This window comes from Neovison vison, chromosome 1 (genome assembly GCF_020171115.1).
Source record: "Neovison vison isolate M4711 chromosome 1, ASM_NN_V1, whole genome shotgun sequence".
Classification (NCBI taxonomy): Eukaryota; Metazoa; Chordata; class Mammalia; order Carnivora; family Mustelidae; genus Neogale; species Neogale vison.
Genome location: NC_058091.1, coordinates 149,189,900 through 149,260,191, shown reverse-complemented (window position 1 = coordinate 149,260,191; position 70,292 = coordinate 149,189,900). Strand labels below are relative to the sequence as shown.

Below are 70,292 nucleotides of genomic sequence, written 5' to 3'. Positions count from 1 at the left end.
GCGGAAGGCCGCCCCTTCACCGAAGCCGGGCAGCCGGGAGGGAACGCCTGGCCCGCCCAGGGCGGAAGGCCGCCTGCTTCAGGGAAGGGGAGCACTGGGGAACGCCCCGGAAGCTCAGGGTGGAACGAAAACCGCCTGCTTCCCTTATCCCTTGTCGCTCCTTTCTCTTCCCAGAAGTCCTCGTTGTTAGATGAGTCCTTCGAATGTGCTTGTTTAACTATAAACTTTATCCTGCTCCTTGCTTGTCTGCAAGACGGGATTAACGTTTGACCTTCATCAATCCTGTTGGCTATTGTTTTCTATCTAATAAAAGTGAGACTGTGGAGTTGGCTCGGGGCAGCAGTCCTTTTCGACTGTTGTCCCCTGCTCCCAGTCTCTCGCAGCTGACTTGTTTGTGCCTAATTCTTCTCTCATCGCCGACTGGAAGCGGCAGCTAACCAAAGAGGCAAAGGGTCTGTACTCAGAAAACTATAGAACATTTACGAAAGAAACTGAGGCAGACACAAAAGAAATGGGAAAACATCCCATACTCATGGATTGGAAGAACAGATATTATTAAAATGTCTATGCTACCCAGAGCAATCTACACTTTCAGTGCAATCCCTGTCCAAATACCATTGACATTTTTCACAGAGCTAGAACAAAGAATCCTAAAATGTGTATGGTCCTGGAAAAGACCCCAAATACCCCTCATCTTTTCTTCCTATGATTTCTGTATCATTATAAAAACTCCTGCCGACCTCCCTGACTGTGTACTCGCTCCCCTTCGGTCTGTTCTCAACAGCCAGGAGGGTGCTCTTAAAATGCAGAATAAACTATGACACTGCTCAAAAGCCTCCAGCAGCTTCATCTCTCTTTCCAAGTAAATTGCAAACCTTAGAGTAGCTCAGAATGCCTTATCCTATCCATCCCTCTCTGCCTTGGTTTCTTATTCCTCTTCCCTATTTTATTTTCCCCATCGACCTACCTTACAAATTTTTGTTTCCCCCCTAGAATATGGAAGGCCTTCTGGGGCTTCTTACAAGAGGATGGGTTTTTATTCTGTTTTGTTTATTATTGCTGTATCCCTATAACCTTTTAGAAAAACACCTAGCATATGGTAATGTTCAATATATATTTGGAGAATAAATGGACAAACATGTCAATCTGGAGACTCAGGATTATATTAATATTTTCCATTGTAACAAATGGTGATACTAATTCCACTTATAATTTGCCATATATTTTTCATGCACAAATTGCCTTCATAAGTCAAGGGAAGATTGTATCATAAAATGATATTTCAAAAGAGGGAGTAGAAATTTCCTCTGGGACAGGAAGCTAACTCTTTGGAACAAATTAAGGTCTTTATTTCACTACTTTCACCAAAATAAATCCTGGATATATTATTGTTTAAATGTATTTTTCACCTCTTAGGGTAAATTTAGATGATAATTATATAAATAGTGGGAGGGAAAGTCATCAAAGAATTATTCCCAGGAAAGCTACCATAAAGAAGCAAGTATTGGATTTAACCCCGTTGAAAATTTACAATTCTATATTGAAACAAGCTATTAGTATATATAAAAATAAAATTAGTAACTGGGAAAGTGTTTCGAATACCTTTGGTCTGTTGTATTTGTATGTTTGATGCTGATCTTTGCAATAAATAAGAAAAGCATTGAATGGCATAAAAGGAAAGAGATGGGTCCAGGATTCTAGGGCCTCAGGTGACATTTACTTCTCACAGGTCTCATGTCTAGCTTCTGCGGGGCTCAGCGGGGACTGGCCAGGCTTTTGTTACGTTCTCTATGTGTCTCCATATGTCTTCTCATTCCTGACCAGCAGCCACCTGGCATGCTCCTCTTTTGGCCCGTGCAGGCAGGCGGGTGGCCGGTCCAGGCCCGTGCAGGGGGCGGGTGCAGGGGGGCTGGAGAACTTAAGCTCAGCCACAGCCCCACGCTCGCCCACCTGCCCACATACTGCTGGTCCGATCAAGCCCTGTTGCTAAACCCAGTGTCACTGGATTAGGAAAGTCTATCTCAGCTTTAGGGAAGACAGCAAAGGCAAAAAACATAAACAAAAAGGCCAGAATATTCAACTAAAAGTATATAAAATCATAAATGCGTTTTTTTTAAAGATTTTTATTTATTTATTTGACAGAGAGAGATCAGAGGCAGGCAGAGAGAGAGAGGAGGAAGCAGGCTCCCTGCTGAGCAGAGAGCCCGATGCGGGCCTCGATCCCAGGACCCTGAGATCATGACCTGAGCCGAAGGCAGCGGCTTAACCCACTGAGCCACCCAGGCACCCCATAAATGCATTTTTTTAACAATGCAAGATAAAGTGGTCTCAAGATTATTTCAACAGCCCAGGTGGCTGCCTGAGTGCCAGTCAGTTATGCAACTGACTCTTGGTTTCAGCTCCGGTGGTGATCTCAAGGTCATGATCAAGCCCCGCATTGGGCTCTGATCCTTGGGGAGTCTGCTTGAGATTCTCTCTCTGCCCCTCCCCTGCCATTGGCTTTCTCTCTCTAAAATAAATGAATCTTTTCTTAAACAGTAGTCCAGAAACGTTGTTAGGGACCCAGGTTTTTCGTGTTTTAACCGTTGCTCCGTTGGTCTTTGTTCTGAGGTCTGACATCAGAGGTCAGAGCTGGTTTTCCCAGTGTCATTCACAGAAGAGCAGCTAAGTAGGAAAGAAACTTTTCTCAAAACTCTCTTTCATCAGTAAGGAAAAGTCTTTCCCAAAAGCCTCCAGTGATCTCCCCTTCAGCTAAAAAGCCACAACTTGTCACATAATTACCCTACACAAATCTTCACTGAAGGGGAGTAGAACACATCCTGGCTGTTGGTTTTAGCGCCCCCCCCCCAAAAAAAACTTCAGAGTTTCTCTTTTATATAAACATAACTATTATTCAGTAAAAGAGAATAAAGCTTAAAAGCCTCAAAACAGAACATTTTCAACACAGATAAGGAGGAGATGAGCAAATAAAGAAAATTAAAACAAAACCCAGGGTTTTGCAAATGAGAGACAATACTGTATGGTGGTTGTGGTAGATGATTATTATTTTTTAAAACAGATTTTATTTATTTATTTATTTATTTGACAGACAGAGATCACAAGCAGGCAGAGAGGCAGACAGAGAGAGAGAGGAGGAAGCAGGCTTGCCGCTGAGCAGAGAGCCCGGTGCGGGGCTCGATCCTAGGACCCTGAGATCATGACCTGAACCAAAGGCAGAGACTTAACCCACTGAGCCACCCAGGCGCCCCCCATTTCTTTTTTTTTGTTTTGTTTTAAGAGATTTTGTTTATTTGACAGACAGAGATCACAAGTAGGCAGAGAGGCAGGCAGAGAGAGAAGAGGAAGCAGGCTCCCTGCCGAGCAGAGAGCCCGATGCGGGCCTCGATCCCGGGGCTCAATCCCAGGACCCTGAGACCAGGGCCTGAGCCGCAGGTAGAGGCTTTAACCCACTGAGCCACCCAGGCGCCCATGGTAGATGATTATTATTCACAAGTATTTGCTGCCACTTCCTGGTGCCAGATTATTACTCCCAGGGATAAGATTTTTATTTCCTGGTGTCAGATTTGCCTTGTTCACTTCACCCTGGATAGTGAAATGTAAGCAGAATTGACATGTTGCAGTCCTTGATTTGCCATCTCTCTTTTTTTTTTAAGATTTTACTTATTTATTTAACAGGCAGAAATCACAAGGAGGCAGAGAGGCAGGCAGAGGGAGAGGAAGAATCAGGCTCCCTGCTGAGCAGAGAGCCTGATGTGGGGCTCGATCCCAATCATGACCTGAGCCGAAGGCAGAGGCTTTAACCCACTGAGCCACCCAGGCGTCCGCCGTCTCTTTTTCTGTCCTCTGTCAAGGGACCATTCGTGTTCCGGGTGGTGAGGGCCGCACCGCCCTGGGCCGGATCACGGTGGACAAATAGCTTGAGCTGGAAATGCATCTTTGCTTTTGCAAGTCACTGTGATTCCTGGGCGGTTAGTTGTCAGAGCACTCTGAAAACACTTCATGAAGAACAAATGACTTGCATATAGACAAAAATGCATCAGAAAAAAATGTGAAAAAGTACTCTTTCTACAATTTAGACTTTTTTGGTGGGGGAAGAGTTTTAGGTTCGCAGGAAAATGGAGGGGGAGATACAGAGATTTCCCATAAAGTTCCTGCCCCCAGCCATGTATAGGCTCCCCAGTGGTCAACATCCTGAACCTGAGTGAGACATTTGTTTGGAATTAACCTTCATCCACACATTATTACCCAAAGTTCATAGTTTACACTGCAATTAACTCTTTCTGTCCATTCTATGGGTTTGGACAACTGTAACAAGTACTCATCATTACGGTATCATACAGAGTACTTTCACTGCCCTAAAAATTCCTGGTGCTCTGTGGGAGAACAGGACCTCAGGAACCCACACGAAGGGCAACAGCTCCACGTCTGTGGGAAAGCCCGTTACTCCCTGTCACTCGGTGGGGAAAACCGTGATGATGGTGGGTAAGAGAAGGAGGCCTGCTGAGGTCAGTCCTCCCACCCCTGCAGCCCCCTGGTTAACGCCTCACTGGGATCTGTGCTAACAGCCACACGGGGCCCGGCTGCCCCTCACGCTTCGGCTTTCTTGAGTTCCTTGTCACTCCCTGCGTCCGCATACGTTACCTCCCACAAGAACAAAACTGAGAATCCGCCCAGACTGGGGGCTCCGGTCCCGCCTGCTCCTCTCGCTGGGCCTGGGCGCGGCGCTCCCGCCTGTGTTTGCTCCGGGTTATGGGGCTCCGCGTAATCATGTCATCCCAGACAAGCGCGCTCTGGGGCACTGACTCACCTGTTCACCCGCCACTCTACCGAGAAAGCCTGGCAGCCGTTGAACTCTTTACTGTCCCCATAGTTTCGCCTTTTCCAGACTGACATGCAGTTGAAATTGTAGAGTGTGCAGACTTCAAGACAGGCTTCTTTCGCTTGCTAATATGCATTTAAGATTCCTCAGTATCTTTTCCTGGCTTGATAGCTCATTTCCTTTTATCTCTGGATAACATTGTCTGGATGTAGCACAGATTTTTTACCCCGTCACCTACTGAAGGACATCGTGATTGCTTCCAAGTCCGGCAAATTGTGAGTAAAGCTGCCATCAATACCTGTGTGTACCTTTTGGATGGACAGAAGTTTTCAACTCCTTTGGGTAAATAACAATGAATGTGAGTGCTAGATCACACTCTTACCAAAGAGTATGTTTCGTTTTGTCTTCGAAAGTGGCTGCACCATTTTGCACTCCCACCGAGAACGGAGGAGAGTTCCTGTTGCTCCACATCCTTGCCAGTATTTGGTGTTGTCGGTGTTCTGGATTTCGGCCATGCTAATTGGTATGCAGTCGTATCTCATTGTTGCTTTCATTTGCATTTACCCAGTGACATATGATGTGAAGTGTCTTTTCGTATGCTTGTTTGCCATCTGTATATCTCTTTAGTGACATGTCTTTTAAGATCTTTAATATATTTTAAATTGAGGTGGGGTTTTTTTTTTTTTTGGTTTTTCAATTTTAAGAGTTCTTTGTATATTTTGGATATTGGTTCTTTATCAGATACATATTCTGAGGGGCACCTGGGTAGCTCAGTTGGTTAAACATCTGACTTCAGCTCAGTTCATGATCTCAGTGTCCCGGGATCGAGTCCCCCACTGGGCTCTTGCTAAGCAGGAAACCTGCTTCTCTCTCTCCCTCTGTGGCTGGCTGCCCTTGTTCGTGTGCTTGCTTTCTTTCTCTCCCTCCCTCTGACAAATAAATAAGTAAAATCATTTTTTAAATGCTCATCTACTTAACTACATTACTTAAGAACGCGGTACCACCAAGCCAATTACTTCAAATTGAATTCCCTTCTGTCTTTTCTTTTTAAATATTTAATTTATTTATTTGACACAGAGAGAGAGAGAGATCACAAGTAGACAGAGAGCCAGGCAGAGGGGGTGGGGGAAGCAGGCTCCCTGCTGAGCAAAGAGCCCCATGCGGGGCTCGATCCCAGGACCCTGAGATCATGACCCGAGCCGAAGGCAGAGACCCAACCCACTGAGCCACCCAGTGGGTTTTTTTGAAGGATCAATTTTTATCTGAGAAAGTAATTGCCTTAATTGCACAAAATGCCCAAGAGTCTTGGCAGCAGTAGGATGGAAACCGATGTCCTTAGAGAGACTGGAGTGTAATTCAGAGATGTGGATCTTTTGTCTTTCTACCACGTTGGAGAAATGTATGCAAGTAGTTTTACCTTTTAAAAGATGCAAGGATGTATTTTGTATGAATGCAGAGTTGACAGCCCATACTTTTTTCTCCCCTTCTCTAAGACAGACACTGGCCAGAGGCTTCAGTTCTTCCAAACCGGGACAATTAATTGGAATATGCATTTGGACTGTCTACACAGTTCCTACCTATGAAAGATCACTTTCCCGTCCTTCTAAATCAGCTACCACAAAAAGAGATTTCTCAACTGATTATGGGCCTGGCTTCTGCTTCAGATTGTTGCTGTGAGCTTTGTTACCCATGTTGCCTGTGTTCGGACACCACAGTGGAAAGAACTGGACTTACAAAGGAACAATCATCCTATTACAAGAAAATCAGTCATTGAGCAAGTGAGTAGGAATCCACTGGCTTCTGTGGCACTGGCATTGAAATAAGGTCTTGTGTTTAACAGCGGAGTTTGTTGGGAAGTTGTTTCTCAACTACCTTTTATCTAGTTTGTCGTATTTTTTAAAAAAGATTTTATTTATTTGACAGAGAGAGATAGAGAGAGCTGGAAAGGGAACATAAAGGGAGAAGTGGGAAAGGGAGAAGCAGCTTCCCGAACAGCAGGGAGCCAGATGTGGGGCTCGATCCCGCAACCAGAGGATCATGACCTGAGCTAAAGGCAGATGCTTAAGGACTGAGCTCCCAAGATGCCCCTCTAGTTTGTTATATTTCCTCTTTGGGTGTTTTCAGCTTGTCCATTTCCTTTCTGTGTAGTTACAAATGTATGGAAATCACATAGGCTGCTCGCAGCTGTGTTTGTGGAGAGTTAAACATTCTTGCCATGACTCAGCAATTCCAGTCCTAAGTACACATCTGTCCTGTAATCATTTGGCTGAAAGTAAGTGCCCCACCCCCATTTGGTTTAAATCAGAGGACTGATAATGCTACATGCGCACCAGGAGGGTATGAGAACATTTCTTACATAATGAGGCTTTTTGGGGAGAGCAGACAAGGCTCCCAAAGAGGTCCAAAAATGGTTCGAGAGAGCACGGATGGGTGAGTAGCTTTGGCTATTACTGCGGCTGGAGGGTGGGGCTGGGTGAAGGTTCCTGAGTCAAACCTGAGTTTGACCTTCCCGCTGGTGCCAAGAGAGGGAGCTTGTGCTCTTTCTCAGGAGCTAGCTGAGCCGTGTGAAGAGGGATGAGTCTTGAGAGCTATCAGCAAACATCAGTAGTAGTCAACCTCTCAATCACTATACCCAAAAAATGTGTGCACAAGTCCACACACACAAAAGAGATTTACAAGAGTGGTGGGTTTTATATGTTTGTTTGTTTGTTTTTAGAGAGGGAGAGCGCGCGCAGGGGAGGGGCAGGAGGAGAGGGGGAGAGAGAATCTTGAGCAGGTGACACAGGGTTTGATCTCACAACCCTGAATCATGACCTGAGCCAAAATCAAGAATCAGGTGCTTAACTGACTTAGCTCCCCAGTCACCCTGCACAGGCGTTCTTAATAGCCGAATTCTTGATTTCCCCAAACTGGAAACAGCCCAAATGTCCATCATGAGCAGAATGGATAGGTACGTGGAGACATAGTCATACAATTCAACAAAAAAGAGCCTTGTTAAATGCAGCATGGGTGACTCCCACCTGGGGCTGCTCGAGAGACGCTGGGCATAGAAGTACATTTTGTCGGACTCAGTAAGACAAATCAGCAAGTGCTGTCAGAAACCAGGAGTGGCTACCGTATGAAGAAAGTGATTGCAGGGTGCATGGGGACAGCTGCTGTGAGACGGCCAGTGATGTTCTATTTCCTGACCTAGCTCAAGCGAGGGACTTAGTTCTGCGTCTCATGTGATGGAAACAGTGGCCATGAAGTGGAACACAAGGTATGGGTGAATGTTCACAGACACGTTCTCTTTGCAAATAGTCATCTGTATATATGTATGTTTCTATACTTTCCTGGATGTTTGTTACATTTCAATTATAAAAAAGAAAAAGCCACCAGTTAAGAAAGAGAGCATTTCCCTGTTATGTGTCTCTCTCACTCTGAGATAACCAGTATAACAATACTTACGGTGATCATTCTCTTTCTTTTAAATATTATGATGTATCCATAAAAAAATAGATTACTTAGTATACTTAATTTGTAGTTTCTATAAATGAAACCATGCTATCTTTGTTTTGAGAGATTTTCTTGTTTTTGATATATCATGTTACTATCTTATTTTGTGTGGTTTCTAGATTTTTCTTTATTGCATGTAATTGCTTTTGTAAATTGTTACAGCTGTCAGGAAAATGTGTTAAAACTCTTCTATGAATTATAATAGTTTATTTTTGTTTATTTAGTTGATCTTTGTACACAAGCATACAGTCTGATTTTTTGTTTTTTAAAGACAGCTTTGTTTCTTCCTTTCTAGTCATTATACCTTTTTTTTTTTAATTTTTCCTTTTGTCTGGTAGGGAATAGAAATGGCAATTCCTGGTCTACTCCAGGTGACCTCAATCTCAAACAAAATGTTTTGAATTTTTTACCTTTAAGTGCTGTTTTCTGCATATTGTTTTTGTATTTTAAAAATCTGGTTAAAGAAATTTCCTTGTCTGTGATCTTCCTTTCTCACATTATCTTTGTCTGGCTTTGACCTTAGGACAAAGTAAGGCTTATAAAATGAGATGGTAAGACTTCCCTCTGTCACTATATTTGGAGGCGTTTTTGTCCACTTGAAATTTTTCTCCTTGGAATATTTTGCGGATCTTCCAGATTACAATATCGGGGCTTGGCATCCTCTCTGTGGGAAAACATTTGACTATTTATTCAATTTATTGAATGATTTGGGGCTATCGGTATGTGTGGCTGCCCAAGAGGATGGCCCCTTCTGGACCTTCTGCGCCTTCTTACAAAGGTCCCTGGAAGGCACTGGCGGCTCCATTCTGTGCAGGAGGGCCAAGGCCTCGGAGGTGCCCTGGATCCCGCCCTACCTGACACTGTCCAGCAGCATTGCGCCAAACTTACTGTACGCCTCGTGGTGATTTTCCTTTACTCCTAGAGTTCTGTTCTGACTTTGTCCTCCTCCAGGGGTCTCTGTTCTGACTTTGTCCTCCTAAAGCTGACCTGGGAGTCTGGCCCTGTCACAGAAGGATGGTGGCCCTTTCCTCCCGTCTTTGCACGTGGACGAGGCGGGCAGAGCCGGGCGCCGCACTAGTTCGCACTTCCGTTCACAAAGGACACGGGCAGTCGGTTAAAGGGGGGGTGTGTGGAGGAAGCCAGAGTCCCGCTGTGCTTCCGCCTGTCACCGCGTGAAGTGATTTGGCTTGGGCGAGCGGCAGCCACGTCCTCTGAAGTGGGATTAACGGAGAAGTAACGGGACTTGGTTGGGCTGCAAAGGGCAGTCCGCGGGCAATCCGCAAATAATCCGGAGAGCCTGGAGGCTCAACACTTGTCGTATTTTTTGCAATGAAAGAGCCGTTGGACCACGTGGCCTAATGGATAAGGCGTCTGACTTCGGATCAGAAGATTGAGGGTTCGAATCCCTTCGTGGTTGCAGCTCCCTTTTTCACGCTGCTCTGCCCCAGGCCTGTGTGCCTCGACCCTCAGGACCCCAATCCCCGTCTCCCGAAGGAAATGGGGCACTGCGGCCCGGGAGCGGGGACCCGTGCGGGAGGCGGTGGCGCTCGGACCCGCCCTTTGCAGGGAACGCGCGGCGGGGCAGGTGCGCGGCTGTGCGGGGCAGCCGCCAGCAGCGGGAAGGCTCTGCCCTCTCAGCCCCTGCAGCGCGGGTCCCTCTCGGTCACTTGGGCCAGTGATGACCCCCTCCCGCTCCCGGCGCCCTGTGGTCGCGCGCGAGGACTTCACAGCCGTCACACGGAAAACCCGCTGTTTTGAGCCGGTGTGGACGCCGCCGCTCCGGAGGGGAGTCCGCTCCCGCACGAGGGCAGCCCGAGCAGAGGCGTGACCCCCGCTGACTCGGGCTCACGACCCTTCCCCAAGGCCGCGGGACCACCTGCCGCCCCGCATCGGCCCGGCGGCCGCCCCTGCCCGCGGGCCTGAGACCCCGCCCGAGCCTGCAGCCCCCAGGGGAGGCGAGAGAAGAGCCCGCGGCCGAGCCGAGCGCGCGGAGACGGAGACGGAGCGGACGGAAGGACAGAGCAAGACGGCGCGGCAAGTGAGATTCCCGGTCTTAAACTGACATAGTTTCAGTTCGTTCCCAAGGTCTTCCCACGGCGAAAATCCGTCGCTCACCGGAGGCTTCGCTAAAACTTCCAAAGCAATCGATCTGATCGGATGTAACTCGGAGCGGGGACCGCCTCGGGGCCCCCACCCCGGCCACGGAACCCCGCGCTCGGCGGCTGTCCCCGCCGGAACCAAGCAGAAGGCTGCGCCCCCCGGAGCAGCGCGGCGCAGGGATGCGGGGGTGCAGCGGGGGTGCAGCGGGGGTGGGGAGGGGGGAGGGCGGGAGCCCCGTCTGGCGCGCGCGGGACCAAACCCGTCTGCACCGGGCGGCCCGGCCTGAACTCCCACGGGCTCCCGCTCCGATTGCGGGGACGGTCGCCCGGGGCTGGGGATGGAGCGCGGTGGGGCACCTGCGGCCCCGGAAGCAGCACGACCCTGCGGTGCGCGGGCGCTGTCGCCGCGCCGCCCCTGCTGCCGCCCGAGCCCCGTCCCACCTAAGCTCTGGAGAAGACGCCCCCTGACCTGCCCCGGGGAGCCCCCGGGGTTCTCTGCCGTCCGCGCCGCGGTTGTGCGGGGGCGGGAGCCCCGGTGAAGGCTTTTCTGAATTGCCCCGCGGGCCTCGCGCGCGTTTCCAGGGCGGCCAGCCCGGGCCCAGGGAGGTCACACTTCCACAGCATAGGAAAGTAAGAGGGAGAAAGACAAGACACCCAATCAGGTTTTGCAGAATGCCATCATGAGATTTTTTTTTTTTTTTACCAGTTAATGTACCTTTTAAATGAATTTGTTGAGGCAGTTTTATTAGAATAAATTACATATACTTAAACATATACATGAGTTTGACACAGGTATAAACTCATCAGGCCGTCACTACAATAGAAATAATGAATGCAGACCACCCCCCTCCCGCAACCACTGCCTCTTGTCATTATGTTTGTCCTTTTATAAAATCCTACAATACGTTCACCCACATTATTATTTTGAGATTCACCCATGAGCTTGAATCAGCAATTCGTTTATTTTTATTGCTAGATAGTATTCTGTTGTATGGATATACCAGTTTGTTTACCCATTTGCCCATCGATGAATATTTGTATTACCTCCAGTTATAAATAAAGTTGCCATGAACGTTTGTGTATAGTCCTATGGGGATATATTCTTTCATTTCTCTTGGGTAAATATGTACCAGTGGAATGGCTGGGCCATATGGTGGGTTTATATTCAACTTTTTAAGAAGGAACTACCAAACCGAGGCTGGTATTACCTGCATACCTAACAGTATAGGGACATTATGAGCGAGGAAGATCACAGGTCAGTCTCACTCTGGAACATGGACATGAATTATCTTGAAAGTTAAGAAAATGAACGCAGTCACATGTAAAATGAATTGTAAGTCATTTGGGTCTTGAGTTTATAGCAGGATTGCAAGGCTGGTTTACCATTAGAAAATAAATCATTCCACTTTGCACATTAAGAAGGAAATAAACCACATGATCACCTCAGTAGAGACAGAAAAAGGTTTTGCTAAAACTCAGTATTCCGTCACCATCAAAACTCCAAGCAGCCTAACAGTAGAAGGTAATTTCTTTAACCTGGCATCTTTGAAAAATCGTCACCAACATCAATCTTTAACGTGAAATATTGAATGTATGCAGAATAATGAAAACATTCTGTTTGAGATTGGTGACAAATCAGGGACACTAACTCTTATCACTTCCATTCAAGATTATGGATTTCTGTGTGTGTCATTCCTTGCCTTTCTCAGTCGTGAGCAAAAAAGGGAGTACAAGGTCACGTGACTAGAGAGGCGGAAAGAAGCCTGTCCTTATTCTCAGAAGATATTACATACAAAGGTAAATTATTAGATTATATAGATGTATTACAATGTAATAGCTTGTAAGAGCTAATAGATGGCAACATATAATAACAGCCTGGGTGGAGGATGTGTTACCCGCAGCGGGAAAATCAGAGGCCTGGGGAGTGCACCTCTGCTAAGCTTCCATCCAAGGAGCCCCTTTCTTTTTTACTCCATAGAACCCCAAGAATCTGATAGAAAAACTTTATTTACTCTACAGTTTTCATTTCTTATTTTAATCGGCCATCAGTGGTCTTCACTGAGGAGCTCTGAGAGCATGTCACACAGTCCAGACCAAAAGGGGCTCTACATGGCTGAAATTCTCCTGCTCTGCCTGCCCGTCTGACCCTGCCCCCTCCATCCTCCTGCCTCCTCCAGGTCCTTTCTGGAACTGAACTCCAGGTAGAGTTGGTTTCTGGCCTGAGCCAGGGCTGGTGGATTATGAGACTTTGAAAGCTTTTTTCAAAGATAGAAATCATTTCTTTCTCTAGACCTCTGTACTTCTTGGGGCTTCTAAATGGGAATAGAAGCACAAGGACACTGAACTTTGCCTCAAAACCCCAAAGCCCTTTAGGGCAGTCAGCACAGCTCTTCTGCGGCCGTCCCTGTAGACATGACTGCATTCAGTCCCACACCACTGGGTACCCGCCTCATGAGATGAAAGGTTAACATATTGTTTTGGAATATGCCCTTGGTTTGTTTTAATCGGATGTGGTAAAACACACAGGATTTGGCTGTCATGAAAGAAGTTTTTGTACTCACAAATCCCCAGAAACAAAAGCCCTGGCATATGAGGAAGTACCGGGGTCAGGCAGGGGGTGGGGGGAGGAGCTGGGCAAGAGCCTTTGCTGTGGTTTTTGTGGGAGGAATGAGTGAGGCAGGGCAAACGGGCTTAGGACTGGGAGGTTTAAAGGGTTCACGGCTGTCCGCAGTGATCTGGTACCTGGCCCTGGGATGACTAGGGCGGGAGAATAGTGGCCTAGAGCACAGGAACTTGATGAGGAAACCCTCTGGAGTGTAAGGGTCTGCCCCTCCCAGAGGAACTTGCTTGTGGACCCTGAATGTAAGGGTGGGGCAGACTGCGTGGAGACATCCAATCAGTAAGCCGTATGTATATCCGCTGGGAAGGTTGAAATTCAATTGGCCACCTGTGTAGGGGCGGGGCTCAACCACCCCCATAAAGGTTGCTCTGCCAGGCTACCAAGGGGGGCTCCTGCAGGAGAGCCGGGGCTCCTGCAGGAGGGCCGGGGCTCCTGCAGGAGGGCCGGGGGCTGCTGCAGGAGAGCAGCGGCTGCTACAGGAGGGATGAAGTCGGCGGAGAGCGGTGAAGCCGGCGGCCCCGAGCCATCGCCTGCAGCCTGCAGCCTCCGGCCCCGAGCGCCGCCGCCTGCACCCTCCGGCGGCGGCCCCGAGCGCCGCCGCCTGCACCCTCCGGCGGCGGCCCCGAGCGCCGCCGCCTGCACCTTCCGGCGGCGGCCCCGAGCGCCGCCGCCTGCACCCTCCGGCGGCGGCCCCGAGCGCCGCCGCCTGCAGCCTCCGGCGGCGGCCCCGAGCCATCGCCTGCAGCTTCCAGCCTCCGGCCCCGAGCGCCGCCGCCTGCAGCTTCCAGCCTCCGGCCCCGAGCCATCGCCTGCAGCTTCCAGCCTCCGGGGGCCCAGCGGTCCTGAGACATCTGCGGTCCAGTTGTCAGCGTTCCCTCGACGCCTGCGGTCCTGAGACATCTGCGGTCCAGTTGTCCGCGTTCCCTCGACGCCTGCGGTCCTGAGACATCTGCGGTCCCTCGACGCCAGCGGTCCTGAGACATCTGCGGTCCAGTTGTCAGCGTTCCCTCGACGCCTGCGGTCCTGAGACATCTGCGGTCCCTCGACGCCTGCGGTCCTGAGACATCTGCGGTCCAGTTGTCAGCGTTCCCTCGACGCCTGCGGTCCTGAGACATCTGCGGTCCAATTGCCAGCGGTCCCTCGACGCCTGCGGTCCTGATGCCTACAGACCCTAGAGGCCAGCAGTCGGTCCTGACACCTGCAGCCCCTAGATGCCAGCAGTCTGGAGGCATAAGCAGCCCTGAGATGCCAACGGCCCCTAGACACCAGCAGCCTCCCTGCAAAATGCCTCACCACCCCGAACCACAAGTGGCCTTGTCCGCAGTGGTGGCTTCCTCCGGGTGGAAGCCTGGTCAGAGTAGCATCGTGGGGAGCAGAGTCTGTGTCATCTGGGTTGTCCTCCTTGTCATTGTTGCTTCTTCGTCATTGGGAGTGGCCTCATCCAGGAAATGGTCTTGTCCAGAACAGCCTCTTCTTGGGAGCGGCCTTGTCCGGGGAGAAACTTCATTGAGCAGTGGCCTTGTCTTGGGAGTGGCCTCTTCTTGGGAACGGCTCCAATCATGGAGCGGCCTCATCTGTGGAGCAGCAACGTCATCTAGAGCAGCCTCGTCCAGAGTGGCCTTCTTGGAAGTGACCTTGTTGGGTTCATCGTCACCGCCTTTTCGTAAGAGGTAGCTCTGACCGGTAGTTTGATTCCTGATGCTTGGCGCGAAATAAAGTTTTGCTTGACCTTCGCTTTGTATCAGTCTCGTTCCTTTGATCACGGACCCTAACAGGAGCAAGAACTCTGGACCGGTGGTTTGCATGGAAAAGGCACAGTCACAGGGGTTGTTTACTGCTTCTGGGAACTGAGTAGCCCTTGGAGACAGGGACAGTCTTTCTCTAGGGTTGGCAAGGCCCCAAGATGTTGAAGCATCAGGAAATACAGAAAATAAAAAATGTGATTAAAATACACCCCAAAAGCACTGAGTACGAGGCATGACATTTGGCCTACACATAATAAATTGTATTTGTCATTTACATTACATATTTGTAGCTCATGGAGGGGGAGTGATATACCATATCATGTGGTTAATAGAGATGGAAGGAATCCAATTCCGATATTCCTACCTAGTTAGGGCTCAGTCTGTTACATCATTCCACCCCTCACATGGTGTTACTAATTCCTAACCATCTGTGACTGTTAACCTTTGCTCACCTGTAGTAACGGGCTCTTGTGTGGTAAGGAAACTTTTTCTTTATGGTCCCATCTCACAGATCAGATCCAAGTAGCCTTAGACTAAGACTCTGTTTTCCCAGATGTCTGAGCTTCAGGAGGTTCTGATAAACTCTGGAGTAGCTTTGGAACACCCCTCCAGCATGAGAAGAACAAACGATCTAGACCCAAAAGAAAACATGGCAGGCTTACTTCAGAACTCCCTCCTGAAAGCCTGACACATCCATCCTGCAACCAGGGTAAAAGTGAAAACTAGAGGCCAGAAGAGCTTTGCTACCCCTGGGGTCCTTACCTTCCCTGGGCTACCACTGGAAGGCTACCACCGGAAGACATCAAGGCTGATAGTGACATGTGAGATCGCATACTTCTCTGGCTCACATCCTGGGCAAGACAGAGCCAATGGGGACCAAAGGTGTTTTGGGAGTCTAGGGCTGGAAGATGAGAAGCGGAAAAGGCAAAGAAGCCAGGGAATAAGAGGAAAAGGAAGGTGGTGGGGAGGGGGAAGAAGGTAAGAAAGAAGCAAGCAGGAAGAGAAGAAGAGAATACTGGCGTTCACAAGCTGCCTACCACGGACAGCCATCTCCGAACCCGTCACAGCCGGTTCTCACTAACGAGCAGGTGGCTGTTAGTGCGCCCGAGATGTCAATACAGAAGTCAACCCAGAGAGAAAATAAACAATACGCTCTTTGTTTTCCTAATAATCCCAAGAGCTCGAAAACACAATTTATTTTCACTATTCAATGATAAAGACTTATGGAAGACATGAAGAGAGTAATGAGGGAGGGCAGAACGTACCGGCGACGTTCAGGAGAAAGGCAGGAAGAAAGGGAATTCAGGGAATTCAGGGGGAAGTCATGAGATGTTTAGAAGCCATCACAACATGAATTCATGATGAAACGGCTGCTGAGTGAAGGCTAATCTCATGTAGACCTTAGTCTCTTCTAGGAATAAATCACTTATTAATTAAACAAATATTGATGTATTTTAAAGTCCATACACACCTCCTGTTACTTGGGACAAAAATGAACAACTTCAATGGTCTCTGCCTTGAGAGGCTTAATTTCAGTCATGTCAATAAACAGAACTCCTGTCTGTGCATGTATGATTCCCCTGACTATCCCCCACACTCTCCATGCTATTTGGTGTGCAGATGCGTTTTTCTTTTAAGGGTTTACTTATCTATTTGAGAGTGAGAGAGCATGAGGAGGGAGTAGGGAAGCTGACAAAGGGCCTGATCCCAGGACACCGAGATCACAACCAGAGCCAAAGGCAGCCACTTAACTGAGCCACCCAGGTGCCTCACATGCTTTTAAAAAGCTTATAGCAGAAAGGGATGAGGAAGAGATAAACCCACCATAGCAGGAAAATGGTGCAGTATTACCTTTGGCAGAAGAAGGCAATGCCATTTAACACCCATTTGTTTCTGTCTTTTCCAACAAGGAAAAATAATATTTATCCTTTAAAAACATTAACTCATTTCATCATCACACAATTTATGCCCAACAGTGGGGTTCAAACTGACAACCCCAAGGTCAAGAGTCACATGTTCTACCAACTGAGACAGCCACGCACCTCCGAAAAGTAGTATTGAAAGTGGAAAAAGAGGGGTGCCTGGGTGGCTCAGCCATTAAGCATCTGACACTTGATTTTGGTTCTGGTCATGATCTCAGGGTTGCGAGGTCAAACAAATGCAGCCTTGGGCTCTGAGCCCAGTATGGAGTCTGCTTAAGATTCTCTCTCTCCCTGTCCCTCGGCCCCTCATCCCACACTCACTCATGTGCTTACTCTCTCCCTCTTAAATAAACAAATCTTTAAAAAAAAAAAAAGACTCAGGGCGTCTGGGTAGCTCAGTGGGTTAAAGCCTCTGCCTTCAGCTTGGGTCATGATCCCGGGGTCCCAGGCTGTCTGCTCAGCAGGGAGCCTGTTCCCCCTTTCTCTCTGCCTGCCTCTCTGCCTACTTGTGATCTCTCTGTGTCAAATAAATAAATGAAAATCTTTGAAAAATTTTTAAAAAGAGACTCAAAGTCTCAAAGTAATTAAAATAAGCATGGCATTGGCCAGGATAGGTAAACAGAGACATCAAACATAACAGAAAGTTTATGCTAGTGTGGACGCCTGACAGAGAAGAGAGGACGCACTACAGGTGGCGGAGGGAGCGAATTTTTAGGTAAACAGTTCTAGAAAAAAATGAGCAGAAGCGTACTGACCTGTACTTCATCATAGAGAAAAAAAATCTGCTTGAGTTAAAGACTTACATATAAAAGACAAATGTATACAAATTTTAGAAAATTATAAAGAAGAGTGTATTTGTAAGCTTGGGATAAGGAAGAATTTCATAAACATGAACAACATGACAGCAGTAAGGAAAAAGATTGACCAATTTGACAGCATTAAAACTTTTTAAGTTAGTTCACCCACCGACACCATAATGAAAGAAAAATGGCTTTTATAGTTTGTGGGGTTTTTCCACTGATGTCCTTTGTCGGGCTGGAGAGGTGTCTTTCTGTTCTCGGTTTGTTGAGACTTTTCATCAGGAAAGGGTGTTGGATTTTGTCAAGTGTTTTTCTGCATCTGTTGAAGTGATCACGTGGTTTTTGTTTTTTATTCTGTTGATGTGGTATACTATAATAGCTGATTTTTACATGTTAAACTCACTTTGCTTTCCTGGGATCAATCCCACTTGGTCATGGTATATAATTCCTTTTACGTGTTGCTGGAGTTTGTTAGTATTTTGCTGAGGATTTGTGTCCCTGTTCATAAGAAACATTGGTCTGTAGTTCTCTTGTGATATTTTTGTCTGGTTTTGGCATTAGGGTAGTAATGGCCTCATAAAATCAGTTTGGAAGTCTTTCCTTCTCTTCTATTTTTTAAAAGAATCTGTATGGGCCAGTTAGCTCAGCTGGTTAGAGTGTGATGCTGATAAAAGAATTTGTGGGAGCGCCTGGGTGGCTCAGTCAGTTAAGCATCAGCCTTTGGCTCATGTCATGATCTCAGGGTCCTGGGATTGAGCCCCATGTTGGGCTCCCTCTGCCTGTCACTCCCCCTCCCTATGCTCTCTCTCTAGCAAATAAATAAAATCTTGTAAAAAAAAATAAATAAAATCTTGTAAAAAAATAAAAGAGTTTGTAAAGAATTGATATTGATTCTTCTTTGAACGTTTGGTAGAATTCAGCAGTCAAGATGCCTGGGGATGGTCTTTTCTCTGTGGGTAGTCTTTCGGTTACTAGTTCAATCTCTTCGCGTATTATAGATCTGTTTATATTGTCTAATCTTCTTGAGTTGTTTCAGTAGTTTGTACTTTTCCGAAACTGTGTCCACTTCATCTGAGTAATCTAATGTGTTGGTGTACTGTTATTCACAGTATCCCTTGATAAGCCTTTTTATATCTGTAAGGTCAGTAGTGATGCTCCCTTCCTTCACTTCTAGTTCTAGGAGTTTCAGTCCACCCTCTTATCCTTAGTCAATCAGCTGAAGGTTTGTCAGTCTTGTTGGTCTTTTCAAAAGGCCAGCTCCCAGTTTCTTTGATTTTCTCTATTGTTTTCTGTTCTCTGTTTCACTAATTTCCACTCTAATATTTATTTCCTTACTTCTGCTTGCTTAGATTTAGTTTGCTGTTTTTTTCTCATGCCTTAAGGTTTCATTATTAATTGGAGATTTGTTTTCTTTTTTAACATAAGAATTTATAGCTGTGTGTGTGTTTTTCTAAGCCCAGTGTTAGCTGCATCATATAAGATTTCAGATGTTAAGCTTTCGTTTTAATTTACCTTAAAGTATTTCCTGTTCTTTTGTTTTTTTTTCATTAACCCATTTGTTATTTTAGAGTATATTGCTTAATTTTCACATAATTGTAAGTTCTATCAAGTTCTTGGTTATTTCTAATTTCATACATTGTGATTGGTGAATATATTTTGTATTATTTTGATCCTTTTAGATGTATCAAGGTTTGTTTTGTGGCTGAGTATATGGTTTATCCTTGAGAATGTACCATGTGCACTTGAGATGAATGTTTCTTTGTTGGTGGTGGAATGTTCTATAGATGTCTGTTTGGTCTGGCTTATAATAGGGTTCAAATCTTGTTGATCTTTTGTCTAGTTCCATCTATTATTGAAAGTAAGATTCTTCTGGGGTGCCTGGGTGGTTCGGTTAAATGTCTGCCTTCAGCTTGGGTTATCCCGGGGTCCTGGGGTCGTGGGATCGAGACCAGTGTCCGGCTCCCTGCTCGGTGCGGAGTCTGTTGCTCCCTCTCCCACTCCTCCCACTCATGCTCGGGTTTCCTCTCTCGCTGTGTCTTTCTCTGTCAAATAAGTAAACAAAATCTTAAAAAAAAAAGAAGTAAGATTCTGAAATCTCCAACCATTATTGTTGAATAGTCTTTATTTCTTAAAGTTTTTGCTTCCTGAATTTTGGTACTCTTTCATTGGGTGCATATGTATTTACAACTGTCATATATTTCTGATGGATTGATCCTTTCATCGTTGTGAAATGTTGTTCTTTATCTCTAGAACCTTTTTGTTTGTTTTAGTCTATTTTTTGTAATGTTGGACATAGACATTTCAGCATTCTCGTGGTTGCTGTGCACATGATGTATCTTTTTATGATTCTTTTATTTTCAACCATCCTATCCTTGAATCTAAAGTGTATCTCCTGTAGACCATACAGTTGTATCTTTTTGTCTGAATCCAGAATGACAGTCTCTCTATTTGATTGCCGGTTTGATTCATTCACAACTTAGGTTATTTTTGATATAGTGGTATTTATATCTGCTGTTTTATTTTCTGTTTTCTCTGTGTTGTTATTGGCAAATATATTACATTTCTCTATTATGGGTCCACCAATACATTATGCATATATTCTTTTCTATAATTGCTTTTTTGTATAAGCAAACAAGTCTGGCCTACATGTAGTATCTTGTGGGTAACCCCTCAGGAAGGTCCCGGAGACCTAGATGAAAAAAGAACTGTACATGTAACTTCCAGCCACCGTGAGTGCAAGTGCGAATTTCCGTTATAGGATTTCCTTGAAAAAATATTAGGCGACAAGCTGCCAGATGTGAGTGCATGGTATCTCTAAATCACTTCAATATGCAAATGTTTCTCCATGTGAATTCAGCCCTGGTCTCCTTGTCATGGGCGACAAGGCAAACCAGGACACTCGATAATCAGACAGCCAGCAGTGGCAAGATGCAGCTAGAGGGGAGTAAGGATCCTACGGCCTGGTCTGTTTGGAAAAGCGGGCAAGGAATGTAGACACTGCCTCCTCATTCACACCTCTACCACTATAGAGATTTGCAAATTCTGGGCCTTTCAGCTCTGGGCTTGGTGCAAGGGCCGAGGAGACAGTTTACTCCTGGAATAAATTTAAATAGCCCAAGGTCCCCTTGATTTGGAGTCTCTATGCTATGGCAAGAACAGAGAGGACCCAATGTGTAGGACCATGAAAAGATCCCCCAAAGTAGTACTCTGCTAATTTGTCTCCTCTTATTCCGCGCTACATGCATTTAGCAATCACGTGTGTCTTTGTAACAAACCTCACCCGAACTGAGCTGCTCAGCACTGTTTCTTTTGTTTACAATTCTGCAGGTTAACGATTTGGGCTTCACTCAGCAGGGCAGTTCTTTCCCTGGTTTTGCCTGTGGTCATTCACGTGATTGCAGTCACCGGTCAGTCTGACGTGTCTGGGGTGTCAGCCCACAAGCCTGGGATGGCGGGGATGGCGGCATCTCTTTCTCGGTTCTCTAGGAAGTTAGACGGAGTTTCTTCATGTGGTGGGTCTCAGGGGCCCAAGAGAGCAAGAGGGGCAGTTGGAAGGGCTCTCCAGGCCTCATCTTGGATCTCCTGCAAAATCACCCCCACCGCATTGTACTGCGTCAATCACAAGATCAGGTCACGTCCAAGAGGCGGAGAAGTAGACCCCAGCTCTTGATGGAAGATCGTGCAAAATCCCCTTGCAAGGGGACGCGCGGAGAGATGGGAGGAATTTGTGGCTGTTAATTAACTGATCATGTATTATCTCCTTTGTAAGTGAGATGATTCACTCCGTGAATAACCTCTGCGCATACGTCCGCTGTACATCTGGGTGAGTCAAGTGTTCCTGTCACTTCTTTACCAAGCGTTCCCCTGGCCGCTCGGGTGCGCCCTGTTTGGAGCCTGCAGGGCCTGGTGGGCGGCTCGGGCCGGGGAGCCGCCTCTGGAGCGGGCCTGAGGGTGCGGAGCGCCGCCCGCCGACGAATTCCCGCCTCCTCGGTGTCTGCGGGAGGCCTCCCGCCACCGGCCGTCCAGACGCAAGTCTCCCCGCTCCAGTCAAAGGTGGTAACGGTCAGCGGGTTTTGTGCGTGTGACACCCGCGTCTCCGCCGTCACTGCAGGCCTCGCGGAGCCCGGCGGTGCGAGCGCCGGTGCGGGCGCGGCCCGGAGGCGCCGAGAACCCGAGGCAGGGAAGGCAGGTGCGGACAGGAGACCGTCCGCGGAAAGACTTAGTAAAAACCAAGACTGCCCAGATTTCGTGGAGTGAGGCCATTTTTATGATTTTTAGTGACACTGGGCCCGAGTCTTTGTCTGACGGTCCCGTCCTCGCTGAACTCGCTGCGGTGAGCAGTCGTCGTGGCAGCGGGTGCCGACTCGGCCGGCGGGGGGCAGGGGGTGGGGGGGCGGGTAAAAGCTGCTCCAGGTGAGGCTCGAACTCACAACCTCGGCATCGCCCAGCAGCTACTGTCCTATAAGTACCGCGCGCTAACCGATTGCGCCACTGGAGCCGCGCGAGTGTGGGCCGCGGAGGCGCGCGTGATCCCGGGCGGACACCGCGCGGGGCGGTCGGTGCAGCGGACGCAGCCTTCCACGAGCCCCTGCGTCCGCGGCTCCCGCGCGCGCTCTCCCCCGCCGCCGGGGCCGCTGGAGGCGCAGGGTCGCAGGTGCGCTCCGACCCCGCGCCTCTCCTCCCTCAGACTGGAATTGGGAGGAAGGAAGGTCACACGGTCCAAACGGCTCCTTGCGAACGGCCGGGCCTGTGGGTGCCCTGGCGGGAGGGGAGGGCGGGGAGGGGAGGGGAGGGCGGGGAGGGGAGGGGAGGGCGGGGAGGGGAGGGGAGGGCGGGGAGGGGAGGGGAGGGCGGGGAGGGGAGGGGAGGGGGGGAGGGGAGGGAGGGGAGGGGAGGGGAGGGCGGGGAGGGGAGGGGAGGGGGGGAGGGGAGGGGAGGGCGGGGAGGGGAGGGGAGGGCGGGGAGGGGAGGGGAGGGCGGGGAGGGGAGGGGAGGGGGGGAGGGGAGGGAGGGGAGGGGAGGGGAGGGCGGGGAGGGGAGGGGAGGGGGGGAGGGGAGGGGAGGGCGGGGAGGGGAGGGGAGGGGGGGAGGGGGGGAGGGGAGGGGAGGGGGGGAGGGGGGCGGGGAGGGGAGGGGAGGGGAGGGGAGGGGGGAGGGGGGGCGGGGAGGGGAGGGCGGGGCGGGGAGGGGAGGGGGAGGGGAGGGGAGGGGAGGGGAGGGGAGGATCCCACCCAGGAGGGTCCCACCTGGGGGACGGATGCCACCTGCCGGGCGCAGTGCGTTCCCAGCCGGGGTCCCCGCGGGTCTTTCTCCCACGCGGGCCACCTGCCGCCCGACCCTCGAAGCTGGCTTCTAGCCTCAGAATGGCAAAATCCGGTACTGCCCTGAAGCCTTTTGAGGGCGGGTATTGCCTAAGGAAGCAACACTGTTTTGCAAATACAGAGCTGCAAAACGGGCCAACGAAATGCAGGAAAAGACATGAAAATTACTTGAACATTTTCTAAGGTCTCCGGCTCAGATCTTCTGTTTACTTGTGCTGTGGGTCATTTCACACCGTTTGATGAAGGTTTTCGCTGGAGGAATTTTGGAGCGGGCATGTCTAACTGCACATTCACATACGCTCTATGTAACACGTGTGCGTTTATGTATTATGTTTAATTAGAAAAAATGTTAATTTCTACTCCTTTACTATATCTTATTGTGCAGGAGACAGTCTCGCACACATATCTGAGATAACGTGTGGTCACACACTGTGTGTAAGGGCCAGTCACCGCAGGCGCAGCGGCCCGTCTGTCCAGAGTCCGCAGTTTATGGGGTCTCCCTTCCTGTCTTCTACATTAATACTTGAAAGTTAGAAATGTCATGTGCAAGAATTGTTAAAGGGGCTGTAGAAAATGATCACTTTATTAAATATTAGTTGTAGAAATGGAGTATATATTTTTTTAAGGTTTTAATTTTTATTCGTGTGCCCCAATCTTTCTTCATGTCTTTCCTTTTAAAAAAGAAAATATGTATTTCTTTATTTTAGAGAGAGAGAGGAGGTGGCAGAGTCATGGGCAGAGGCAGAGAAGCAGACTCCCTACTGAGTCCCCACACGGGACTTGATTCCAGTTCCCCCAGATTACAGACCAGAGCCACGCAGAGTCGTGGCTTAACTGACTGCGCCACCCAGGTGTTCCTGGAGTGTAGTTTCTTTGAGAAATGAAAAACCAGGAAGTTAGTGGTAAATCCCACTTACCGTTGTTGGCACATCCGTATAGGCGGGCAGGGAAAATGCTGTGATGACCTGCCTCTCTGATACCCAGAAGACGTTCTTGTTCAAGCTTTAATGCCTTCCTGTGTTTTCACTAGATGAAGTACTCCGTCTAGACTTTATGATGGTGTTCACGTGACTTTGTGGTCACGTGATGGTGGTACAGCCTTTAAAACTTCATGAAGAGGAGCAAATTCAATACCCACTGATTTCTCCTCAAAAGGCATTTTAACTCCTCAGATAGCCTGGCCGTTCCACTCTCCTGAATACTCCAGCCATGACAAAACTCAATAGGACACAAGCAAATCCAACACACAGAAGAAGAAATCTACTGAGTTGTGGAATGTTTGGTGCATTCAACCCACCAGGGATTGTGAGACCTAAGCTGTAAACAGGACGCTGGCTGCGAGTCCTTCCATAAGACAGCGTCCGAGCGAGCTGCTGTCTCTGATGCCCGTGTTCTTTGGCCACGGAGCCTGCACTTGGAGGTGCCAACAGTAGCATCGTCAGTGACGAGGAGGAGAGAATGACACCAGCAGCACAGACACAGTCTCGGCCACAGGTGCACCCAGGATGGGTCCTTTAGCTCCAGGTTGGGACACTCGAGCGCTGAGAACAGGACTCAGTTCAGTGTCTCCATGTTGCTGGCTGCAGGGCAGCTCTTGACCCCGTGTATTCTTTTATTTTTATTGAACCCCGTAACATAAACTATGCCCCATGACGGTCAAGCTAGAGGAAACACTCAGATAGCCTTGCTGTCGGGCTGCACCTGTTCTGAGGACTGAGCACGTAACGATTCATTATTCCACATCCTTACATTATTCGTAAGAGACTGTGTTCAAGCCACCCACTGATCTGTCCCAATTTAACTGGATGCCTTTGACCTGTCTTCTGATAGACATTCGGTATGGAGGCTGAGGTGGAGGACCCGTGCCCCAGAGCAGGGCTGTCTTTCTGATCCTGTCTCTTCTCTTCCCAGGAATTTCCCAGCCCGAGCTAACGAGTGAGCTCAGTTCTTGGTCCCGGGGAAGAGCCAGGTCTGACCAGCCCATCGGTCCTCTCTCATCTCTGACCCCAAAGCCACTAATATTGTCTTCTGAGTAGGAATGTGGCCTTCCTAGCTAAGAAGTCAGTCTCTGACAGGACGACATTCCCAGAGGGTCAGTGTCCTCCACACTTTCTGAGCAGACGCAGGTGCTCTGTGAGCCAGAGGTAAGGGTCTGAGGTGACAATGTCCGGGTGTCTAGAGAGTATGGTGAGTCCGGGGAAGACTTTATGATGGTGTTCACGTGACTTTTTTTTGAACTAAAGGCCCCAAAAGTGTTACACGTAACCTTATTTTCCACTTATTTCTTTAAAGACTCCAAGGGTGTGAGTTCATCTTTTCTGACAAAGATCCCACAGCGGGGGCAGCAGTGTCAATCCGGGCTGTTCCCTGGTTTAGTCGGAGGCAGGTGGTTGCCGTCATTTCCCAGGACCTTCCCTTTCCACTCTGTAGGAACAAACTGGTGTGTTACACGGAGAGACAGTCGTGTGTCCTGTTGGTCTTTTGGCCCTTCTGTCACTCTGCCTAGGAGGACGGCGGCATCTGCTGCCCCGGCGGCGGGTCTGGGCGTCAGCGTCAGGCCTTCCACTTGGCCTTCTCCGCTGCGGCAGCTCGAACGCCACATGCAAAGACGCTGGTGCAGCAGGTTTGCCCACTGCCACGTGTGTCATTCTACCTGTACGGTGGGGACAGGAGGAATTTCTACCAGATGCATCCTTGGCCTCAGTGGCTGCACCATGAACTGGACCTGGCCCCGGACTCCGGCTGCTTGGTCCCCACAGCCTCCGTTCTCACGGGGGCCGTGGCGACACGTCGGGCCTCCGGTATCAACGGCCGCCTGGATCTTATTATGTCCAGCAGCTCTTGAGCTCTAACGGTATTTCCCCTTCTCGGTTTTAGGGTTGCGGGATGAATGGTCAGAAGTCCCTTTAGAAAAGGAATGGGGAAGCTCCTTTCTATGTGTCTGTGGTGGTGGTGCAGGTCCTGCCTTCTCAGGACCTGCACTTCTCCTTTACTCCGCGCTGCGGGCTCTGAAAACCGGTTGGGGATCGGAAGCTGAACAAGGTTTTGTGATTTTATGTGTGGCTGGGGCTGGGGCTGCTGCCCTCGGGCTCCGGTGATCCATCCTTGGTGTCTGCTGACTGGACAGCGGTAACCTGGGCCGGCTGTTACCGACCCTGCTCTGGGGAGGCTGTGTTCTGTGCGTCATCTCCAGCACTCTCGAGAGTGGACCCCCCCCACCACTCTCACCCTCTGATGCATGGGTGCTGCCGTCTCTGGCCCGGATCGTTTTGGGATAATCCACATTGCTAACAGCGAGATTACTTCAGCAGAATCCCCTTTAAGCGCAGGCCTTTCAAGGACCCTTGCCACATAACTTCTCCATGATCCTACACTTTTCTTTTTATTTTCTCAAACTCCTGCAACATCGTCATCAGTGGGTTTCCAGCATCCCGCGGTAAACCCGCTCTAGAGCAGACATGCCTCTCAGCTCTTGACCCCTCCTTTCTGCCATCAGCCACGACAGTCCTGGCATTTCTGCTGCGTTTAATGAGAGCTGTTTCTTTTTCCAGTCTGGAGAATCCAAACAGTGTGTTGGTTTCTTGCCAATGTGTGAAATTTCTGCGCTTTGGGAAAATGCTCTAATACCAGTGAACCCTCCTGTGGCTGACTTCGTGTCCCGTGCCCCTTGATCCAGAACTCTTAGAATCTAGTTCTAGTTGGGTTGGGGGCAGAGCCCGTAACGTTTAGCAGAACAGAAGCATCTGTGTTGTCGTCAAGCAAGAAGGACAGGCTTACCCTTAATAAGGAGAACTGGGGGTCTTGGGAAGTCTGGGCTTTAGGTGTTCTAATGCAACGAACCAGATGTCTCCACCCAGTGTCCCAAGTTCTCTTCTTTCCCAATCAAGGCCATGACCTAGGCACAATTTAGTTGGTGAACTTAACCTTCTTTAGAGATCTGCTCTTCCTATGATTAAGTCTTGGACCTAAACCATAGCCTCTTATGCCCTTGGATTGCAGGAGATGAAAAAGGTTCTTTACCTCCTCCCACCGGGGCACTCTGGCTTCCACAGTTAGCCTTTAACTGGTCAGAGAGCACCCTCGGCCTTCAGTCATCTCGAGGGGACGTGACCTCGACCCAACCTGTCATTCCTGACAAGGGCTAACAGTCGAGAGCCTCCAGGTGACAACCTTGCCCAGACCTGGCGGGTAATTCCTTCTATCCGAGGGCTTCAGGGTCTGGGAAACACACCGTCTGTCATGGTCACAGCGAGGAGGATGAGAGAGAGGAGACAAGTCTGAGCACAGGCTAGGGTACAAAAACCACCACAGTCATGCCAGATGCTGCCGAAGACATTTTATTAGGGACGGTGCAGGGACGGTGCAGGGCTGAGGAATCCGCGGGGGGCGGGGGGAGCCCATCCTTCAAAGGATGCCTTGCCCAGGTGTCTTAACCTGAGTGCGCTGGAAGGTCAGACAATAGGGAAGTTTCTGTAGGATCTAAAGTAGAGAGAGGCTCTGGGTCCCACTGCCATGGAGATGCCCTTCTCTCCAGGAAGGCCGTCTCCTGCTCCCACTCCTCCGTACGCTCCTAAACCAGAATGACAAGTCAGCGTGCGTGTGCGAGGGGGTGTGTGGCGCACTGATCTGAAGGGACTTGGACACTGACAGCTCGTGTCTGTCCTCGGGGAGGGCAAGAGCTGCGAGGTGGGGCCGAGGCCGTGGAGCCGCCTGCCCCCGTCGCTTCTGCACCTTCAGGGTGGACAGAGCAGGGGGAACATTCCGTCTAGGAACGTTCTTCTTCAGGCCGTGCCGGCAGGCTGGGCCATCCTCTGGAAGGCTGGTTTTCCTTGGATGGGGAGGACTGACCGAATGTGTAACAGAGCTCTGAGGAGCTGGGGTTTCCGTTGTTTCCTTCTTCTCCCACATGGGTACTGTCCCAGGGAGGAATGAACAGCGGTCGCCTTCTGCATGACTCTGCTCGGGGGAGAGTGGGGACGCTGGGATGGAGTGATCTGGGCAAGGGGAGGCCGTGGAGGAAGAGGGTAGTGAGACGCGGCATTTTTTAGACGGTCTTCCGGGAAGAAGCAGGGCGGCTCCTCCCCCGTGGGCCGCCCTATGTACTGCTGGGCTGTTTGAGGTACTCCAGGATGTCTGCCCTGACCGCGCCGACGGGAGTCCGGTGGGACCAGCGCATGACCGGGACCCCGTCAGGCCCCACCAGGAACTTCTCGAAGTTCCAGCGGATGTCGTGGACCTTTACGGGATCCCAGGATATGTGTCTCAAAGATCCCAGAACCTCCGAGGGGTGAGGGCAGGAGAGCTGCAACAGACAAACAGCATCATTTCCGGTATGTTCACCCAGAGGGAATCCGCTCCCTCCCACGCCGAGGCATCCTGATTTCCCGGGGTGCTTCACAAATCCTCCGACTGCCGCCGTGCCGGCTGTCCAGATGGTTGTAGATGTAACAGCAAAAGTCTGTTTGTTCCCTCCTCGGTACCCCTGTGACCCCTGTGATCACAAAGCCGCACCACCGCAAAACTCGTGACCTCTGCGATTGTCATTTTCCTTTTCCGTGAAGCCAATGGTTTAGCTTAGAATGCAGTTTCCCAGCTCTTAGGGCTCCTGGGCCAGTAGCATTCGAAAAATATTTTGTTTTGTCAAATAACAAAACTTTAGAGAAACAGCATCACTTCATCGTTTAATTTTTTAAAAAAGAACATTGTAAGAATAAATTGCATATAGGTCCGAATCTTAGAGTAACGGGAAGCCCTATGAGTCAGTTGAGTTTATGAAACCTCCTTACACAGTGCTGTTTTCTTCAGTTTGCTGAGGGTGTATAAACAGCTCTATCCGGGCCAGTGCTGGCTCGCCATCCAGCATTTAGGAACAATTAACAGCTGGTGGTTAGGGACCCTCTCAGCCTTCCACTCTCCGAATCTAAAAGTCAGTGATTCATAAAAGGCGCTTATGACATGGTGTTAACCTGTTGATTTCTACTTCCCCCTCTCCAGCAGGAACCCATCAAGGACCAGAGACTATCTCTTCTTCTTCTTCTTCTTCTTTTTTAGAATTAATTTATTTGACAGAGAGAAAGTGAGAGAGGAAACTCACTCATGCAGGGGGAGAGGGAGAAACAGGCTTCCCACTGAGCAGGGAGCCCAATGCGGGGGCTCAATCCCAGAACCCTGGGATCATGACCCGAGCCGAAGGCAGGCACTCAATGACTGGGCCACCCAGGCACACCCCCTTCTTTATATCCATACTTTATATTCATAGCAAACTGCCTCATGCTCAGCAAATGTACCTTGAATGAAGGAATGTCAGTGAGCAAACAAGGGTGGTCCTCGGAAACACGACCACTCTCCACAGCCCCCTCCATCACGAAGGCCGGAATCTCAGACATGCTGACAGATTAAACCACAATCTCCATGCTAACGTGGAGCCCTCTTGCCAAGAACCCAGTGCCACCTGCAGGCATGAGCCTTGGGTCCATTTCCACCGCACCAGCTCTGTGCTAGGAATGTTAGGAAAGAAGAGGTTTGGTCAGTAACTCACTCACCTTCAAGAAGGTGAAGACCTTCTGTTCTTTCTCGCCATTCACATCCCCCTTCTCAAAAAGCTGGAAATTAGGTACGAAACCTCTCCCTGGACGGACGTGCCTGCAACGAGGTACAACATTCCCAGGAAGCTCCAGCACATATGCGAGCAAGCTAAAGGGGGCACTGTGGGGCCACGGGACGGACAGGGAGAAGGACAGATGTGGAAAACAGGGCTGGGAAGGGACAATAAGGCCATTTTGGACTTTGGGCCCCCTGGTTCCCATAATTTTTCTCTGTTCTGCTGGGCCCCCGCGCTGCTTCTGTTCCAGCTGTGTCCATGTTCCTGCACCTCTCTGGTCCCCCAGATCTCGGTCCCAGGGAGAAGGAGGTCTCTGGATGCCGCCCGACTCACATCAGGGTTGGACAAAGCTGATGTCCGTTTGCAGTTACGCCTAATCCCCACCCTCCCGGGAATCCCCACTAAGAGAGGCGCCGGAGGCTGGAGACAGAAGAAAGCTCGCCGGAGGCCTCCTCTGGGATTGCAAGCAGGCACTTACTTCAGCCCTGGAAGGATCTCCGAGTTGTCTCCCGGTTCCTGCTTTCCGAACTGGTTGCAGGGAAAGCCCAGCACAACCAGGCCCACGGGCATCAGCTCCTCCTGAAGTGCATTCAATTCTGTGGGTTAGAGAAGGGGCAGTAAGGAGGCCGGGCTGGAGACTCTGCCTTGCGGAGAGAATGATCTGGCCCATTTTCCGGGAAAGAGAGGCCTCAGGAAGGGAAAGTCTCTGATTGGAAAGACTCCTAGTGGCCGGGCGGGAGGTAGATGCTAGAGCTCCTGACACGCCTTCAAAAGCCCTTTATCATAAGGGTCCTATTATATTTCCCAAGTGTCTGGCACATCAGAACCGGCTGAGGGCCCTTCCTGAAAACTAGGGATGACCAGGCCCTGTCCCAGAGAAATCTGGGAGTCCCTTCTGAGGCGGCACCCCTAGTCATCATTACTATTCGGAACCTCCCCAGGTTCCTGTTGACGTAAGAGGTGCAAGTACTCGTGGAAAGTGAACGGAGGTGTCGTTAGCAGGTACAGTTTCAGCTTGACAAGACGGAAGTGTTCTGCAGATCCGTTTCTTAAGAATGTGAAAACACTTAACACTACTGACCAGTAACAGGAATGGCTAAAACTGTCAATTTTGTGTCGTATCTTTTGTTAACCACACACGCACAAGGTCTTGCCTTCCCTAGTGGGTTAACTGCTGAACTGAAGATTTCCTTTTTAAAGGAAAAGACACCGATGAGAATGGGCTTCTTTCCTCCGTACAGACTGGGTGTCCTGGGTGGAACAGATAAACCTGACAGGTGCAAAGAGAACCAGAGAAATTCCAGGCCCAGCTTCCTGGTGTTCTTCAACAATCCTCAGGATGTGAAAGATACGTTCTACCTAACGGTCCTCACCGACATGGCAAAACAGAAGATTGCACCTGCCTTCTCTCACTGTTTTCCAGTTTGATTGCTCAGATTTTTATCGCCAGCACTTTCTGGGCTAGATGACTTCAGTCCCCTGGCAAACCTTAGCCAGTCCCACTCAGGTTCTGCATGGCCAACTGGTCAACTGGTACTTCCTGGGTCCTGTTCTTCTCCTTCTCTTTCTCCCCTCCTTTCCCTTGCCTTCCTTCCCTTCCCTTTCCTTCTTTGCTTTGCCTTGCCTTCCTTTCCCTTCCCTTCCCTTTCCTTCTTTTCCTTTTCTTTTCTTTCCTTCCCTTCCCTTTCTTTCTTTCCTGCTTTTTCACAAGCTAGAGATCGCCTTCCTGATTCCATATGGTTTCTCAGTACCTCTCCCTACATCCTTGCCCCTCTTTAGTCACTGTACATGATCACTTCCTTCCGGGCAAAAGACAATAAATTGGGGATTCTGTCTTCCAGTCCTTAAGCAACCACTCTTTGGTGTCCTCGTCTATTATGTAGAGTGGGAACTGAGTACAATGACTTTTGAAGTCACTATAAACTGGTGAAATGAGTTATGGTCCAACACAATGTTATTCAATCTTAAAAAAGAATGAGGAGATGGTCTTAACTCTAAAATACTTTTATTAAAACAAAAAGCAAAGTGGCAAGTAGTATTTATATTATTCTGCCGCTGGGGGGTGCAGGAAAAAAAACCTCTATCTGTGTATTTTGTACACATGATAATACCAGTCAGCTAAAGGGAGGGAGAAGGAGGCAGAAAGACTTCTCACTCTAGATTTTTGATTCCTATAACTTGTGAGACTTGTGAATATATTACCTATTAAAAACATAATAAAAAAACAACAAAAGATGAAGTTCTTGTTAGTTTAAATATAAGTCCCTCTATTTCTGGGACTCATCCTATCCATTATTTTTTTTTTAAAGTAGGTTCCACATCCAGCACCAAGCCTGTAGCAGGACTTGAACTCACAACCCCAAGATCCAGACCTGCGCTGAAATCGACAGCTGGACATTTAACTGACTGAGCCACTCAGGCACCCTTCATCCTGCCTGTTGTTCATCGTCTTCTAAACGACGTGGTCTGAGGGATGAGAAAGAGAACGTCCCTCCCTGGGTGAGGCAGACGGGGGCGTCTCCGTCCAGGAGACACTGAGCTGGGGCAGGAAGACCCGCCTCCTTCCCCACCTGCTCTACCAGCTCTCAGCCAACTTGGCTGCACGTATGAAACCCCAGCCCCATCCCTGCTTCGTAGGTGACCTGTAAAACCGTGGGAGAGTCTCACCAACATGGATCCTGCCTCTGATATTTACCAAGGAGGCTTCTGGAATCTGGGGAGGGGCTCCTAGCCCTCCGAGATTTGTCGATTCTCCTGGAACGCTCAGGAGCAAAGCAGAGGCAGGACATAGGGAAGAAGTCAGCAAACTTTCTGTAAAGGTCCAGAGAGTGAACACCTTAGACGTGGCCGGGCAGGCAGCCTCCATCATTGCTACCTCAACTACTCCCCTTGCCTGGAGACGTGAAATGTGCAGGGGCAGGGCTGTGTTCCCATAAAACTATGTTTCCAAAGGCAGGCCCACCAGACTAGGCCTGCGGGACTTTGCCGGCGGGCCCCTGACATCAGGGAAGGAAGTCACTTGATCACGAGGACTGATTTTGATGTGTAATGAGACTGTCGTTCTAATTATGATTTAGAATATAATGAGCTAGAAATTCAGTCCCGAGGAGTTGCGGCTCTGAACTCTCACCCGGATACTGAGCCGTCAGGCCGCAGTAGGTGGCCACGTTGACAAGGAGGATGAGCTTGCCCGCGAACTGCTTGAACTGGATGAGCTCGTTTCTGTTCAGAGTGAGGGCTTCATAGTCGTAGATGGTGCCTTTCACGTCTCGGTAGCAATTTGTCTGAAGGGTTAAAAAAAGGATGATATTAATAACAACGGTTCCTAACATCTGTGTGTGCTGTCAAACGCTCAGACTGGTCCTGTGTTACCTGGAAACAAACCAGGAAACAAACAAGAGTTGTCTGCGGCTGTAGGACAGGATTGAGGCTCAGTGCCGTGACTTGGAAGCCACTGGTTTTTGAGCAACAGTCCATCTCCCTGTCCTGTTACCCTGGGAGAGGCAGGAGAGCAGGGGATGCGCTGAGTGAGAGGAACGGACAGAGACCCGTGAGCTGAGATGGGACCCCTAGAGGACGTGAGGCCAGAGAGGAAGGCTCGCTGCCTTGCATGCCTCTGTGCAAGTGAGGCGGCTCGTCGACTCTGGGTGGAAGGTGTCCTGCCTGGACTCCCCAGTGAAGGGTTGTGTATGTGCTGGAGAGAACTCTGGGCTGCGAGTCAGAGGCCAGCTCTGCTGTCGAGGTCTCTTGTGAACCTGGGCAGTCATGCTCGGCCCTCAGTTTCCCCACTGGTAAAATGAAGACATTATCTAGATTCCAATCAGGTCCTCAGGACGCCTTCCCCATTGAACGTTCTAGAACCTGATCTTAGCCGTGCCTTGAACAGTGTTCTCCATCCTGTCCCTCTCTTGCTGGTGTGATGGTCTTCCAAGACACTGCTCTGAAACCGACTGTAGCTCCCCCCGGCGGACATGGAGGGCACAGGTCCCCCTGTGAAAGCCACTGAAACCTGTCCGGCTGCACCCAGCTGCCGCAGTGTGAGCCCCTCAGCCCGCCGGTCCTAGCTTGCCTTCAGCACGGCTCCACCTGGCCTGTTCCTCCCCAAGTGTCCTAAACTCATCTGGGCGGAATTCCACCAACACGAATAAATCCCGTAGTACAGAAATGAATTGTCCAGGACGTCCTCGCTGCCTGTTCTTTGGTTAAATCTCTCTCCAAGGCAGATCCCACCCGATTCTTCCTCCACGCTAGCCACATAGGGTCCAAGAAGGACCCCTTTTCCGACATTGGGAAAGCTGCTGCCAGTTGCTCATGGAGCACAGGGAGTATGAAACAGAAAGTGTGAGAAGGAAACCACCGACCTACATGGTGAGAAAAAGGCCGAGGAACAGATCTGAGAAAGGGAAGAAGATCATAATCTGTTAAGGAAGGTCCAGGCTTAAACTAGGAGGAAGCCAGGCTCCCTGGAAATCCAATGGACTGGAAGGGATTTTAGCCAACCACCACCTGTCCAGATGCAGCGCAAGCAAAACCAGACTTTCTCCAGCTTCTAAGACTTTCTCTGCTTCTTTACTAGCTCACCAGGCTCTCAAACTCGCTCCCTGCTCCTGGGCAGAAGGGTGCCTTCTCCACGCATTCTTTCGCATGTTCCCCGGAGCAGAACTGAGACAGGCGCGGAGCGAACACTGTGTCAAAGCATCCACTCATTCCGTGGTGCTGGTTCTAACCTAAAGAATTTTAAGAAATTTTCTCTTATTTTTTTCCTTTGCTACTGCAGTGGCATTTACTGGAAATCCCGTTGGGTAACTAGGGTGTGGCGATTCAGAGAGACTCAAGACCTGGGGGGCCCTTCTCAGGCCAGCTGGCTCCCACACTCTTCGCTGCTTCAAGCCTATTTAAGTCTGTCTGATACATCTCCGACGCCTCCAGACTCCAGACTTATGAGGCACATGTTACAGCCCAGGCCCAGGGTCTAATACCCAGTTAGCAGCCCTGAGTAACAGAAAAGCCACAAAAATTCTCAAAAGTGGCGCGTCAGCCAGGAGGTCCTCCTGTCAATTTCAGGGAGGCAGGAAGGTCTTCCCGGCGCTGCCCGTTAGGGAACACATTCTACGTGTCAGGATGACTGCCCACCCGCCCACGAGGTACATGCTGTTGCCACAGATTTCAGATGAGAAAGCAAGCAGAGGCTACCAAGGCAAAGGGACTGTCCAAGACCAGAAGTGATGGCTGCACTACCCAGATGAAAGGTTGCCGGCCTCTCCCTTCATGGTTCCATTTTGCCTCCAGGTCACCCAGATCATTGCGTCCCTTCCCACGGCTGCACCCCCCCACCCCGCAGCTACACACGCTGCCCCCCCCCCACAGTTGCACCCACGGTTCGCCAGTAAGGCAGCTGAGCTGTGAACTGGGACTAGACTGGGGCCAGAATCCAAGACTCCCGATTCTAAATCCAGTTGCTTGAGGGCCTCCAATGATTGATTAATTTATGTGTTTGAGAGGGAGAGCGAGAACATGAGAGAGAGAGCATGCGCGTGGGAGGGGGAGGGGCAGAGAGATGCGGACTCCCCGCCGGGCTCAGTCCCAGGACCCTGAGACCATGACCTGATCAGGAGGCAGATGTTTGACCAACTGAGCCACATGTGCCCCCGACCTCCAGTTACTTTGCCTGCATTTTATGTTTCTCTGATTAACTCTCTGACTTTATCCACCCGTAAAACTTCCACATCGGTTTTCTCCCTCCTCGTCCCAGCTGTCCCACTGAGCTGCAGCCCAGACCACATAGCCCGCCCTGTCCTCCAAACCTGCCCCCACCGTGACGCCCGCTGCCCTCCTGCACCTTGGGCCCAGCGCAGACGCAGGCACCGGTGTGTCACCCTGACTAGAGATGCAGGAGAGCAAGGACCACAGTAAGGAGGCTTCCCTCCCGGTGTGCAGCGCAAGGAGCACCCGTCTCTAGGGTCCAAGAAGAGGCCAGAGGAGAAGAAAGGCTAATGGAAAACCACAAGAAGAAAGAAAGCAGAAGTCAGAGTTTTACGAGAAGGACTGGAGCAGGACAGAGCAGCCGCTCGGCCTGTCTGAGGTCACTCACCCTCGTCTTCTCAGGCCTGGCACGGGTCTGCAGAGAGCCAGCTAGCAGAACCAGTGCCAGGAGGGAGGCTCTCAGCTGCGCGGTCATGGCTGCTGTCTGGGGCTCTCGTCCTCCAGGCCAAGATCTAGCTCGCCCCGGTGGCCTTCGGGTACACCGGCCAAGACCGCGTAGGCCAATCACAAGGCGGTAAGGACTTCTGGGCCGTGAGTGGGGACCTAGAATTTAAACCACACCCTCACCCACGCACACCCCATGGGCACTTGGTGCTCACTGGTGCGGCACAGACCTGGGACATATAAATTCTGGCAGAATCATGAAAAGGTGAGGGCATGCACCCACAGTCCTTGCAGATTACTGTGTGTTTTACCTGCGTGGGGAGTAGGGTGGACGCAGACAAGGCGTCCCCAGCTTCGCAGTGGGGTCCCTGCAGACAGCCGACAGAGACAGCCCAGATCCCATTCCTAATCACTCGATGTGTGGACCACCAAGACCTCTCCAAGGGAGCTGGAAGGAAACTGGGCCCGAGGAGGGAGAGATACTTTCAACCTGGGCGAAGGAAGCCCCTTTCTACGTTCATGACCAACTGCCTTAGGGCTGACGAGTCATCAGGAGAGCAGCCAGCCCTGCCCCATGGCAGCAGGCACTCGACCCCTCGGCGTCTGAGCTGGGAGGCGGTGTTCTCCTCACCCATGATCAAAGATGCATTCCTCGTTTATCAGATTGGCCAGCGTAGAAAGGCTTGGAGGCACCCGGCACGGGGGCATGGGTCCAGTCTAGGCAGCCCTTGGGGACCAGACCGGGGAGGGGGACCGGCCGCCGCCAATCTTCTTGGGGATAGCCCACCATTCGGAGTGCGTAGGCGGTTCTTTTGAAAGTGCTCTTCATCTCGGGAAGCCCCAGGGCCAGAAAAGGACGAGGACAGGAGACACAAGTTCCTCCAGAAGAAAAACGGTGCCGTTGTTTGGCTGCAGTTCTGCTACCGCGGGGACTGGATGGGGGACACGGACTGGAGCCTGGGCATTGGGGGATTTCCCACTTACCTGATGTATTGAACCCCCGCCTCCCAGCGAGTCTACTTTTGGTCCCCAAGTGTGGGGTCAGAGTTCATCGCAGTCCTGAGTTCGTGACCATTTGTCCTTGCAAGGCCCCTCTCTAGCTTTGTGTTTTGTTCCCAGACTTCAGCTCCCAATCCCATTCTCCCTCCCCTCTCCCCATGGGTAAAGTATGTGTCCTACTCCTCTTGTTTGTGTTCTTGAAAAACGTGGGCGTCCCTCGTCAGGTTATTAGTCCCTTGATGCTTAAAACATCATTTAGGTTCGCCCCCATTTGGACGTCAGATTCAAAGGGTTGAGCTAACCAAACTCTTAAATTGGTGGCACTTTATCATCATTAGGCTGTGCAACGCGTGTCTTATTATATACATATATTTCTTAAGTAGTCGCCACACCAAGCTCGAACTCATGACTGTGACATCAAGACCTGAGCTGAGATCGAAACTCGGACATTTAACCCACTGAACCACTCAGGCATCCCTTATTATATTAATTTTTTAAATTGTTTTTTGTCCCCAGTCCACTCCCACTTTCCCAGCTGTTGGGGGAACTGGAAAGGACAGAGCTCTGCATCCTGGAAGGCTGAGGGCCCTGATGACAAGAGGCGAATGAGTAAAACAAGGGGGAAAGTTCGTGGGCTGGCTGTCCCTAGAGTCTGGAATCCCACCCGGGGCTCCTCAGGCCCGAGTGACAAGGAGATGCTGGGAACTCTGGGCTCCTTGAGGAGGTCGCCTCACAGTCTCCCATCTTGTCCCCCACCTTCCCACACCCTCCCCCGCAGAGGGTCTTCAAGCCAGGGTGCTCAGGTCACTCCCCCTGCCCTGCTGCAAGTTCATCTCCCCTCAGTGGCCCCAGAGCCACACACAGAGCTGCCACCGCTGCCTCCTCCTCCCAAAAACTCGTGTCCCATCAGCTCGGGCTCCGTCCTGTGAGTTGAACATTCCTGAGCTCTCTTGGAAAACAGAAGCTTTTTGTTCTCCCAGATTCATCATCTCTTCTCAGAGGCCTCCAGTCCAGTGGTAGGAAGGGGAGAAAGGGAGCCCAAAACAATGACCTCTGACCCGGCCCCAAAGCTCCCTGAGCCCAGGCAGCTGAGCCGGCTTCACCCCTGCTGACTCCCCCCCCCCCCTCAAAGCATGCAAGAATGCTGCTGCTTCCCTAATCACCGTTTTAATTGTTCCTGCCCAAGCTGCAGGACTTGGGGCAACTTACCCTCTGCACCTCTGGCTTTTACTTGTAAAATTGGGAGAATAACATGAACTCAACAGGGGTAAGTAGAAAAAAATTAAGATAATTCGTTTCAGCGCCAAGCCCTGGACGTGGCCCAAGGTAAGCACCCCGCATGTACTCAACAGATGAAGAAACCAGCGCGCAAACAGAAACACCCGTTTCCCCAAAGTCCTGTGAGCGCACACCCTGCTCCCGCACACTGTTTTAAATTCCTTCCCTTTTTGCCATTTTATCTCTACTCAGTGCACAGGAACTCCCAGAGGGGAAGAGAAACTTGCATCATAAACTCTGCATCCTGGGTCAGATCGAGGGGCTAAAATCTCCTTCAGTCCCTGTGTCCCACTGCCGTAGCCTCCTGGAGACAAGAACTCTGTCCGGGAGAAGTCTCCAGAAATCTCCCCAGGAGGCCCAAGGGGCACTTCCTGTCTGGGTCCACCTGCCCCTAGCAGGGGCCGCTGCGATCAAACCCCACCGTTTCCTTCCTGGAAAGTGGAAACCATCTCCGGCTCGTGTTCTCTCTTCTAGGCTCTTCCCTTCCTGCAGCCGCTGGAGCCTCTGGACACCTGACTGCTGACCCTGCACCACTGGCAAGGTCAGGCTGACCAGGTGAGAGGGCATCGGAGCTGGACACACAGGTCCTGGGGCTCTCCGGAGGGGGCAGAGAGGCAGGCAGAGAGAGAGGGGGGAAAGCAAGGCCCCCTTCTGAGCAGAGAGCCCGATGCAGGGCTCGATCCCAGCACCCTGGGATCATGACCTCAGCTGAAGGCAGAGGCTTTAACCCACTGAGCCACCCAGGCGCCCCCCGGAATGCAGTTTTATCAAACAAGATTCCCAAGTGGAAGTGTTCGTGACCTGAGCCACAGTTTTAAGGCGGAAAGCCTGTCCGGATCTAAACTGCCGTACTTGTCACTTTCTGACTGTAAAATGCCTACGATTGCAAGTAGTCCATAATCTTTGCTAGGCAGGGGGGCAAAAATCCCTACATCTTAGCCACTGCCTGCTTTTCCCCACTCAGACTCCTTGGGCTAGGACGTTGATAAGGAGAACTTTCTCACCCGAGGTCACGCAGCTAGTGAGTGGCAGCTTAGACTCAAATAAAGCCCTCACACTCCCTCCTAGCCTAAAAACGACTTCATCCTCCCTGAAAATCCATACCAAGTTTCTTGGGTTTTACTAAAAGTAACAGAAGTTTGGTTCCTCCGATCATAAAGGAAGCAGGTTCAGCTTTTGCTAACATGTTCTCCTCTTCCTCCCAGATTCAAACCCAGTCTCCCAACCCAAACCTGACCTAGAGATTTTTGTCCCCATCTACTTGGGGACAGTTTTCCTTAAATATTTTCCCTGAATTGATCATCTCTGTGGGCACCTGGGACCCCCACACAGACTTCCAGGATTTTCCTTACTCCAGGAGCAAGTGTGCGGCATGAGACCTATTCCTAAATCTCCAACTGTGAAATAATAGTGCGTACGTTTCTATAAGATCTGTAGCTCACAAACGGCCTTCCCATCAGTGATCCCACTTAGCCCTCCCACTGAGCTGCTGTGTAGGGAGGACACGCATTCCTTGTTCGAATTTGCAATGGAAAATGAGGTTCAGAAGGGGGACTTGACTTGGGCAAAGTCTCAGGATAGTGTAGACCTAGATCATAAACTTGGTCTTTATTTCAGATCCATCTGTCTCTCCACTCTTGGCTCTATTCCCCATAAAATATGTTTGGAAATGAAGGAAAGTCCTGGAGAGACCACTGTCCTTTCCCATTTAATTTTCATCCAATGTTTCCTTAACCTTATGACTTCCTCCCCTGAACATGCTGATGTCCGGGGCTCTCCTCTGGGCAAGGGGTTAGGCTAGGGGGCAGCGAGAGGAAGGCTGTGTGCTCCCCTAGCAGGTTCTTGTCTGTTACTCCTGTCCGAATGCGCTGGGGGAGGGCGTGGGAGAGAGCTCCCTGTCCATGCACAACCACTGGAAGCTGAGGAGCCCATGTTGTTCAAAACCCAAGCGCCTCACCTCTCCACCCTCCCTCCCACACCCCGGCCCCCGACGGCAAAGTCTCCAGGCTGTGCCTTTGGCCCTCGCTGCTCCCGCAGGAATAAACATGCCCATATCTACAAGCACACCCTGCAGCCATCACCAGCGACTCCACTGGAACAGCACCATGGAGCATTGGGAAAACACCTCCCTAGGCCTCAGTTTACCCACCTATAAATCAGAATCACCAAAGTCCCTTCTAAGGCTGACATCCTCAGTTCATTTTCCCAGGTTTTGAGAGATTCTGATCACCTCTGAACCTGATTTGATCAGTTTTTTACCTGTAGGTGATGGAGAAACAAGAGTAAGAATTAAGAAATCTTAGGAATTTCGAGCTCTGCTGTGTCATACAGTCATCTGGGTTTCCAGGCCACAACTGTATACATGAGAGCCGGATGCTCAGGAAGGTGGAAAGTTTGCCCTGTCTAGGTTCAGTGCCAGGGCCAGACAGACACAGACCCTCTACGCACCCTCTCCGTGGCAGTCAGTTGAGATTCGGAACAACAAATTCGAGACCAAGGCCACTTGGCTTCTCCTCCCCCATCCTACAGCCCACGGCCTGTGGCACCGGAGCAAGGGTGTCGGGGCAGCGAAAGGGCAGGAGTTGACCTCGAACCTCTGTGCAGTGTCCCAGGGAAGCCCAGAGACGAGATGGGCGCTCTTTGCGGCTAAGATCACCAGGGGCAGGAAATACTCACAGAGGAAGTGGTATGATGGTCGGGATTTGTCTCCAAATGATTCTGTGAGAACGCGTCTGGGGCATCTGGGGCAGGGCCGGGGCTGTGGGGAGAGCACACGTGGATCTAGACAGAGGAAGTGAGCCAGCGGCTGAGCTGGTCGCCGCTGACGTCATAGCTACGTGGGGGAGCCGTGCCCTCCTCTCTACCCTCGTAATGGTTGAGATGTTCCGTAAGAAACTTTTAACTAAAAGTAACACGATGAAGACACCCGGGGTGGGGGAATTCATCAAAGTCATGGATAGAAAAGGAATAGAGCAGGGCAGAGGGTGAATGAGATAAGCGGGAGAGAAGGGGAAGGAGGCAGCGATGAAGGTTTAGAATGTAAGTGAGGTTCAGAGCCACAACCAGGAAGAGTCTGAAGACATCTTTGGTGCAAAGCTGTGATTTTATTAAAGTGCGGAGACAGGACCTGTGGACAGAAAGAGCTGCCGCCCCAGGGCTGTGAGCGCTGGTTATATACTAGGGGCTTGGGGAGGTGAGGAAAGGGAGGTTCCGAGAGCTTTCGTATGCTGATGAGGATGCTCCGGAACCGGAGGCCTGGCTCCACAAGCCCGGGCCGTTTTCCCTCTAATGAGGCACTAACAGGAAAACAGTTGGGGGGAAAAACAAAAAGAAGAAGAAGAAGGAGGAGGAGGAGGAGGAGGAGGAGGGGCGGGGGGGGGGGGAACAGTTGGGAGCTTCCTGGAGGAACGTTACATTCCTCCCATGCCAGTCCTTGTCAATGGGCTGCAGGTTTAAAAGAAATTCAGTTTTATTTACATTTCCCTCTGCCTAGCCTCCCTCAGTTGTATGGAGGGGAGAGTGATGTTGGGGCTTCAGGAACGGAGTTCCGGGTCTCTGGAAGTTAGGCTGTTGGTAAGAAAGCCCCTTCCTTGTAAATCACTAGGCCTTTTGTAAGCGGAGGGAGACTCCGGTCTTGCAGGAGGGTGATCTCTACAAGTTAACTATTGGTTCTTCCTCTAGGGCCGCCCGAGTGCCCAAGGACTGTCCCTGACACACATCCAGGGGGTGTGGAGTGTCAGCTTCTGCTTTGCCCTCAGCTTGCCTTCTGCTCCCTCATCAGAAGAAAGAAAACAAAGAAACAGCGGGACTTACGCGAGCATTCACTAAGTCCTTACTCCATGCCAGACATTTTCAGGTATAATTTCTTAAACTTTATTTTAAAAGTCAGTATCATTGTGTTCTTTTACAAAGAAAAAGCTAATACGTAAAAATTACATAACTTGGGGCACCTGGGTAGCTCAGTGGGTTAAGCCTCTGCCTTCAGCTCAGGTCATGATCTCAGGGTCCTGGGATGGAGCCCTGCATTGGGCTCTCTGCTCAGCAGGGAGCCTGCTTCCCCCTCCCCCCCTGCCTGCCTCTCTACCTACTTGTGATCTCTCTCTCCCTCTCTGTCAAATAAATAAATAAAATCTTTTTTAAAAAATTACATAACTTGCTCAAAATTGCATAGCTAGAAAGAACTCAAAGCCAGGTCTGTTTAAATCCTAAATCCAAACTTTTTACCCTGTGCACAACAGAGAGGGAGGAGAAGAGAGAGCAACTGTAGACACAATTGCTGAAGTTTATAAAGTGTAGAAATGGGGGGAAAAATAGGAGAAAGAATGAGGATCCAGGACCGGGTTGATAAGGCGGCCTTCCACAGCCACCCCCGGATCCCCAGGCGACAAGGGGTGGCCCTGCTCAGCCTTGACTCTTGTGAGGAATGATTTAAACCTGGTGTGCCATGTATGGACCTTGCTGTGGAGGGAACACAAACTCTGCAGTCCCTGTGCCCTGCTACCTGCACCCAGGACCTGCCGGACATTCGTGACTGGCCCAGCCACTAACTTCTTGTGAGTGTGTGTGGGTGTGTGTTTGCACGCTAAATTATAGCAGAAAGGAAACAAGGAAGAGATAAATGCAGAACTTGAAGAAAATGCTAGGTTAATCGTTGACGACAAGGAAGCAATGTTACTTCACCTTGACTTTGCTTCTTTCCCCGGAGCCTTGGCTGGTATTCAGAGCCTTTGAAACAAAGACAGATATCCCGGGAGCTCCGAGTTTCTCTCTCGTCACTGGCTATTGGTTTTCCTGGTTTGGGCTCTGAGAAACCCCAGCCCTTGAGTAGGGCCACTGCTGTGCGGGTCCAGGCCCTGTGCCTACCACGGAAGGGGCAGCACCCCATCCGTCCCCCGAACTCGGGGTCAGAGCACTTAAGTAACACCCCGTGCTACTCTGTGTCTGTGCACTGAAGCGTGGCGGGTGGAAAGCTTCTGTGATCGACGACCTTGTACACCCAACACGAGTAGAACACATAAGCTCATCTGGGCGCGCTCCGGCCTCCTTGACGTTGCCGGACAAGGCGGCGCTGAAACAAGCAGCCGGCACTGCCAGCGCCCCGCGTCCTCGCTCCAGACCCCGGGAGCACAGTCACCTTCCAGCAAACTCGGCAACTGTGGGTCGGTCAGGGGAAAGCACAGGCGGCTTCTCCGCTGATCCCGTTCCTCTTGTCTTGGCTAAATTGTGCTCCAGCCTCATGGGAATGCTCACTCTTCCCCGAAAAAAAGGAAAGGAAAAAAATCAGCTGAATTTTTTTCTCCCACTACATGAAGAGTATACACACATTTTAAGTGTGTTACCTCCTCCTTTGACACATCTACGTACTCATGATCTTGAAAAACCTCTCTGCACGGTAGCTGGATAGTCGAACAGAATACTGTGAGTGTACTGAAGGCACCTGCGCTCTGATGTACCAGGTAAGCAGAATTTCACACGTTTCTTCAGTCATTTTTAAAAAAATTTCCCTTCATAACCAGTGTTTCTTGTGTGTTATTCAAGACATTTTTCTTAATCCCCAGGTCACAGAGATATTTGTCATCTACAAACTGCATTGTTTAGCCTTTCACATTTATATCTATAATACTCCTAGATTTCATTTATTCACAAGCTTTTGTTCTGGAAATAAAAAAATATACACTTACAAAACAGAAACATGATCACTGGAAAAATACAAGTGTGGGGGGCCCCCTGGCTGGCTGAGACGTGGAAGCATGTGACTCTCAACCTCAGGTCATGAGTTCAAGCCCCGCTGCTGGGCACGGAGCCTGCTTTAAAAAAAGAAATGTGATCCCTGGTTTAGCCACCTCCTGCTTTCAGCAGTATTGATGTTGTTCCCTTATATGCACTTAGGTGCCTTTGCTTGTTTGTTTCGTTGGATCATTTGAAAGTATGTTGCAGATACAGATACAGATATATCGATGATACATCAGTAACTTAGATCCTAAGAAAGACATATTCTACCTAAAGGTATCTGATTCTTCCTCAGATACCAATTAAACCCCCCCCAAATTCTAACATTCGTTCCATCATCAAAATCATCCAACAGTTCCTAAACTGACTATAATTTTGGTTCAAACTGGGATTCATTCAAGGTTCTTTTTTTAGTATTTTATTAATTAATTTGAGAGAGAATAAGAGAGAGCATGAGTGGGGTAGAGGGGCAGGTGGGGGAGAGAGAGCGCACAAGAGCGGCAGGCCCCCCGCTGAGCAGAGAGCCCAATGCGGGGCTCGATCCCAGACCCTGAGATCGTGACCTGAGCCGGAGGCAGGTACAACCGACTGAGCCACCCAAGCGCCTCCCAAGGTTCACGTTTTGTTATTGATTGCTAATGTGTTTTTCACATCTTTTACTTTAGATCTGGAACAATCCCACTAAAGTACTTTTTAAGGGCATCTTTGAAGACACAAGTCCAGTTGTCCTGTTTGCCTCATTGGTTCCTCAGTCAGTGACATGCATCTGGTTCTCTCCCTCTGTATTTCTTGTTTTGGTGGAAGTGAGGCCAAAGACTTGAATGGACAGAGATTTTGTATATGACAGAAGGTGGAGGTAACATTTTAATTTTTTTCCTGATGGATATCCAATTGAATCGTCACTATTTATTTTTTTAAAATCCTTTCTTTTTCTATTTGCTGTGTTCTTCGTCGTAAATCAAGTGTTGTGATATGCACATGTCTATTTCTTTCCATTGCTCTGTTCATCCTTAAGATAGCAATGTTTAATGTAGTTTTTAATGAGCAATTATATTTTATAAGCAAGTTCTCCTATACCCCTCAAAAGTCTTGATGATTTTGACCATTTGCACTTATATTTAAATTTTTTTCCAGGTTTTTTTATATTTAAGTTTTTAAGTTTTCATTCCAGTATTGTGAACATAGTGTTATATTAGTCTCAGGAGAACAATGTAGTGAATCAGCAATTCTGTACCTTACTCCGTGTTCGTCGTGGTAAGTGTCCTTTAATCCCCATGACCTATTTCCCCCAACCCCCCACCAGCCTCCCCTCTGGTGACCATCGGTTTGTTCCTTAGAGTTAAGGGTCTGTTTCTTGGTGTGTCTCTTTTTTTCTCCTTTATTTGTTTTGTTTCTTGAATTCCACATATGAATGAGATCATATGGTATTTACCTTTCTCTGACTGACGTTTTCACTTAGCATAATACTCTCTAGCTCCATCCATGGTGTTCCAAATGGTAAGACTGCGTTCTTTTTAATGGCTGAGTAATATTCCTCTCTCTCTCTGTGTGTGTGTGTGTGTGTGTGTGTGTGTGTGTGTGGGTGTAGAGAGAGTGAGTGAGAAACACTACATCTCATTTTTTTTTTAAAGATTTTATCTATTTATTTGGCACAGAGAGATCACAGATCACAAGCAGGCGGGGGCGGGGAGCAGGCTCCCCGCTGAGCAGAGAGCCCGATATGGGGCTCAATCCCAGGACCCTGGGATCATGACCTGAGCTGAAGGCAGATATCTAACAACTAAGCCCCCCACTGAGCGCACCCCACTGAGCCCCCAGGCACCCCGGCACTGCATCTTCTATATCCATTCATCTCTCCATGGACGCTTGGGCTGCCTCCATAGTCTGTCAACTATAAATAAAGCTTCTGCAAACATCGACATGTACGTATCCCTCTGATTTAGTGTTTTGTATTTGGGGGGCAGATACCCAGTAGTGCGATTACTGGATCATGAGGTAATCGCATTTTGAACTTTTTTCTTTAAGATTGTATTTATTTATTTGACAGAGGGAGAGACAGTGAGCGAGGGAACACAAGCAGGGGGAATGGGAGAGGGAGAAGCAGGCTCCCCACTGAGCAGGGAGCCCCACGTGGGACTCGATCCTAGGACCTTGGGATCATAACCTGAGCTGAAGGCAGATATCTAACAACTAAGCCCCCCAGGCGCCCCCCCATTTTTAACCTTTTGAGGAATCTCCACACTGTTTTCCAAAATGGCTGCACCAGCTTGCATTCCCACCAATAGTGTAAGAAGGCTCTGGTTCTCCACATCCTCTCCAACACTTGTTGGTTATTGTGTTTTTTATTTTAGCCACATTTAAATTTCTTAATCATTTTTTCAGTCCACGGAAATTTAGGAATTTGGGAAACCTGGGACTTTGCTTAGGATTTGCATTGAATTTATAGAATGATTTGGGTAGAAATGACATTGCTTTTTGTCATTTAGATTAGTTTGATTTTCTAGAGTGTTACAGAAATAGAATCATGTAGTGTATACTCTTCTTTGTTTGGCTTCTTTTACTCAATATAATTTTTCTGAGATTCTGTGTTGGGGCCTGTATTCACAGTTCCCTTCCGAGTAGCACAGCACTGCCCTGTGTAGCCGCACCATAGTCTGTCCATGCCGTCAGTTGTTGGTGGGCATCTGGGTGGCTTCTCATATCAGGCTGTAAGCAAAGCTACTGTAAGCATTTGTGTCCAAGTCTTCATGCATGCACGTGCTTTCCTGTCTCTTGAGAATGGAATGGCCGCATCACATAAAGTCCGTGTTTACTGGCCGGGGCGCTTCCCGTGACGGTGGACATTGTCGCCGGCAATGTGAGAGCTATAGGTACTGTGCGCGCTCACTGACCCTTGCTGGGATCAGTCTTTGCATTTCAGGAGTAGTGGTATCTTACTGTGGCTTTAGTTTGCGTTTCTCTCATGAGTAACGATCCCGAACATCTTTCATGTGCTATTTGTGTTCCGTGTGTCTTCGGCAGTCTGTATGTTTGAATCGGGGCCATTTTTTCAATTGAGTTGTTTTCTTAATATTGAATTTTGGAAGTTCTTTATATAGTCCAAATTTAAGGGCTTTATCAGGTATGTATGTGACTTGGAAATATTTTCTCCATGTCTCTGTCCTGTCTTTTCAGCCCCTTAATTGTAATCTTCAAAGAGTAAAAGAGTAAAAGTTCTTAATTTTTATAGAGTTCAGTTTATAAGTTTTTCTACTATGCATTGTGCTTTTGGTGTCCTGTCTAAGAACTCTCTGCCTAGCCCAAGATCACAAAAATCTTCTATGTTTTCTTCTGGAAGTTCTGTAGCTAAAAGTTCACATTTAGGTCCTCGCTTCATTTTGAGGTTAATTTCAGATTCTCCTATTGGGCTGCCGCTCTTGAGTGTCTACTGTAGACACCGTAGTGCCAGAAAGCTCTGCGTCCTGCTTGCCTGGCGGCTTTCAGCACACCTTGCACGCCAGCGCACCCCAAAGACTGCTTCTCTGTGTTCTTGTCCCTTTCCTGGTGTGGTGTCCCGCCTTTGCCTATTAGTTGCTTTGAAGCATGACACAGAGAGAGCTTTTTAAAAATTAAAACCAGGGTAGAATCCATTTTATTTATTTATTTATTTAAGATTTTATTTATTTATTTGTCAGGGATAGAGGGAGAGAGAGCGAGCAAGCACAGGCAGACAGAGTGGCAGGCAGAGGCAGAGGGAGAAGCAGGCTCCCTGCCGAGCAAGGAGCCCGATGTGGGACTCGATCCCAGGACACTGGGATCATGACCTGAGCCGAAGGCAGCTGCTTAACCAACTGAGCCACCCAGGCGTCCCTAGAATCCATTTTATAATGTTAAGGTTAGATAGGAACGATCTTTGTGAACTAGTGGCCTTGAAAAGATATCTAAAAGATTGTTACTTTGTCAGGAGAAATCGGCGAGTTCTCACAGTTGAAAATGAGATAAGCAAAGAAGATTTCGAAAATGTTGCTGGGTTTGTTCCATTACAGCCAGGGAAGTAAAATTATAATGCATTCTGTGTTATCAACAAAATATTCAAGTGCATGGTGAGTTTTAATACTTTTTGATTGTTCGATATTGAGATTTTGATTTTTCAATATTTTTTCAACGTTTAAATGTTCTGGAAAAAAATTAACTATTCAAAATCCATAAGAACATATCTTTAGTGATACACATTTTTCTTTCATTGTGCAGATTTTTAGTAAATTATAGTATATTACAGTTTATGTTCTAATAATAAGATTTTAGGGTAATGTGACATAAAAACCTACTTTGCCACATGACTTCTTGAGTTTCTTCTGCGCAGCTTTCTTCTTGACCATCTGTAATCGCTTCATGGCATTGAGCTGTGATTCTTGTGAAGTCAGACCTTTAGGGGATGCTGAGGGAGAGCTGCTTGATTCTAAAGTGGTTTTGCTAGTGGTACTTCCCCTGGGCCCTGATGTCCCACTATTTCCGTTCCCACTGAGCTGGCTGGTGCTTCCTGGAACTAAACCACTTGGACTAGAAGACCCACTTTGCTAACATTGTCACAGCTAATGGAGCGGCTAAGGGCAGTTTTGCCCGAGGTTAGAGGTGGAGGTGGTTTCAGTGGAATGGAAGGTGCAGTGGAGCGGAAGGTGGAACCTGTTGTGGAACCTGTTCCACATTTAGATGATGTCGCCAGACCAGTTAAACCCACAGGCTTCTGGTTAGCTGATGAGGTCTCAGGCTTCCCACTATTATTTTGGGTTGTTGAATTCAGTTTCGCTGTTGATGGACCAGAGAAGGAAGTTTTAGCTGCAAAAGCTGCCCATCCAGTTAGGCCACTAGGTCCTGAAGAGGAAACACTGGGACTAGAAGAATTTCCTGACATACCCGTGGATGTCTTGACCTCTGTTCTCTTAAATGCTAGAAAAGTTGTCTCTGTTTGAGTTTAGTTTCTGGTTTCTTAACCAACGGCTCTTTGACCGCTGGAGCGACAGGAACGACCGTGGGGGCTGGTTTCTGCGGTGGTTTCTGAGTTTTTTGATCTCTCTGGTTCATGGAGCACAATTCCACACAGGACGAGGGTCATTCACTTCCTTGTTTGTCGCCTGGGGCTCGCGGCCATCTTGGTCCTGGAGATCATGGCACTCCTGACATTCTTCTAACTGATCACAGGACGCCAGTGTCATTTGCCTACAAACAACACAGGCCAATCCCATCTCCATGGTATAACCGTCAGCGCTAATCTCCTCAGAACTGGAAAGGTCAGTCCTGGCTAAATCCTTGCGAGTTTGGACGGTAACGGGAGAGGACCGTGTCTCTGGTTTCTCCAATCTAGGTTTCTTTGGAATATCCCCTCCTTCTGTGACGTCTGGTTTCATTTTATCCGCTGGTCTCTTTTCAGCTTCCTTCTTTACTTCCTCGGTTGTGAGGGCCTCGCCATTACTATTGCCAGAAAGAAGACTGGATGATGTTTTGGGCTCTTGTTTAACAGAAACAGGTTTTGGGCTTGAAATTTTGGGTGGCTCTACATCCTTCTGAGAGGGACGGTAACGTGAATCAATGCCCCAAGCCAAAGATTCATCAAGTAGTGCCTTTAGCTGTTCTGCAGAATCCTTACTCTTTGAATGTAAGAAGCCTAATGCTTTAACAAAAAATGGGATCAAGTTCCAAGCTCACAGTAGCAGCCATTGCAAACACCTTTCCGCCACACAGCTCTGCCCGTTCCCAGAAGCCTCTTCCGAACTGCTCCACATTTTTCATTTTACCTTAGGCTCTGATATGGCTCAGCTGAACACTGGTGCTTATTTAAAACTTTAATAATGTTCATCATGGATTTTTTTGCATTAATTTTGACTTTGAGAAGCTATTGTATTAAAATATTTCTTATTTTAATTATTAAGAAAAATAAATGACATTCTTACATCATTGACTCTTCTAACTCATTAACGTGTATACTAAAGATTAATTTAGGACTCTTCAAACACATACCAGTTGAGACTAACATTTCTCATCAAAGCAATGTAGGACATTTTTTGCTAACTTCACTGCTGAGTATTTGGTTATGTTATTTTTAAAAATTAAGCTTAAATTTGTGGTTTATGAAAACTATACAAAAATATAGTGAATTTTGTGTTAATTTTTATCTAACGACTTTGCTAAGGTCACAAAATTATAATAATTTGTTGCTAGTTTCTTTTTAAATTATATGTTTACAGAATATACTAATGACAGTTTCATTTCTTCCTAATCTTTGTACATTAAATTTCCCTTTTGCCTTAAATTCACTGTCTATTTCTGCCAACACAATACTGAATTGAGGTAGTAACAGAGACATCCTTTCCTTGATTATTATTTCAGAGGGTAATGATGAAATTTCAACAAGAAGTGTGACACTTGTGGCAGACATTGTTAGATACTCTATCCGGTAGGAAAGGTCTCTTCTTTCCTCAGCTTGCTATAAGTTTAAAATATGAATCAATGCCGAATTTTATCACATGCTTTTTGAAGCATATATTGAGATGACCCTGTGACATTATTTTGTTAAATTGGTGTATTCATTGCTTGACTTTGAATGTTAAACCATTTTTGCTTTCCTGGGGGTGGAAATCCAACTTTATATTGCTTAATTTGGTTTACTAAGATTTTATATAGGATTTTTGCAACTATGTTCATGAAAAAGATTGTGCCTATGGCTTTTCTTTCTCATAATGTCTTTGTCATATATTTTTTAAAATATTTTATTTATTTATTTCTCAGAGAGAGAGCACAAGCAGGGGAAGCAGCAGGCAGAGCAGGCAGAGGGAGAAGCAGGCTCCCGATTGAGCAGGGAGCTTGATGTGGGACTTGATCCCAGGACCCGGGGATTATGAGCTGAGCCGAAGGCAGATCACTGAGGTGTTCCTTGTCATGTATTTTTTTTTTTGTCCTTGTCACATTTTGGAAGTATGGCTACACTATCCTCATAACATGATTCAGGATTCTTCTTTTGCTATCCTCCAGAAGATTTTCTGTGAGCTCATGAGCAGTTCTTCTTTAAATGTTTGGTAGAATTTACTAGTAGAGTCATCTATACTTGGAAAATTATTTGTGAAAGATTTTTAAAAATAGATCAAATATCTTTAAGCACTGAATTATTTTTCATATGTTGTACTTATTACAGAAATAAATATAGAAAAGATATAGTTATATCCTCTTATTTGCCTATTTCCCTTAGGCTCGTATATTCATCAGTATTAAGTTGTTTGTGATATATGTGTTCTTAACCCCTGCAGGATATCAAGTGATGTGAAGTGATGTCTCCTTGTCCATTTCTTTTTTATCATTATTAAGGAAACTTCACTCCCAACGTGCGGCTGGAACTTACGACTTCAAGATCAAGAGTTGCATGTTCTACCAACTGAGCCAGCCAAGCCCTTTCCTTTTCTACTTCTAATATGAGCTATTTGTGCTTTCTCTCCATTTTTCTTGATCACTTTTGCCACAGAGTTATCAGTAACAGTAATCTTTTTAAAGTTTTTGGTTAAGTCAGCCTCTTTTTATCTCGGATTTCTGTCTCATTAGTTCTCGCTTCTACCTTTACCGTTCCTTCCTTCCCTTTTCTTTAATTTCCTCCATGCGTCCCATGCGTGCAGCCCAGAATGTTTGCCGTCATAATTTTATTCAGCTCAGAATACTTCCTAGAGTCCAGAAGCAGGCCATGGAGGACATAAAAACGTGGGAGAGGAAGAAAAACACATTATTTGAAGGAAATCAAGGACACGTTGGAAAGCTATTAGCATTGGAGGCCTCTACTCTGAAGCAGAGAGTGAATGACCCAATCAACGTGAAATGTATTTTCAAAGCTTTTTTCCACAGGAAAAATTATTTTGTAATTTCCATTCTGATATCATCCTATAAACATACATTATTTTATGGTATGATAGTCTTCAGTTTCCAAGTATGTAGGAATAGCCTAGTCATTTGTTAGGTAAATAATGGCTTAATTACATGTGGTCAGAGAATATGGTCTGTATCATTTCAGACCTTGAAATGCGCGGGTAGTTGGCTGATAGGCCAGCACATGGTGGGTTTTTATAAACATTCTGTGTTTGCCTTAAAATATTCTGTATCCTGCAGTTGTTGGATGTTCTATAACTGTCTGCCAGGTCTAATTTGATAGACATGCTGATTAAATCTCAGCCATCACTACTCACTCCTGCTTTTTCTATCGATTACTAAAAGACGTATGTCAAAGTCTGCCACTGTGTTGTGCAAATTTAACATATTTCTCTGTAGATTTCTGCCAATTTTTAACTTATATATTATCAGTTATGTTATTAGGTGCTTACAAATTTAGAGTACCTGTTATCTTCCTGGTGAATTGTATGCTTAATCATTACAAAAACTTTCTGTAAATCCTTGGTTATCCATTTTGTCTTAAAATGTACCTTGTCTCAAAACAACATGGCTAATTTTATTTTGGTTTATTTATGCTTAGTAACTCCCATCTTTTTACTTTCAAGTATTATATATGTCTCTGTGTTAGGTGTGTATTTTGTCCCTTCTGTTCTATATCCTTCTTTCTTGTTTTCTCTTGAACGGTTTGGTATATTTTTACTCCCCCTCCCCCACCCTCATAAAGTTGGTGGTTATATACACTTTGATCATTCTTTGAGATTACAAAATGCACAAGGGTTATATCAGATTCTAGTCATAAATGGCTATTTTGCCTCTTTTCCCCCTCTTTCTAGGGGATGCGAAGAACTTAGAATTTTATGACACGAAAACCATGCTCTTGAATTGTATAATTATACGGTGTATTACTGGTGCGTAATGCATATTACCTACCTAAATATATAAAGAGAAAGAATTGTGTCTTTGAGCTGGAATATTAGTCCTTTGCCTTCAGACTCAGAGTGGAACTTACAACATCAGCTCCCCAGGTTCTCAAGCCTTCAGACTCAGACAGGAAGTACATCAGTTCTCCTGGGTTCCCAGCTTGCTGGTAGCAGATCTTGGAACTTCTCAGCCTCCATAATCTGGTGAGCCAATTCCTTATAATACACCTCTCTGTGTCTGTGTCTGTTTCTGTCTCTCTCTATATATACACATAAATACAGATATATTGATATAGTTATCTGTATCCTTAACAGGAAATACATACAGATATAAATAAATAGATACAGATAGCTATATGTCAATCTGTTTAATATATATCTCAAAGTGTCTTTGAAAATGGGTAATGTGTAGAGACTTGAAGAATCTTGAGGTGCATCATAGAAAAAGCCTGGAATGCCTTGAGCTAACTGTTGCAGAAATACGGGTATTAAAGGACGCTTCTGGGAAGGGCTGGGAAGGAAAGGAGGAACATGTTGTGGGAAACTGAAAGAAGGACTCGTGACCCTTTCTGGCACCGCTCCAGCTGCTGGCTTCCGCTGTCCCTCTCGTGTTTCTCCTGTCTTCTTAGTAAAATCTCCCCTGGCTCCGTCTCTGAAGAATACGTGTGATTGTGTTTAGTGCCCACCTAGATAATCCAAGATAATCCCTTTATCCGAAGATCCACAACTTAATCACATCTGCAAAATCTTGGCCATACACGATGATAACCTCTGGGTTCCAGGGATTAACGCCTGATACCTTCGGGGCTAGCATTCAGGCTACCAAGGGGTCTGGATTTGGGAACAGAACACACTTGCGTGTGAGCCCCGGCCTGACATATTATAGCTCTATAACCTGAGAAGCTATTTATTTTTACTCTGTCTTTACATCCTTACTTATAAAATGGAGAAAAATATTAACCTAATGCTTTTTTAGTGATGCTGGACTCAGAGAATCTATCTAAATATTCCTAAATTTAGGAATTACTAAGCTGGGGTTGATACAGACCGCCTCTCCTCCCTTTTTGTCCTTCGTACTTGGCTCCTTCCTCCCCTCCGCCTTCCCTCATCTCCCCTCTCCCTTCATCACTCCCGTTTCTCCTCTAACTCCCCGCATCTCCGTCCGGCGCCCAGTCCCTCCAGGATCCCTTGTTCCTCCGGACTCCGCTCCTTCGGGTCTGCTCCAGGGAGAGGCAGAGTTGCCCCAAGACAGGCTGAGAGGGGCAGGGACCTCCGGGCCGGCGCGCTCGGTGTGAGCCACTCGGTGAGAATCCAGGCGAGGAAGGGACGCTTCCCGGCTGCACGTCGTTGCCCCCGGCGCCACTGGATGTCTGCGGGACAGAGGGCAGCGCGTGGGTTTTAGGTACGGCCACCGGAGGTCAGACGGGCCCCTCACTGCCCTTTCCGGGCCTCTGAAAGGCCACATGTGAACTGAAGAAATGAAAAACATTCGGGCATTAAAACTGTGGAGTTTGCCCCAGTCAACACTTGCTCTTCCCAGTCTTCTCAGGGTGGAGGTTGGTCAGATTAAATCACCAGGAGATCGGCACCTCTTAAAAGAAACAGAAGTAGGAAGAGCCGTGAAGTGTAGGCAGTCACTTGTAGTCCAGCCACCGCAGGTAGTAGATGGATTTTTGGCTTGCGGTGTTGATGAGCTGACGGATTCCTTCCTCCTGGGAGGAGAAAGGCCCAGGTCACAGAAGCTCTGGGACAGCTGGTCCCATGGCAGAGAAGTTGCTCAGCTCTTGTGGGTGCCGATGGCATCCCAGACACCCACGGCTGTGTGTGGACCCAGGACTCCTCTCTGGGGCGCAGAGGTGGGGGTGACAGGCACTGGCGCCCCCTGGGGAGAGCACATTCTGCACATGCTGTCCCCTTTGCCTCACCAAACACTAGAGCTACCCGGTGCAGCAGACGAGATGGGCAGCGTGGGCAGCGGGGACAAGGCCTCCAGGGGGATGTCCTTTCAGGACCCGCTGCCTTCGCCAAGGCTCTGGATTAGGGCCGCAGCCAGCCTGGGTCTGAGGGGTCCTCAAGGATAAGGCAATAGTACACAGAGACGTGGACAGAAATGTAGCAGCAGGAGGGCCTGGGCGCTCAGCGGGTTGAGCGTTTGACTCGATCTTGGCTCAGGTCATGATCTCTCGTGAGAGCGAGCCCCGCGGCAGGCCCTGCGCTCCGCGCTCCGCGGGGAGTCTGCGAGTCTCTCCCTCGGCCCCTCCTCCCACCCGTGCACTCTTTCTCTCTAAAGTCAGTTAACCTTTTTTTTTGAAAAATGTAACAGCAACAAAAACAACAAAATACAGCAAAATCATCACTCTCCTCAAATTCCTAGAACATGTGGTTAATGGATTTAAAGGAGTCAAAGGAGACTAAAAAACAGACAAAAATTTAGATTTGAAGTCGAGTAACATCATATGTGTACATTGACTCTCACGTATGGACGCTGAAGGAGCGCTGCTTCTCCCGCCGCATCTGTCCTCCGGAGGGAAGGACGACACGAGACGGTGAGTAAGAAGACACGGTTTGCAATAGCGCAGGACGGCGCTCCGGGCACGCAGGTCCACAGCAGCCGTCTGCGTCTCTGCCTGGCCGGGCGGAGAAGGAGATCCCTGCGGCCTGCGAGGGCGGCCCCTGCCTACCTGGGTAGATGGACTGAACCCGGACAATCTTCCAGGTAGCGTTAAGCAGGGGCCCGAATCTCTAAGTCGGCGTTCAGGTAAACAGGGAAGTAGTTTTGCTCTGGAACCAGGACGAAAGCACGTATGGAAGCCATCGGGAGATTTGTTTCCTTTTTGATCAAGGAAATTGAGAATGAAGGAACGCTTTGGCGAGCATGGGCACAGACAGAAGGGATCGCGGGAAACCGGAAAGCAGTCGGAGAGAACTCTGTCTCTGGATGGAAGCTTACTGTGTGTTCCCGAGAGCGACCCTGCGGAGGGCCACCAACTGAGCGGCTGAGAACGGGGCAGTGGATTGTCTCACAGTCCTGGCAGCTAGAAGTCTGAGACCAGGCTGTCACCTTGGCCCTGCTCCCTCTGCATCCTGGACGGAAGGACACTCCCTTGCCTCTCCCCATGTCTGGTGGCCCAGACCATCTTTAGCTCGTGGCAGCTAGCTTCAATCTCTGTCCCTGTCTCCAGGGACAGCCTCACTCGACACCCTTCTTACAAAGAGGCTACTTACAGTGGCATCAAGACTCTTTTCAAATAAGGTCACGTTCCAAGGTACAGAGGGTTAGTTAGGACTTCAGTACACCTCGTGGAGGGAACATAACTCAGCCCGTGCCATCCTACAGCCTGGTGCGGATCATTGCTTCCCTTTGGACTCCTGCCCACGCCCTTTAAAAACTGTTTCATCCTGACTGGGCCACAAAAACGGTGACGGAGACAAACTGATCTGAGTCTCACCCTCTTCTGCCCTAGGCGCCTCGAGAAAGGCAGGGGGCCTGAGCTTGGGTCCGATTCAAGTCCTGGTCAGGCTGTTTAGGATCTGATCTGTGACTCAGGCCTCAGCAGTCACCTCTGAAGTCTCGTTGGATAAAACTGTGTTCCATCATTTTGAATTTTGAATTTTGAATAATAGGTCATTAATATGTCAAGAAATCTTTCAGGAAGGCTCCCAAAGTATTGGCTCAGATTTTTCCTAAAATGTCTAGAATTGACAGCTCAGTGGGTGGAGGTGGGGTGATGGGGCCAGTTCAGTCCACCAGAAACATGGCATTTTCATGGAGGGAGGGGACACAGTGTCACATCCAAAGTGCTCCCTGGGAGGATTTCAGATGAATGGTGTAAGAATTAGGGAGGAACCAAAGCATTTTTAACATGAGGGACGTCAACGAACTTGATCTTTAGAAAACCATACAACAGAGGGGCTCAGTCAAGGAAGCGGCTGCCTCCTGCTCAGGTCACGGGATGGAGCCCCAGGCCTGTGGCTCCCTGCTTAGCAGGGAGTCTGCTTCTCCCTCCTTGTCTGTGCTTCCCTCCTGTTCTCTCTCTCTCCCTAATAAATAAATGAAATCTTTAAAACAAGTCGTGCAACCGAGGCCGACTGTGGGGAAGGAAGGAGACAAGCGAAGGGGCAAAAGCAAGATTCCTGGGAGCAGGTCAGGGAAGTGGGCTCTGGAGGACAGGAGGGGCCGGTGGGCCAGAGACACCTTCCTCCTGCCCGCGGGCTCCACACCTTCCCTTCTCCCGCTGGAGGCCAGCACCCACGGTGCCCAGAAGTTTGTCAGGGATGTTGGAGCAGGACTGGAGAGTCGGAGTTTCAGCTATTGGACCTGGTGATGAGCTCGTTCTGAGGCGCCTCCGGAGACTGCAGGAGGAGCGAACGTTGGTCTCTGTGCAGACTTGACCCGACCGGAGAAGAGCGAGGGACGGACGGCGGGAAGCCGGGGCTGGCTTTCATTTGTCCGGGTTCGAAGCGGGCGGTGGGAGCGGTTGCCGACCTGGGCTCTGTGCTGGGCTGAGCCCTTCAGAGTCGCGGTCGCAGCTGGGAGCGGCCCCAGCAGGCCGACTTTGGACTCACCCTGACCGTGCAGATGGGACAGTCGGGCCCAGAGCCGGGAGGGAAGTCGCGCCGAGACCAGGAGCTGTCCCGGGCGCACGGTCTCTGTCGCCTCGCGGTGTGAGCTTCAGCCCTTCTGTGAACGGACCCCGGGCAGAGGCTGAGGAGCCCCGCAGCGCGCCCAGGTCGTGCGGAGGAGGGCGCCCTGGGGACCCGCGGGGCTGGATCGCCGCCAGCGACCAGGACGGTTCCGGGGCTGGGAGAAGCGCTCGGAAACCCGAGCCGGCACGAAGCTCGCCTCCCCAGGCGCCCCCAGATCAGCCCGAGGCGCCCTCAGTTCCGGGAGCGGGGCGGGCGGTGGGTGGGACCCTGGCGCGGCCGGGCGGGAAGGGCTTAGCGCTGAGGAGGAAGGAAAGGCTTGTCCCCCGGGTCACAGGCGACTGTGGCAAAGCGGAGCGGCCGTGAGAACCGTGGGAGCTGCGGGCAGAGGGGGCGGGAGAAGCAGCTCTGTGTGTCTTGGCCCGTTCCCTCCGCTACGGCTTTCCGCGCGCTCCCACGAGGGCCTCACCCCTGCGGGAGGGGTGGGGGGCGGAGACGATGGCGCGGAGGCGGCTGCAGCTCGGGGCCCTCCGGACTCGCAGGCCGGGGCTCTGGCCCCGCCACTGCCCAGGGCGCCCGTGCCCGCGGCGGGGTCGCCCGCGTCCACAAGCCGCTGGCCAGGGCCCGGGCGGCCGGGCGGGCGTCTGACACGGTGCGGCCCCGCGGCCCGGCTTCATCGCAGGACAGTGGGCCGCGACAGGCGGGGGGACTGTCCCCCGCGACCACAAGTCGCAAACTTTCCTGTGCATGTGCATCACGTGACGGTCTCCTTTTTAAAAAAAGCAGATTCTGATTCCGCGGACAGCGACCCCAGGAGGCCGTCGGCTCTCGGGGAGGGCGGACCCAGCTCTCCCGGTTCCAAGGAGACAGGCCTCCGCGGCCGGCGGACACGTGCGCCGCCACCACGGGCGCAGGGAAGCGGCGGGGCTGGCCGAGGTGCCTCGAGGGCGGGGGAGGTGGGCAGGACGGAAGCGAGGGGAGGGACAGTGGGGGCAGGGCAGGGCAGGGCAGGGGCGTGCGTGTGTGTGTGTGTGTGTGTGTGTGGTGTGCGCGCGCGCTGCTCTGCGATTGGAGGGAGCGCTTGGCTCCGATCCCCACCGGGGCTCAAAAGGGACCGAGGTGCCCCGGGGACCGCAGACCGCCTGGCCCTGCACGCGCGAGTCATGTCGCCTCACCTCTGGGCTGCGGGGCTTTTCCCGCTGTTCCTGGTCGGCCTCGCCCAGCCGACCCAGAAGATGAAGGTGAGTGTCCCGTGGGGGACCCGGCGGACTGCAGCCCCCGTCAACTGGCCTGGGGTCCAGGGAGGCGAGGAGTCCTCCCTCGTCCTCTCCGAGGCTGGGACCCGCCTCCCGAGCTCGGCCGACCCCCGGCAGCCGCTCTCCGAGGCTGGGGCTCCGCGAAGCCGACTCCCCTCCGCGGACCGTGTCCGTCACCGGGCGCTCCTGGAGCAGGTGGACAGACGGCCAAGGCTGCTGTCCTGCCTGCCCCTCCGCCGCCGCCCCTGCTCTGACCTCCGGGCAATCTTGTGGGTCCGGGAAACGGGACACGTAGGAGCACGGGGTGGGAGGGAGGCTGGCTGCCCGCACGCCCCGGAGCAGCTGAGACGGCCGCTGGCTGATGCCAGGAGAGTGCTTGGGGAATGTCAGGGTCAGCGAAGAGTGGCTATTCCCCCGGTGACGATAAAACACAGAAGGCCAGGGTAGCTGTTGGCCAGTTTTAATGTTAGAGGAGGTGGGGTGGTGAGCGGCAGCTAGTGGGGGAGGACAAAGTGTGGACCAGAGTAAGGGGACTTGCTCTTGGGTCTTGGTGGAGCCCTGATCTCCTGATGCCCTTGGGGAAAAAATCTCCGGACTGGAGGTCAGTAGCTGCCCCGTCAGAGGTGTGGGGATATGCCTCAGGACACAGGGTCGGGCTTCAAGTGGGTGACATGGTAATAGCAGGTTTTGTTTTGTTTTTAAGATTTTATTTATTTGACACAGAGAGAGAGAGAGAGAGAGAGAGAGAGATCACAGGTAGGCAGAACAGCAGGCAGAGAGAGAGAGGGAAACGGCTGCCCTGCTGAGCAGAGATCCCAATGTGAAGCTCTATCCCAGGACCACAGTCCCAGGACCCCAGACAATGACCCGTTGAGCCACACAGGTGCCCAGGTTTTAACTCTAAAACCAGATGAATTAATTCAAAAACTCAGTCTCACTTGTGGATTTAAACCAATTACATTTCTCTCTCTCTGTCTTTTTTTTTTTTTTTTTAAGATTCTATTCATTTACTCAATAGACAGAAATCACAAGGAGGCAGAGAGGCAGGCAGAGTGGAGGAAGCAGGCTCCCCTCTGAGCAGAGAGCCCGATCCTCAGGACCCTGGGATCATGACCTGAGCCAAAGGCAGAGGCTTTAACCCACTGAGCCCCCCAGGCACCCCAAAACCAATTACATTTCTCTTACTGGCTCCCCTACCCCCAGAAGAAAGAGAATACCCATGATTGAGGGCAGTGATCCCCAGACCAGATTCATGGGGGGACTTGTCAAAGCACAAGGTGCTGAGACCCACCTGATGTGGGCGGCTGAGCGAAGAGTCAAGAAAGCGTTCTTGAGACATTTTCAGTGCAGGAAAGTGCTTTATTACAGCACAAGAACAGGACCCATGGGCAGAAAGAGCTGCACAGAGGTTGTGAGGAGTGACTGATTTTAAGCTTTCTAGTTAGTAGGGGTTAGGGATAGCGTAAATGTCTAAGGGATTTGGAAGCAAGACTTCCAGGGCCTTGAGGGGCTAGCTGCTGTTAGGATAAAGTTATTGACTACTGCCTAATGAAACATTAGTCATGAGACCCTTAAGATGGCTATCGGTGGGCCATGTGCTTGGAGGATGGTTGGTTTTATGGTTACCAAAGTGAAGTGACGTTAACCAGAGCAAAGCTATAGTGGTAAAATGTTAAGGAAATCCTTGAGGGAGCTGTACAGGTGTTATGGTGTGTGCCTCAGGAACCCTGCCCGGAGACTGCCAGCTGATATGAAGCAAAGTCCAGCCTTCGCTCCTTCTCTCCAACCGCCACCCCAAAGTTTCTGATTCAGCAGGTCTCAGGAGAACCAGGAACTTGCATTTCTTTTCTTTTTAAACTCAAGTTTGTTACCATATTGTGAAGTATTGGTTTCAGGAGTGAACTTCAGTGATTCATCACCTGCACAGAACGCCCAGTGCTCATCCCAGCAGGTGCCCTCCCTAGTGCCCGTCCTCCATCTAGCCCCTGCCCCACCCGCTGCCCCTCCAGCAATCCACAATTTGTTCACTTAACTATAGAGTCTTCCGGTTTGCCCTCCTCTCTGTTTTTATCTTATCTTTTCCTTCCCTTCCTCTATGTTCATCTGTTTTGTTTCTTAAATTCCACCACACATGAGTGAAATCACATTTTTATCTTTCTTTGACTGACTTATTTTGCCTAGCTTAATCTCTAATTCTATCCACATTGTTGCAAATGGAAAGACTTCATTCTCTCTGACGGCTAAGTGATATTCCATTGTGTATATATATATACATACCACGTTTTCTTCTTTTTTTTTAAGATTTTATTTATTTATTTGACACAGAGACACAGTAAGAGCAGGGACACAAGCAGGGAGAGTGTGAGAGGGAGAAGCAGGCTTCCGCCTAGCAGGGAGCGCAATGTGGGGCTCAATCCCAGCACCCTGGGATCAAGATGTGAGCCAAAGGCAAATGCTTAATGACCGAGCCACCCAGGCGCCCCTATACCACATCTTCATTATCCCCTCCTCTGTCGATGGACATCTGGGCTCTCCTCATAGTTGAACTATTGTTGATAATGCTGCTATAAACATTGGGATGTACCCCTCTGAATCTGTATATTTGGGGGAAATACCCAGTAATACAATCGCTGGGTCATAGGGTAGCTCTATTTTTAACATCTTGAGGAACCACACTGTTTTCCAGAGTGGCTGCACCAGCTTGCGTTCCCACCAGCAGTGTAGGAGGGTTCCCCTTTCTCCGCATCCTCACCAGCATCTGTCATTTCCTGACTTGTTGATTTTAGTCATTCTGACTGGTGTGAGGTGGGATCTCATTGTGGTTTTGATTTATATTTCCATGCTGCCAAATGATGTGGGGCATCTTTTCATGGGTCTGTTGGCCATCTGGATGTCTTCTTTGGAGAGGCGTCTCAGGTACTTGCATTTCTAAGATGCCTCGGTCTTGTTCAGGTCCTCAAACCACTCTGAGTGCTCTGTTATCAGGTCCCTGTGACATGTAAGATGATGTACATAAGATGCTCAAAGACCAGCATTCGTAAGACTCTCTCCCCTCTCTGAAATTTAAAAAAGGCAACCTATGAGGGGGCGTCTGGGTTCATGTCAGCCACTACTGCCTGCTTGGGGCACAATTCCAGCTGTAGAAAGCCCTCTTGTGAATAAAAGGCTGCATTTTTGGGTATCAGGTCCCTTCCGACTGGAGCAGAACTAAGATCAGAGTTGGAAAGTTTCAGCCCTTCTAGTCCATGGTTTTCTTAGGATTCTACATCCCAGCTCACAGGACGATACCTATGTGAGAGACAGAACCTAGGAGCATCACAAAGTGCTTGTCCACACACGTGCGCGCATACACACACACACACACACACACACACACAGGGGCTTTTTTTTTAAGATATTATTTTTTGAGTAATCTCTATACCCCACCTAGGCCTTGAACCCCAAGATCAAGAGTGACACGCTCCACTGACTGAGCCAGCCAGGTGACCCCACACAGAAAGGAATTTAACTTACAAGACACACATTCTGGTGGTGGTCTCGCCATAACTAAGACTACTACCAGACAGAGGTCTCTTCGGTTCTCAGAGTCTCGAGGTGTTCCGCGAAAGAGCTGTGAGCACTGTGCAGACGTCCACGGCTGTTAGGGGTTATTGTTGGCCTTATTGTCACAGCATGGCGGGTTTTGTTCCATTCCAGCTGGATTGCTACAAGGGGGTGACGGGCACCATCTACGAGTACGGAGCCCTCACCCTCAATGAAGAGGAGTACGTGCAGTTCCAGCGCTACGCGGGCAAGCATGTGCTCTTTGTCAACGTGGCCACGTACTGAGGCCTGACAGCTCAGTATCCTGGTAAGAGCTTCGAGTCCTCCTGAATGAGCTTGGTCCGATGCCCATATTCTAATTCCAGAGGTTCTCCTAATTTGTTGTTGGGAGGAGGGGGGTGAGGGGGTAATAGGTCATCAGGGGAGTCCGTCCCTCTAAATCCTGCCACTGCTCTACTCCTTAGGAGGCCAGGAAAATTATCTCCAGACTGGAGGACTGAGATTCTCCCGAGGATTTAATAAAAAACCACCAGGAATGTACCTATCACTGAACAAGTGGGGTTTGCTGCTCGATGCCGTGAGGGAGAACATATATTGTAGGGAACCATGGGGCTTCTCAATAAGAAAGTGCTGGAAAGAACTTATCTGAGAATCTAGGCTTGTGTTCGGTGCTTTGGGGGAAGATTCAAGGACTTGAAGTTTTGCTCTGAATTGGATGCTGTCAGGAAATGAGGGAGTGGGGAGCATTCTGTGACTGTGACTCAGATATGTCTTAATAACTCTTATCTACGAGGTCAGGGGAATAAAGGAAGGCCAAGGTCTTGATTTATCATGACCACTGTGACCGTGATGTTGTGTGATACTGATGTTCTGTGAAATTGTTGTCGTTTTAAAGACTTTATTTATTTATTTGACAGAGAGAGAGAGATCACAGATAGGCAGAGAGGCTGGCAGAGGGGGAGGTGGAAGCAGGCTTCCTGCTGAGCAGAGGCTCCATCCAGGACCCTGGGATCATGACCTGAGCTGAAGGCAGAGGCTTACACTGAGCCACCCGGGCGCCCCTGTGAAATTGTTTAACAGGAGAATAGGAAACCCTAGCTACGACCCCAGGCCGGAGTCTAGCTTTCAAGGGGCCACCTTTATCCTTCTCATTGGTGACTTCTGGGAACAACAGCAGAGAGGATCTTCTGGAAAGTGCTCTTGGGTTCTTCAGCAGCTCCAAGAGGGAAATATAGCTTTCTCACCAGTAATCTTTGGTGGGACAGCTCTTTGGAAAGATTCTTCATCTCTCCAAACCTGGCCTGACCTTCTACCGTGACTGAGGTAGATTTTCTTTGTGCTCATGGGGAAGAGTTTGGTTTCCCTGTTGATCCAGAAAAGGTTATTTGAAGTTTCAGGTGGATTGTAATAGAGATAAATGCAGTTTCTGACATGCCATAACTTGGTTTTTCTGCTTTTCAAAAAATTTTTTTAAATTAATTGCAATAATTAATATGTGAACATATGCATATGCATATATGCAAAATAATATGTGAACAATTTCTAAGAAAAATTTCCCACATGTTGACACTGGTATCTATTCAAATGGTCAAAAATATAAAGTCCCATCAATTTGTCTTTTCTTTCTCTCCTTTTCTTTCTCTCCTTTTTGTCTTAATGGGACTTCAATAACAAGATATTGAAGAATTTTCTCTTTTTTAACACCACTTAAATTTAAGTGTATTGTAATTTCACCTCTAAGATATACAGCTCACTAAATTTTGGTATTTTAAAATTAACATTCAGGGGCACTTGGCTGACTCGGTTGGTTAAGCATCCGACTCCTGATTTCGTCTCAGGCTGTGATCTCAGAGTCGTGAGACTAAGTCAGCACGGAGCCTGCTTAAGATTCTCTCTCTCCCTCTCTCTGCCCTTCCCCACCCTGCTCACACTGTTTCTCTAAAAGGAAGAAAAAGAAAAAGAAGAACAGTCAGCAGGTGCTATGGCCTGAATGTGTCCCCCCGAAATTCATATGTTGAAATCCCAGTGCCCAATACAATGGCAACAGGGCCTTCAGGAGGTGTTGAGGTCATGACAGTGAACCTCCATGAATGGGATTAGTGCTTTTATAAGAAGAAACAGCATAGACTCCCCCCACCCCCACAGCCCTTGCACCATGGGAGGACACATGAGAAGCCTGCAGTCTGCAACCTGGTAGAGGGCCTTTGCTAGAACCCCACCACATTAGCACCATGACTTTGGACTTCCAGAACTCTGAGAAATAAGTTCTTATTGTTCACAAGCCCCCTGGTCTATGGTATTTGTTAAAGCATCCTAAAAGGACTAATACAGAAGGAGCTGCTTGACTTAGAGGCAAAAATTGTATTGAAATAGCCCCTCCTTCAAAGAACAACAAAAACAAAATGGTTCACATTCACCAAGAGACCCTAAAAACTTTTTAATGATGAAATTGTGCGTAAAAAGATACTTTCAAAAGTGCAGATTATAGGAAGATCTGACATTTCAAAGAATTTGGGGCTCACTTTATAGTTATTTTTATGTATAATCAACCCTAGGGAGAACTTGAAAAGCTACAGACTAAATCTTTATTTAATTTGTGTAAAATCTCAGAATCTAAGGCTAGTATCATTTAGCAAGTAGGGGTTTTCCTCCCTTCAAAAAGTTAAATTTGAGGGGCACCTGGGTGGCTCAGTGGGTTAAAGCCTCTGCCTTTGGCTCAGGTCATGATCCCAGGGTCCTGGGATGGAGCCCCACATTGGGCTCCCTGCTCAGCAGGGAGTCTGCTTCCTCCTCTCTCTCTGCCTGCCTCTCTGCCTACTTGTGACCTCTCTCTCTCTCTCTCAAATAAATAAAAAATATCTTTAAAAAAAAGTTAAATTTGAGAAAAAATACAGTAAGTTTAAAAAGTCATGATATATAAACAGCAGTTCCATGGAATGTGAATCTGCTTTTAAATCTGTTTCAATTTAGTTTTAATTTAAATTTGTGTTGAATAGGGAATATATTCACATTGGAAATTTAAAAGATGCAAAAGGGTTTAGGAGAGAAAGTTTCCAGGGGGCCCCTGGGTGGGTGGCTCGGTTGGCTGAGTGTCTGATTCTTCCTTTCAGCTGAAGTCTTGATCTCAGAGTTGTGAGTTCAAGCCCTGTGTCGGGCTCCATGCGGGGGTGGGGAAGAGTGAGAATATCCACCTTTTTTCTTTTTGAGTAACCAAGGCTATCAGTTTATGGTATATATTGTCATAAATCTTTAATGTATAGATAAGCAAATCTCTCTTGTATACGCAGACACACACAACTGATTCCACACCTTGTTTTTTCACATGATACAATGTCTCAGTTGTTCTTCTGTATCAACACGCAATGAGCTTCCTCATGTATTCGAAGCCACAGTTTTCCACTCTGTTGCCATGACATGACTTACTAACCATGAGAATTTTACTAAATACCTGAGATTTTTAAAAAGTGTCTCATTCAGATTTTACTCCAGACGGGGAAACGGCAAGAGTTGAAGGCCTTTGCCGGAGGCCCAGCAGCAGGGTCTGCTGCGGTTTCTGCCATAGGAAGGATGTATTCTTGATGGCGAAAGGAGGCGGCGAGTAGGGATCGTCATGAAGAAACCTACAAGGACAGGAAGGCACTGCCATTGAAGCCGAGGGTTTTCGGGGAGACAGCAGCACATGGAGCTGAGTCTGGGTGGGGGGGCACCGGGACTGACTCAGTGGGGACGAGAGTGGCCGACGGCGGAAAGACTGGTGCGGGTCTACACAGACACATTGGAAGCCCTCCCAGCAGTCTTGAAGAGCGGTTTGGAGTTCGAAGCCTGGAATCCCAGTGACTGTCCCGGGGCAGTGACACCCATTAGGTCAGAGTTGACAAGAGTTAGAGCATGTTCTGGAGCTGGGCTCAGATTTGGGTTCCCTCCATAGCTCCCAGGTGAGAGTGCCGAAGGGGGGGCTCTTGGGAGCACGGACTGGGGTGTCAGGTGTGTCCCTGTGGGGCATGATGGGGGCAGAGGGAGCAGGTCCATTTTGTTTGCCTTCTCCTTCAAGATGTTTGGTCAGTCAGTCAATCTGCCACTATGGAAACTGGCCGTGGCATTTAAATTTTAATTCCCTTCAGCATCCAGCGGATGCCCCCGCCCACCCCACGGGCTAACCCATCTGTGCTCTCTGGCCCTCCCCCCCCCCCCCCCCCGCTGGAGGTGCCGTGCAGCCGTGGAGGGAACCAACACAAGAACGATGGCAGCCGTTTGGGTGTGTTTCTGTCAACCTGTGTGCTAGCTTTGTGCCCCGCCTCCCCAGTCTCTGTAATCTCGAACCCTCGCCCTGCACTTGTCACTGTACTTGGACACAATGCAGCGTCCTCCGGGGTCCTGCCGGGCTGCCCATGCTGCTCACTGTCTCCCCACAGAACTGAATGCACTACAGGAGGAGCTGAAGCTTTTTGGTGTCGTGGTGCTGGGCTTTCCCTGCAACCAGTTTGGAAAACAAGAACCAGGGAAGAACTCAGAGATCCTTTCTGGGCTCAAGTGAGTGCCGGCTTGGGTCCCTGCCTAAGCCCTTCAGCCTTTCCCTTCCTCCTGCTGCCTGGAGGCCTCCTCCTCTGGAAGCTTCCGGGGCGGGTGGTGGATCACGGGGTTCAGGAACATCATTGTGAAGCTTCGCGCACGCAAGCTGCCGTGGCTGGCAACGCCCAAGCTGTCACTCGCCTCGGGCTCTTGACGTGGACACTAGGGGAATATCTATGGGGAAAGCAGTGCAGGGCAGAGGAGGGAATGTGGGAAATAGAAATGAGTCGGGAATCCTGACCTTCAAACACTCCCTTCCAGTTTCCTTTGAATTGTCTACTGGCTCCAGAAAGCATGAGGTCCTGACCCCCAGACATCTCTCTTTCCTCACCTTCCCTGTCCACCGTCTCTTCCTCTTTGTCTCTGACTTCCTTTCATGGACTTGTGGCTGTTACCACCCCTCCTTATCCTAACTTGGACCCTCTTGGGAAAACTCTGCTTCATTGCAGGTATGTGCGACCCGGTGGTGGTTTTGTTCCCAATTTTCAGCTCTTTGAGAAAGGGGATGTGAATGGAGAAAAAGAACAGAAGGTCTTTACCTTCCTGAAGGTGAGTGACCACCCACCTGCGTGAACTGGTCAGGTAGGCAGAGATACCCCGAAAGCATGGGGCTCGTTTCTAGGATTAAGGTTGGACTCCTTGGAAAGAAATGCTCAGCTAAGTTCAGGAGTCATGACCAGATCCGTTTTGAGCCCTGAGCTCAAGTACAGGAAACGGAACAAGGCAGCTCTGACGAGGCTGACGCCCCCTCTCAAATGGCAATGATTTGCTCATGTGACTGATAGTCACGGCATCCGTCCCAGGTGTGAGCAGCTGTGCCACACAGGGAGCCTGAACCTATTAGCAGGGCCCAGCCCCTCCCTGGCGGACTCCTGTGCAGTCGGGAGACAGACATGGAGCGCAGAATGGAGGGTCCCATGTGCTAACTGAGCGGGGAGCGACTGAGTGTTAGAACCACGAAGACCACAGAACCATCTGATGTTCTTTTAGGCCACCCGTTCCCTCTGCTGGCCTGCCAGACAGGTCTGCTCCTTGTTGAAACTCTAACCCATTCATGGCAACCTGAAAAAAAAAAACACAGTGTGGGGAGTTTTCCACAAAGCCTAATTTACTGAATATAAAAGGCCATCATTTATTGTGATACTAAATTAATGTTGAGTTAAATCATACAGATTACCATTTGTGTTGCCCAAAAATGGTGATATGACCGATTTTATTTCCTTCAACCTAATACTTAAAAATCTGTTAATTTTTAAATTTAGTTATAGTTGACTTTTATTTTTTTTAAAGATTTTATTTATTTATCAGACAGAGATCACAAGCAGACAGAGAGGCAGGCAGAGAGAGGGAGAGGAGGAAGCAGGCTCCCTGCAGAGCAGAGAGCCCGATGTGGGACTCGATCCCAGGACCCTGAGATCATGACCTGAGCCGAAGGCAGCGGCTTAACCCACTGAGCCACCCAGGTGCCCTATAGTTGACTTTTGATTTTTAGTTACTCTATATAGTTATTCTATTCTATTCTAAATATTCTATTTAGTTATTCTATATAACTACATGTTAATAAAATGTTAGTTATTCTATACTAATCTCCAAGAAATAGTTACTGAACTTTTACCAGACTGTGAAGCCCCAGCTCTGGAAACCACGACTCTAACCAAAGCATTTTTTTCCAGCTAAGAAAACTGAAGCTCTAGAAATGATATGACTTATCAAAGACAGAAGATAGTATTTTTCTGCAGCACCATGATGTAATCCTCGGAGGGGCAGACAGAGAAAGGAGGAGTATTTTCTGTTTACTGCCACGCTCTCTAGCCCGCGCACTCACGGCCGATTGCCCGTTGCGGGGCGGGGGGCAGCGATGTTGCATTAAATGTCTGTGCTTCCTGGGAGCACGTCAGGTGGTTAATATATGGAGATGCAGGATGGTGAGGAGATTCTCCAGGGTTGGGGATAAACTGGGCCACGCAGAAGCAGGGGGAAACCTTCTGTTCTTCCTATCTCTGCTCCAGAACTCCTGCCCTCCAACCTCTGATCTTCTGGGTTCATCAAACCAGCTCTTCTGGGAGCCCATGAAGGTCCACGACATCCGCTGGAACTTCGAGAAGTTCCTGGTGGGGCCTGACGGGGTCCCGGTCATGCGCTGGTTCCACAAGGCTCCCGTCAGCGCGGTCAAGGCAGACATCCTGGAGTACCTGAAACAGTTCCAAAGCGAGTAGGAAGGGCCGAGACCGTCCGAAGCGGCCGCCTGCCTCCCGCCTGAAGGATGTGCTCCACACTGGGTCCATCTTGGCTCCGCGTCCCGTCCTGCCCAGCGCCCTATGACCAGACTCTCCCCGAAGCTGGAGTGCGCCGGCGCTCGTGAGCTCACGAGTGTGTTCGAAAACAAGGGGAAGAAGACCTTTGTCCCCAGATCTCTGCTCCGGAAATACCAAGTTCTCACCGCTCCACCCCAAAGGAAAAGCTTATGCCAGGGTAGATGGTCCGGACTACCCAGCGTCCCTAAAAAGGCGATGCCCGGAAGTTCTGGCCTCTGTCCTTTCTCCAGCCTGAAGGGTTAAAGAAGCAGAAGCTAGAAGGTTCTCAAGATCCCCTTTGTAGCCTTTCTCTCTTCCCAGATAAAGCAGGTTGTAAGGCTCTTCCTCTCCTGGATGCGACCTTCGCTGCCCTGACGCCCTGGAGTTCTCTTTCTCTCCGATCTCTGCAGGCCTCACGTGAAAGGAGGGGCATCTCCATGACGGCGGGTCCTGAAGCCGTCTGGGTCGGACCCGACCAGAGCCTTCCTTGGTGCCTGTCCCTTCGTGCATTCAGGCATGACACCTGGGCAGGGATGTCCCTTCGTTCTGAAGGATGCGCTTTCCCCTCACCCGAGCTGCCCCACCTTCCAACTCCTTCCCGTCACTGTCTCAAATAAAGTGGATTCTGCAGCAGTGGGCTTCCCGCCGTGTTTTCCCACCCCCGTACTACGTCTGGGACGTCCGCCTCTCTCACTCGGTCCCAGCTTCCTCGGGTACCTCACCCAGCTCCTCAAACACGCTCTGGAACTTTCCTTGGCCCATCCGGACACCACGTGGGGCCGGCCGCTGTGGGCTGCTGTGAGGGGAGGACACAGACCTCTGACAGTCCCCCACCCCCCATGCCGGTCTCTGGGGGACCCAAGTGGGAGGTAGCCTTGCTTTCTCAAAACAACAAAGACACGCATGTTCTGCCTAGAAAATTCCTGCTCACTGTTAAGAATCTAAAAACACATAAAAACAGGAGAAAAGTAGACCAAAGCTCCCTCCCAGTCCGAGGAGTAGAGAAGGAGCCAGGAAACCCTGTGCAAAGGCTGTGCCGTCTTCCCAGTTCGGTCTTTCCCGTGAGGACAGAGAAGAGGAGAGAAGCTGGTAGTAGGAAGTGAGGTGAACTAGCTGTTTTTTTCCCTTTCAAAAATTACTTTGAACATATTTCAAACATCTTTTGCAGTTTAAATTCTTTGTCCTTTAAAATCTTGTTTGGCACTTGGAAAGTAGAGGGACTTTAATTATCAGCGTCAACGGGAGACGCCGTCCTGTTCCCAAACAGAAATGATCCCTGACCTAACCTTCCTATGGCAACGGGAAAGCTGGGAAAGCTGGCAAAGCCGGGGCTGACAAGGAAAGCGACTCCAGCTTCCAGAACGACACGGGCACTGCCGAAACCTGGGGCCACCTGTGTCGATGCGGGCCTCGGGGAAGACCTGGCGTCTGCGGAGACCTGGGGCCTCCCCTCCAGGAGTGCGCTGCTTCCAAAATTCAGAGGGGGTAGACACACACGGAAAACATTTTCCAAACACCTGGATGTTTTTTTGCAAGCAGAGCCTAGCAAGGGGAAATAGTCTGGCAGTCTGTGGCCATACCCACAGGA

General features: G+C 49.4%; 2 protein-coding genes, 2 non-coding genes and 1 pseudogene across 4 annotated transcripts; 2 read left to right on the top strand and 3 right to left on the bottom strand.

Annotated features, from left to right (window-relative positions):
* The first annotated feature begins 9,658 nt into the window (after positions 1–9,658).
* Positions 9,659–9,731, top strand: TRNAR-UCG. The gene has a single exon. It is a non-coding gene; the product is annotated as a tRNA-Arg (tRNA).
* A 12,174-nt stretch (positions 9,732–21,905) lies between these two features.
* On the bottom strand, positions 21,906–21,998 carry TRNAI-UAU. The gene is given in 2 exon segments: positions 21,906–21,941; positions 21,961–21,998. It is a non-coding gene; the product is annotated as a tRNA-Ile (tRNA).
* Positions 21,999–27,762: 5,764 nt separating this feature from the next.
* LOC122914748 (epididymal secretory glutathione peroxidase-like) lies at positions 27,763–35,600 on the bottom strand. Its single transcript, XM_044261268.1, has 5 exons — positions 35,514–35,600; positions 32,553–32,706; positions 29,901–30,018; positions 29,364–29,463; positions 27,763–28,123 (listed from the first exon to the last, which is right to left on the bottom strand). The coding sequence occupies exons 1-5, from the start codon at positions 35,598–35,600 to the stop codon at positions 27,917–27,919; spliced, it is 666 nt and encodes a 221-aa protein (XP_044117203.1). The 3' UTR covers positions 27,763–27,916.
* Positions 35,601–47,856: 12,256 nt separating this feature from the next.
* Positions 47,857–49,270, bottom strand: LOC122910065 (annotated as a pseudogene).
* An 8,935-nt stretch (positions 49,271–58,205) lies between these two features.
* GPX6 (glutathione peroxidase 6) lies at positions 58,206–68,653 on the top strand. Its single transcript, XM_044261270.1, has 5 exons — positions 58,206–58,283; positions 61,995–62,148; positions 66,254–66,371; positions 66,860–66,959; positions 68,420–68,653. Exons 1-5 carry the CDS (start codon positions 58,206–58,208, stop codon positions 68,624–68,626), a joined length of 657 nt encoding a protein of 218 aa, XP_044117205.1. The 3' UTR covers positions 68,627–68,653.
* Positions 68,654–70,292: the final 1,639 nt, after the last annotated feature.

Bases quoted from the DNA above. Each gene is read 5' to 3' on its own strand.
- LOC122914748 (XM_044261268.1), bottom strand. From the start codon at position 35,600: ATGACCGCGCAGCTGAGAGCCTCCCTCCTGGCACTGGTTCTGCTAGCT. The intron at 30,019-32,552 runs GTGAGAGTTCAG...TCTAACCCACAG, and splicing joins CCTGACGGCTCAGTATCCGG to AATTGAATGCACTTCAGGAG. The intron at 29,464-29,900 runs GTAAGTGCCTGC...ACCTCGTTGCAG, and splicing joins GAGATCCTTCCAGGGCTGAA to GCACGTCCGTCCAGGGAGAG.